Source organism: Thalassophryne amazonica, chromosome 21 (assembly GCF_902500255.1).
Source record: "Thalassophryne amazonica chromosome 21, fThaAma1.1, whole genome shotgun sequence".
NCBI classification, from domain to species: Eukaryota; Metazoa; Chordata; class Actinopteri; order Batrachoidiformes; family Batrachoididae; genus Thalassophryne; species Thalassophryne amazonica.
This window is the reverse complement of record NC_047123.1, coordinates 38,756,826-38,817,773: the sequence shown is the minus strand read 5'-3', so window position 1 is coordinate 38,817,773 and position 60,948 is coordinate 38,756,826. Positions and strand designations below refer to the sequence as shown.

Here is a 60,948-nt window from a genome sequence, read left to right as displayed (position 1 = left end):
CAAGGCAATAACTGAGGAGTGAGAGGTTGTGGAGTTGGCAGCTGCTTGTCTGTTCTTGTGATTGAAGGAGGAGGAGGACTTCATATCTGTAGTGTTTATCCATCCAGCAGAGGCTCAAAGTGCTTTATAATGATGCCTCACATTTACAACCCCAATTCCAATGAAGTTGGGACGTTGTGTAAAATGTAAATAAAAACAGAATCCAATGATTTTCAAATCCTCTTCAACCTATATTCAATTGAATACACCACAAAGACAAGATATTTAATGTTAAAACTGATAAACTTTATTGTTTTTGTGCAAATATTTGCTCATTTTGAAATGGATGCCTGCAACAGGTTTCTAAAAAGCTGGGACAGTGGTATGTTTCCCACTGTGTTACATCACCTTTCCTTCTAACAACACTCAATAAGCATTTGGGAACTGAGGACACTAATTGTTGAAGCTTTGTAGGTGGAATTCTTTCCCATTCTTGCTTGATGTACGACTTCAGTTGTTCAACATTCCGGGGTCTCCGTTGTCGTATTTTGCGCTTCATAATGCTCCACACATTTGCAGATCAGCCAAACAAGACTCAGGATGGTTCTGCAGTTGTATCTTGGTGACATGTTGACATTAAACTTGGTAATGTCATAAAACAGATCACATGTTCATATTTGATTTATACATCTGTTTCTAAAGCACACAAAACAAACCCAAAACAATGAGTCCGTCCTGTGTGTTCTCACAGCTGCACTTTGATTATCTTTGTAAAGTTATGAAAACTGTCATCAAAAATGATAAGTCTGAATTATGAAAGCAACATGATTTGATGGTTTGATTAGGTCTGATTTCTGCAGCAAAACAATTGGTCGAGTTCCATCAGAGGTTGTGATTAGATTCAGAGTTTTTGATTTACTTTTTTAAATTCACACACAAAATAAATTGTACTCTGATAGACATCACGAGTCTGGACAGAACATCTTCCAGCCCGATGCAGAACGTTGCACAATCTCATGGACTCAATTCTCTGACAGATGTGCCGCCGTAACACTGGACGCCCCCCCCCACACACCGGGAGATGGCACAAAGCTTATGAGGTGACGGGTGGATGGCTGAGCCCACGCGGGGGGTCAGACTCAGGTCATCCTCTGACACTCTGGGTGGAGGAATGAATCTGAAGTGCTGGAGGAGGGTGGAGAAGAACATGAAGAGCTCCATTCTTGCCAGACTCTGGCCAATACAACTCCTCCGTCCTGCACGAGAGAAGGAAGTCAAAATATCATCTGCAAACAATCTGATCATCTGGAGAAAGTAACATCAGGATAGACCAACCTGCAGAAAAAGGCATGAAGGCGTCTCGCTTGACAAATTTGCCATCTTTGTCCAGGAAGTGGGCGGGGTTAAAGCTGTGTGGACACTCCCACTCGGTCTCATCATTCAAGACTGACATCAAGAAAGGGAACACTGTGGTACCCTGCAGCACACCAAAGTGTGGAGTGAGGGAATAAATTATCTCAAACCTCATTCTAAAACATGCAGTTTATTCAGTGAAGAAGCTGGACGTGGTGGTCCTGGTGTGCCGTGGTTACACGTGGCCTGTGCTTGTGAGGCTGGTTGGATTCCGGGCCTCCATCAGACACATTTTCTACCTGGCATCAAACTCTGGTGTGTGTTTGGACCCCAGGCTGGACAACAGCCCCAAGTCCTATAGTGCCTCACCACCCCAAAACCTCAATGGTCCACAGCAGCACCAGCAAGACCTTACTGAGGTGAAACTATAATTCAACAAAAATGGCAGGCTGTCATGCAGAGTAACTTTGTCTGAAAACATATCTTCATGCAGTAAATGGTAAATGGACTGCATTTATATCACAGTTTTCCATCTGCATCAGACTCTCAAAGTGCTTTACAATAATGACTCACATTCACCCCAATGTCAGGATGCTGCCATACAAAGTGCTCACTACACACCAGGAGCAACTAGGGGATTAAGGACTTTGCCCAAGGGCCCTTAGTGATTTTCCAGTCAGGCTGGGATTTGAACTGAGGATCTTCTGGTCTCAAGCCACTAGACCACCACCTCCCCTACTAGACTGTCACCTCCCATTGAACTGCAGTGCTACAGTTCAATGTTCCAGAAGAGCTACAGGGAGGTCCTACAGTCCAAAGAAGTCTTGCTGTCAGCCAGAAGATTTGAGTTATTTCCATCAGTCATTAAGAAAGATGAACAGGATGGTACTGTGTGGTAAATCTGTGTCATGTAGGCAGTTCTTAAGAACTGAGTGGCCATGCTGGAAGGAGACCAGTGAGGGAAGCCACCGATACTCCCAAACAACTTCTGTGGATGCAAGTGGAGAAACTGGAAGTGGTGCAACATGTGCGTCCCCATTTGCAGATTCATGTTGGAGTGGAGGATTGTCAAACATCACTTCTCGGTTCTGATTTTCCATGTGCCTTCTGGCAAACTGCAGCTGAAATTTGACATGTTCTTAAAAAAAATCCTCCTCTGTACCATATTATCATGAAGGTGTGTAACTGGTGATGCAACAGACTAACATTCCAGTTTCTAGAAGCCTGTAACACCTTCAGAGCTGTCTTGGTGGCTTCCCTCACTAGTCTCCTACATACATATGTATCTTGGACCTTAACATATCTGGGGTTCATGTTTCCATTTTCCACATCGTGCCAATTTTAGGATTGTGTTTGGATGAAGAACTTCCAGTTTGGATGGTATGAGTTGGTCTAAAGTCTGAGGCAGGTTTGAAAAATGTTCTGGATGCCTGAGGGTCTAAAAACAGGGTCATGTGTTGTCCTGGATTGTCTCCGGAGATCTCGAGTTCAGATGGAAAAATGTGTGCGTGTGATGATCTGACCTTCTTAATGAAGTGACCCTGGAAGGTCACGTCCCTGCTGGTTCTGTGAGGAACGGCCCAGGGGCTGACGTTGGCCAGTCTCTGGATCTCATGGATAACCGCGTAGGTGAACGGAAGCTGCTTCCTGTCCTGGAACTGTATCTGGTGATGTCCCACCACCCTGGCCAGCTCTTCCTGGACCTGGTCTGCAAAATCAGGTGAGGACAAAGAGACCAGGTGTATATCTTGATCTTATCTGTAGGGTTGCAGGCAGGAGCTGAGGTCAGAGTGTTTGGTTAGTTTTGTGTTTGTCTCGGGTCGTGGAGTCGACCTCTTGCTGTCGTACCCTGTATTTTTGGATGTTTGGCCATCAGTATCAGAGCCCATCTGAGGGTAGCAGACGTCGTGTCGGTGGCGCCACCAAATATATTAGAGACCGTCATCAGCAGGTTTTCTTGGTGGTAGTGACTGTTGGTCATCCCAGACTTCTGCAAGAACACAAAAGCCAAATGACAGAAAACTTTAGTGGAAAGCAGCTTCGTTGTTTGTTTGTCTGTCCTTCCAGAGTCGGCCACGATTGGCTCATACTATTAAAAAAACAGGCACAACTTTTACTACTGCAGCAGAGATTTGCTGCACCTTTTATTTCACAAAAAAGAATGTTTATGTGGGGGGGGGCACTGTGGCCATAATCACTTAAGCAAAACGTCACACAGCAAAATGTCACTGGCAAATTCCCACCTGACCGTCCACACTGTCAGTGTGGACGGTCAGTTTCCCACCTCTGTCTTTGCAACTGTGCAGGTGTTGGTCATATAATTAGAATATCATGAAAAAGTTGATTTATTTCAGTAATTCCATTCAAAAAGTGAAACTTATATATTATATTCATTCATTACACACAGACTGATATATTTCAAATGTTTATTTCTTTTAATTTTGATGATTATGCCCTTGGGCAAGGTCCTCAAAATCCCCTAGTTGCTCCCTGTGTGTAGTGAGCACCTTGTATGGCAGCAGCCTCACATCGGGGTGAATGTGAGGCATTATTGTAAAGCACTTTGAGCATCTGATGCAGATGGAAACGCTATATAAATGCAGCCCATTTACCATTCACAATCCCCCATAAGTACCAGACTTAAGAAAACTAAAGCAAAAAAAAAACCCAAAAACACAAAAATACAACAACAACGAAAACAACAACAAAAGACGTTTGATATGGCTCGGTCGATTTTGATACACTGTCAACTTTAAAAGTAGATCTTGGTTCAGAAAAGGTTGGGCACCCCTGCTCTAATGGAAGGGGATGGAATTAGTGCACTGAAGTGGTGGTTTGTTTGCCTTCTTGCTATGACACTTGAGAAGTTGGTTTGCTTATATTGCAATAATTCAGTCTTAACAAACACAAGATCTAATTTCACCATAAATTTGTACTCAAAATGGTCAGAGAAATTGTCAGGCTTTTTAAAATTACGATTTTACACACTGCTAAATGGCATGAACTGGACTTTGTCAGAGAGATGCACTACTACTACTACTACTACTAGTGATAATAGTAATACTAATAGTAATAGTAAATTATTTGAGACATTGTGAGGTAAATTGGCTAGTTACAGGGAAATAAAATAATTCTTTAACTAGTGCAAACATAAATTTCTATTATTTTTTGGGTGGAGTGTGTAAAATTAACACATGCTTCAATAGAAGAATATCTCATGCTTGTAACAAAACTGTTCCAAGTTCAGTTATTATTTATGTTTATATAACGGCTGAGTGGATCCTTGTCATTTGATTGGTGCTTTGTGTGTCACATGATGTCACATGGATTATTCGTCCCATTTGTGTTGCATTGCATTTAGAGTGCAGTTTGGTTCCATTTAGAGTGCAAATTTTGTTCCATATGTTTGGTACCATTGCACTCTGGGTGCACATGCATACACACATACACACAATCCACTCCGCTGTAAGCCGTCTGGATGCATGAAGAGCTGTTCAGATGAAAAGCTGACATGATCTTTGGCTGGACTGAGGAACTACACAAAGTCTTTTTTTTTTTATGGAAGTCCAAAGTCAGTGCACAGCATCACTTGACTACACGTCACAATTTGGACTATAGCAGCAGTGGAACACCAAAATGTAAGTCCCTTTTCTGTTGTTTATAAATTAATAAAATAAAATGACAAGGATCTATTTTAGCCGTTATATAAAACAAATAATGACTGTTTTTACATTCTTTCAATGGAAAATTATATTTGGTGAAAGCTGAAACAAACCATTCAACTCGGCTTTGCCTCATTAAATGGTATGTTCCAGCTTTCACCTCATAAAATATTCATAGCATTGAACTCATTTGTATACTATGATCCTTCCGTCCAGGGTGACCACAACAGGGATGTTTGCTCTAAACTTTGAGTTACTAAAGATCATAAGTTTGGTCCTTTCATCATTAAGAACAAGCTTTAGCTGAAGTTGGGGTGTCCTGAATAACATTAAAAGCATCTTGCAGGTGCTCAATGGCCGGGGCAAGAGTAGATGCACAATAGTAAATGACTGTATCATCTGCATAGACATGAACATTAGCATCAGACACATTTTGACCCAGGTTATTTATACATCGGGTAAATAAAAGGGGACCTAAAATAGAACCCTGTGGTACACCCTTAGAGACTGATACAAATTCATAACACAGACCATCATGAGAAATGCACTGAGGTCTGTCACTAAGACACTCAGAGTCCTGACTGAAAAAGTCTAATCTTTAAAACATTGTGATCAACCATATTGAATGCCATAGACAAATCTGTAAAAACAACACACGGTGCTGTTTCTTATCAAGTGCTACCAAGATGTCATTTACCACTTTCAGAGTAGAATAGACTAGAATAAACTTTACTGTCTGTCCCACAAAGGTCAGAGAAATTCTTCTTCAACAACTGGCTCATAAAACACAAAATACTCACACAAAACTTCACAAAAAAAAAAAAAATTGATTGCTTGTTTGACAACACAATTGATAGCACAAGTGTCTATCTGGTCTTATTAAGGGCTACTACAGCGGAGGGGATGAAAGATTTCTTATAAATATTTTTGCAGGCCAGGGGAACTCTGTACCGCCTGCCTGATGGCAGTAACTGGAAGGAGTGGTGGAGGGGGTGTGAGGGGTCCTCAGTGATCAGGGGTGTGAGGGGGTGCGAGGGGTCCTCAGTGATCAGGGGTCCTCAGTGATCAGGGTGGTGGAGGGGGTGTGAGGGGTCCTCAGTGATCAGGGGTCCTCAGTGATCAGGGTGGTGGAGGGGTGTGAGGGGGTCCTCAGTGATCAGGGGTCCTCAGTGATCAGGGGTGTGAGGGGTGTGAGGGGTCCTCAGTGATCAGGGTGGTGGAGGGGGTGTGAGGGGTCCTCAGTGATCAGGGGGTCCTCAGTGATCAGGGGTGTGAGGGGGTGTGAGGGGTCCTCAGTGATCAGGGTGTGAGGGGGTGTGAGGGGTCCTCGGTGATCAGGGGTGTGAGGGGGTGTGAGGGGTCCTCAGTGATCAGGGGTGTGAGGGGGTGTGAGGGGTCCTCGGTGATCAGGGGTGTGAGAGGGTGTGAGGGGTCCTCAGTGATCAGGGGTGTGAGGGGGTGTGAGGGGTCCTCAGTGATCAGGGTGTGAGGGGGTGTGAGGGGTCCTCAGTGATCAGGGGTGTGAGGGGGTGTGAGGGGTCCTCAGTGATCAGGGGTGTGAGGGGGTGTGAGGGGTCCTCAGTGATCAGGGGTGTGAGGGGTCCTCAGTGATCAGGGGTGTGAGGGGTCCTCAGTGATCAGGGTGTGAGGGGGTGTGAGGGGTCCTCAGTGATCAGGGGTGTGAGGGGGTGTGAGGGGTCCTCAGTGTTCAGGGGTGTGAGGGGTCCTCAGTGATCAGGGGTGTGAGGGGGTGTGAGGGGGTGTGAGGGGTCCTCAGTGATCAGGGGTGTGAGGGGGTGTGAGGGGTCCTCAGTGATCAGGGGTGTGAGGGGGTGTGAGGGTCCTCAGTGATCAGGGTGGTGGAGGGGGTGTGAGGGGTCCTCAGTGATCAGGGGTCCTCAGTGATCAGGGGTGTGAGGGTGGTGTGAGGGGTCCTCAGTGATCAGGGTGTGAGGGGGTGTGAGGGGTCCTCGGTGATCAGGGGTGTGAGGGGGTGTGAGGGGTCCTCAGTGATCAGGGGTGTGAGGGGGTGTGAGGGGTCCTCGGTGATCAGGGGTGTGAGAGGGTGTGAGGGGTCCTCAGTGATCAGGGGTGTGAGGGGGTGTGAGGGGTCCTCAGTGATCAGGGTGTGTGAGGGGTCCTCAGTGATCAGGGTGTGAGGGGGTGTGAGGGGTCCTCAGTGATCAGGGGTGTGAGGGGTCCTCAGTGATCAGGGGTGTGAGGGGTCCTCAGTGATCAGGGTGTGAGGGGGTGTGAGGGGTCCTCAGTGATCAGGGGGGGGAGGGGGTGTGAGGGGTCCTCAGTGTTCAGGGGTGTGAGGGGTCCTCAGTGATCAGGGTTGTGAGGGGGTGTGAGGGGGTGTGAGGGGTCCTCAGTGATCAGGGGTGTGAGGGGGTGTGAGGGGTCCTCAGTGATCAGGGGTGTGAGGGGGTGTGAGGGGTCCTCAGTGATCAGGGGTGTGAGGGGGTGTGAGGGGTCCTCAGTGATCAGGGTGGTGGAGGGGGTGTGAGGGGTCCTCAGTGATCAGGGGTCCTCAGTGATCAGGGGTGTGAGGGGGTGTGAGGGGTCCTCAGTGATCAGGGTGTGAGGGGGTGTGAGGGGTCCTCGGTGATCAGGGGTGTGAGGGGGTGTGAGGGGTCCTCAGTGATCAGGGGTGTGAGGGGGTGTGAGGGGTCCTCGGTGATCAGGGGTGTGAGAGGGTGTGAGGGGTCCTCAGTGATCAGGGGTGTGAGGGGGTGTGAGGGGTCCTCAGTGATCAGGGTGTGAGGGGGTGTGAGGGGTCCTCAGTGATCAGGGGTGTGAGGGGTCCTCAGTGATCAGGGGTGTGAGGGGTGTGAGGGGGTGTGAGGGGTCCTCAGTGATCAGGGGTGTGAGGGGGTGTGAGGGGTCCTCAGTGATCAGGGGTCCTCAGTGATCAGGGGTGTGAGGGGATGTGAGGGGTCCTCAGTGATCGGGGGTGTGAGGGGTCCTCAGTGATCAGGGGTGTGAGGGGGTGTGAGGGGTCCTCAGTGATCAGGGGTGTGAGGGGGTGTGAGGGGTCCTCAGTGATCAGGGGTCCTCAGTGATCAGGGGTGTGAGGGGATGTGAGGGGTCCTCAGTGATCGGGGGTGTGAGGGGTCCTCAGTGATCAGGGGTGTGAGGGGGTGTGAGGGGTCCTCAGTGATCAGGGGTGTGAGGGGGTGTGAGGGGTCCTCAGTGATCAGGGTGGCTTTCCTGATCCCCTAGCAACTGTACAGTTCAGACAGGGGGGTTTGGGGTGAGCCAGTTATTTTGCTTGCATGACTGATAGTGCGAAGAAGCTGATTTCTTTGATAGTGAGGAAATTGTACCAGGATGAGATATTGAAAATAAGAAGTGATTCAATGAGGGATTTAGAGACCAGAGTTAAAATGTCCTTGCTGATGTGGAGAGTCCTCAGTTTCCTCAGCAGGTGGAGATGCTGTTGTGTTTTTTTACAGTGTCACTGTGTGTTACAAAGGACAGGCCGGTGTCGATCTCTGTTCCGAGGTACTTGAATGACTGAACCTGCTCCACTGTGACGGTACTGTGCTTTTTCCTAAAGCCTGACTGATACGTAGAAAGAATGCCATTCTAGAACAGAAACTGATTTAATTGGTTACTAACCCATTATAACAATTAATGCGGGTGGTCTCAGTTAAGGCATTGACCATGGCCCCAACCAGGTACCAAAGACACCAGGAGAAGTGGCTGCAACACCCCCAATCACCTTTGTGTCCCCTCAAGTTGAGGTCCCCACACGGGGGCCATAATGGACGGGATTTACCATGTGTTAGAATGTTGAAGAATGCAGATGGAAATGTGCTGATGGAGGGAGTACTTTGAGGAGCTGGTGAATGTATAAAGTGAGGATGTTGGACGATGTGTTAGAGCGTTCAAAAAAAAAAAAATCCAGTGTACCGTGATGTCACTTTTTAAAGACGATGGGTTTACCAACCTCCAGGTTTTGCTTGTGAACCAGAAAGGCATCGACAAAACCTCTGCAGATCTTTGGATTCAGAGTTTCCTTGAGGCAGTTGATGAACTTTAAACTTTGTTTCTTGTTGGAAGCAGCCAGTTTAAAGAGTTCCTTCACGTCAGAAAACCATTTTCCAATCCAGGGTAAAACACTGTACACCTGAAAGGTCACATACACATTTACACACGTGTTTTTAAAACATGAACACTTAATATAAGTAAGTTGTCCATAGGTTCAAGGACACAACTGTAAGTTGATTTTTTTTTGTCTTATTTTAACCAAAAATTAACTTCTGAAATGAAGAAACAGTGGAGACCTTGCTGCAGGTTTGAGCAGCTTTTGTTGCCCTCTAGTGGGTGATGTGAGCATTTCTGCTACATTTCTTGCTTGAAATGCAAAATTTAGCAAAGCTATTTAAAAATGTCATAAATACATGATTTTTGGAACGCGGAGTTTTGACTTCCAGATATTAATGTATAAAAATTTAGATTCTGAGTTTTTACGTTTCTTGAGTTTTAAGATGTGAAAGTTTGCCAGAAGGACAAAGTTTCTCCTGACAAACACAATTTACAGGTGTGAACGACATTTTTATGAGATGATCCAAGAAATCCTCAGCTTTGATGACTGTAATTTCTGCAGCGGCTGTGTTTAAGTCACTGTACTGAACCATCAAAAGTACAAACACATATAGCATCACACACAGTATCACGCATACAGTATCACACATACAGTATCATACGTAGTATCACACACGTAGTATCACACATACAGTATCACACACAGTATCACACATACAGTATCACACGTAGTATCACACACGTAGTATCATACATACAGTATCATATGTAGTATCACACATGTAGTATCACACATACAGTATCACACACGTAGTATCATACATACAGTATCATACGTAGTATCACACATACAGTATCACACATACAGTATCATACGTAGTATCACACACGTAGTATCACACATACAGTATCACACATGTAGTATCACACATACAGTATCACACATGTAGTATCACACGTAGTATCACACACGTAGTATCATACATACAGTATCATATGTAGTATCACACATACAGTATCACACACGTAGTATCATACATACAGTATCACACGTAGTATCACACATAAAGTATCATACGTAGTATCACACATACAGTACCCTGGCTCCAGGAGAGCCCACGAGTTGAAGTACTCTGGTCGTTCCGTTCACCAGAGACGTAAACTCTGGATTGTCGTATTCAAACCTGCTGCCGTACACTATGGAGCAGATGATGTTGGAGACGGCGTAACTTAGTGGTTGGCTCGTGTCAAAAGCTTCTCCTGCATCCAAAGAAAATCAAAACAGTCACATTTTGTTTCCGTCTTCATGCATTTGCTTGAAATCAAACTTTTACCTTTAAGTTTCTTCAGCACTCCAATGAGGTGATGACATTCCTCAATGATGTTCTCCTCACACACCTTCCTCCCCATCCCAAAGTCTTTCAGGTTGGTCAGTGAAAACCGTCTCATCTCCTTCCAAGAGGCCCCATTAGACCACGTAACACCTGAGTCCAAGACACTGAAATAAACTTTCAACATTTAGTCAAATGTTAACTGTGAAAAGGTTGATTTCTTTCTTACCGTGTTCTTGACTAATTTCACCCAGTATTATGAAAGGATCTCTCTGTCCAAACTCCTCAGCATAGTTGACGAGAGCCTCTTTCACTGTCTTGTATCCTGCCAGAACCACCACTTTCCTGGGTCCAAAGTAGACCGTGAACACGGAGCCATACGTCTTCCAAAGCTGAGGACACAATTCAGCTGTCACCTTCTGGACAAAATGGACTCAAACTGACCAAAAACCTCAAAACATCTCACCTTCATGTAGGTGTTGTAGGGTCTCTTCAGATCCAGTTGCAGCAGGTTCCCGAGCACAGGAAGTGGTCTGGGTCCCGGTGGACCTGTCCCATCTGTCTGGGATTTGAAGGCATAGGAAATGGAAAAGATGATCAGTAGGACCACCAGAAGACCCAACAAGGACAGGGAACTGGACTGGAGAAGAAGATCTGACATGAGTGTGACTCGAAGGCAAAGCGTGCGCCGACGTTGTGTGTCCGTGTCAGAGGTGTGTAGAAGATGACGCCTGATGTGGTGGAATGCTTTGTTTTCAGCAGCAGCAGAGCCACTCAGACATAGCAAACTGCAAGGACAGATAAGTTATCTTTGCCTTGTCCTTGAAGGTCACAGTGCTGTGGACAGTTTGTTCTGTTCAGCCTCCTGAACAACTGAAACTCCTCCAGGACCCGGCGGCTCAGTTCTTTGCTGACTGTAAATCACAGCCCTGAAAATAAGGAGTTTTACCACATCACCTGCTCAAAGTGAACATTCTGCATTTCAGTCGGGTTTTTCTGTCCGAAGCGCACCGTCAGGGCACTTTACAGTGATGCTTCACATTCATGTAACCACCACTAGGGGCAGTGGGCAGCCACAGTCCGGCGCCCAGGGGCCCCTGACGCTGCCTTGCTCATGGGCAGAGAAAGGAGCAGACCCTAAATAAGCAGGTTTTTGACTGTGGGAGGAAACCCACACAGACACGGGGAGAACATGCAAACGCCACACAGGAAGGGTGGGAAGCGCAGCAGTGCTAACCGCTAACCCACTGTGGTGTTGGTGCGGCTCCTCTAAAGGCTCTGCTCCGTCTCCTCCTCCTCTCTGTGTGTTTGGTTTTTAGGTTACATGTATCTTGAAAGAAGCTCTTTGGTTACTTTTGTTTCCAAAGCTGAGATGTGGTGGTTACCAGGCGCCGCTGTTCCTCCTGCACCGTGACGGCCAACATGGGTTCTGTTTAGTGGACCTGTACTTGTTACCTTTGAACCCTGTGCATGCTTATGTTTGTAAGTGTTTAGAACTTTTGTACAAAAGGTCATGCAGTGTGACCTCGTGTGACCTCGTGTGCGTGCGTGGGACCTCATTCATAATGCACACAGACACGCCCCTCTGAAGGCCTCAGCAGCGTCCTGTCGTACAGACGTTCAGGATTCATCATGTTTTCACTTTGATGACTTTTATAAAGTATTTGCAGCGTAAATTACTATTTTTTAAAACTTTATATCATGTCCTTGTCATCATTTAACACTTCTTGTAATCCATCCATCCATTTTCAATTAAGGGTCACCCTGGGAGGTGGAGCCTATCCCAGCAGTCACGTGGGGGGGGGGGGGGGGCACCCTGGACAGGACACCAGTCTGTGTCAGGGACACACACAGACAGACAGACAAACACAGTCACACCTACGGACAATTTAAAGTTTCCAGTCCACCTAAAACCTGCATGTCTTTGATGTTGGGGGGGGGGTGTCATTTCACATATTTTTAAGACTGTATTTATCACTGAGTCAGCAAATCAATTGATTTGATGTTTTATGTCTGTGTAGGACAGGTGAAATGACGTCATTGTGTTGGTGGTGTTATGGACCGTGTTGCCAGGTTTTGTCAGTGAATCTGGACTTTAAAGAAATGCTGATAATATTATTTTTATTTATTTATTTATTTTTTTTGGGGGGGGGGTCCCCTAAAGAATATAGTGCTTATTTGATTGTGTCATTTACATGTGGATAGTATTAACTAGCTTTTCATCTGATCAGTCATTACTCAGGTTTGTGTCACTGACTACTTTAATGAGCCTCATAGTTGAGGGTTTATTTGTAAGCTAGTTAACAAGCGCGTTAACTACTCCAATATTCATCAAGCGCAAGAGCAAAAAACAAAAGTAAAAGTAAAATAAGAATAAATAAATATCAGCAGTTCCATGTTGATTTTGATTTGGTGAACCGCTGCTCTCTGCCACATACAAGGGATCGCTTTCAAACGGCTGGACATCACGTAAACGTGTTGTGGCTCGTTTCTGTGTGGATGGTCCATCACACAGGGACCTCGGGGTTTAGGAACCCTGCCACTGGAGCAGGCCCAGAACACGCCCAGTTTGCACTTGACTGTCAGTTAGATGTGGAAGAACCAGTTCAGTTTAATTCTCTTTATTTGGACACCAGGTGTCTCCTTGGTGTCTGTTATCCTGGATCCTGGATTGTTCTCAGTGTATTGGATGCTCCCAGACCTGATCCTGAACTGGCGCCCTTCACATATTACACAAGCAGACCAATAAAAAATAAACGGCACACTGTGAGGATTACTACTGTACCTCCCGTTCAGAATTCAGAAAAATTGAGATATTGGTGACATCACAAAGTGATAATGGAACAGGATCAAAAGAAAACAAAGCAGAAGAAAAAAAAAAAACAATACTTTGAACCAGATTCAGATCTCCAACATTTCCATAAACACTTTTTTTTTTTAACCTAAGGATCTTCTTGGAATCTGTGTTTTAAGGTAATTGAGTCCAAATGCAATTCACTGTACTTTTGCTTCTTTTAGGTTCGTCTTCTCAGGTGTGGCTGCTTGTTTTTCTCGCGAGATCTGGCAACTCCGAAAAGGGTAGAATCTCGTTCGCTGCCGTCATCATCTTCATCATCTTCTTCATCTTCATCTTTTGATTTTTCTTTTTCCGAGGGCGTTCTGAACCCGGTCCCGGGGTTCCGTCCAGAACACACGGATCATGTCCTCAAAGTGTCCGAAATGTGACCGGACGGTGTTTTTCGGTAAGTCTCCGTTTTTCTGACCCGCGCCGTTAATTCTCACATTTATTGATCTCCGGTATTTCTGTATTTTCTGTCACGTGTCTTTACGTGGATCCTGACTGAATCCGGGTTCTTATGTTCAGTCTGTCGTCAGTTTAATTAATGACGGTTTCTTCAATTTTGTTGGTTTTTTTTTGCCCGATCTCATCGAAATATTTAAAATAAAACGTTTTCAAATCGTTGTCCAGACCAGTTTATCTTTCGGCAGGTTAAATCTCTTTGCTGAACCGGTTCTAAATCACATTATGGCTCAAAACGGATTCAGAATCGCACCTCATTTAAACCGGATTAATCAATGAAATGAGGTTGATTTTCCTGCTAATTTACAGTCGACTGAAGTGAGAAATCAGTTTAAAGTCGAAGGGACTGAAAACTGCTTCTGGTTCTAGAATAAGTTCCAGATCAAATTTCAAAATAAAATCCCCCATTTTCTCTGACTTTATCCATCTGCTCCCCAAACATACTGACAACTGTGTGAACAAAATGTTGCAAATGTGCCAAATATTCTTCTGGACCTCAGTTCCAGAATGTATTTCAGATCACATGTAAAACTGAATCACCTGATTTCAAGTGGTTCAGTTTTCGAGTTAAAGGTCATTGATCTGCTCAGCAAATTTCACTGAAATTTACTTTTTGAGTTATCCTGCAAACAAACAAACAAACAAACAAACAAACGCAGGTGAGAACCTGAAACCTCCTGATTAGAGGTAAAAATACATTTCAAATGTTCTACTCTGGAACAGAACAATTAAAACCAGTTCTCAATGGTTTCAAACCTTTTTAAAATTGTTAGAACTTTTTCCACTATCAGAAACAGTGTGTTACCAACAAATCCAAAAATTAATAAATAATAAATGAATTCATACAATAATATAATAAATGAATAGAAAAATTGTCATAAAGCTTTGTTCCAAAGGCTGAATATAAAACCAACTGGTTTAGACTTTTTGGCTGCAAAATTTCACTTTATTTCATTGTAATTTTCTGAAATCTTCTCAGAATTTGCATTGAGACTTTGATACTTTGGACCATTTAGGTGATGATTCAAAAAGTTAGCTCGCTGTGTTACATTTTATAGAATTCTGCTGTCGTGAAGTTTGAACTGTTACAAAACAAATCAGCGTGATTTTACAGTAAGGTTTAAAATAAGCCTGGATTGTAAAAATACATTCAACTCGGTTGCAGCTACGTGAACTAACAACCTCCCCAGCCTCACTGATCCTCCACATTAGCTCAGGAGTTAGAATGGTGGGGCTCACAGAAGTCACAAAATATAAATTTGTGACGTCACACTGGAGTCAGTTTCCGACCACTTCCTGTCCAGGCTTTGGGACCACTTCCTGTCCAGGCTTTGGGACCACTTCCTGTCCAGGCTTTGGGACCACTTCCTGTCCAGGCTTTGGGACCACTTCCTGTCCAGGCTTTGGGACCACTTCCTGTCCAGGCTTTGGGCGTGGCTGAACTCTGGTCTTGTATTTGTGCTCCATTTGAAGTTTTGGACCTTGAGTTTGTGGGGAATTCTCTCCTGGTTTTTGTTTGTTCCACACCTTCAAAGACCTCTGTTGTTTGCTGAGGCGACTTCCTGTCACACAGTCCAGGCTGGTCGCTGAGTCCAAACACTCAGGACGTCGTATCAGGAGCTCAGAGTATCTGCCAGGATATTTTAGGAACAGAGACTGAACCGCTGCCTCCCACACACGCACACACACTCGCACGCACAGTGTGTGAGTTATCTTGAGAAGTGGTCGTGGCTTAAAGCCGCTAATTGTGCTGATAACTGGGCCTATAAAACACACTCTCGCACTCTGAGCTGTTTATGTTTCAGTTTTTATGCCATCAAAGAAAAAACAAAAATAAAACATTCTTTAATCTCCAAGTGAAAAAGAATCTGTACATTATAATTTAAATCCAATAAAATAGAAAACATAAAATAATGGACTGGCCTTTTTGGACACGCCCCTTTGTCTTGGTGGCTTCCCACAGTCGTCTCCTTTTGAAGATCTCACCTGTTTAATCTGTTATGTTTCTCACGAGATTTTTCACTTTGATCACCATAACAAAGAAGCGTGAATTCTTTTATTTAGCTATGATGTCATAAAGCAGTGAAAACAGTCCTTTTTCCCACAGCGGAGAAGGTGACATCTTTAGGGAAGGACTGGCACAAGTTCTGCCTGAAATGTGAGCGCTGCAGTAAGACGCTGACCCCGGGAGGTCACGCTGAGGTAAGACCACCTAGAGGAGAAACCTTCAGATGGTTTATATTTGTTGCTGATATAAAACCAGCTGGTGATGAACCGTGTACACTTTGGTGTTGGTCAAATGTTTCATGTGGATTCATCACTGCTGGATAAATTTTGTGTGTGTGTGTGTGTTGCAGCATGACGGGAAGCCGTATTGTCACAGGCCATGCTACGCTGCCCTCTTTGGACCTAAAGGTGAACTTTCTTCTTTTTAAAAGAGAACAGTTGGGTCGTCTGGATTTGAAGCTCAGCCTCTTGCACGTGTTTTAGGGGTGAACATCGGTGGAGCCGGTTCCTACGTCTACAATGCTCCTGCTAATGAAGCCCCAGCTGCTGTTTCCATGGAAACGAATTCCAAGCCAGAGGAGGAGAGAAAAGCCCCCGTGAGGGGCCCCGTGAAGGGTGAGAAATGAGACAAGCAAAAAAAAAACCTAACAAAAAAACCCACTGAAAATAAATTCTGTGTCTACTCCGTGATTATCCTCAGGTCCTTTAATCCCACACATGAGCGGCTGCTGCTTTAAATAAATCAGTAAAAATGCATGACCCACATCTGGGCGCCAACCATGCGGTTTGTTTTCCAGCTGCCAGCTTCTCGTTCTGTGGAGGATCAGACATCTGCCCCGGGTGCAGCAAAACGGTCTATTTTGGTAAGAAGAGCCATGTATTCATAATTTGTACCTTTGTGAATGCTGAAATGCATCAGGCCTGATGTGGGCAGTTACTATGGTAACCGTGTGTGTGTGTGTGTGCACACAGCTGAGAAGGTGTCGTCTCTGGGGAAGAACTGGCACCGGCCCTGCCTGCGCTGCGAGCGATGCAGTAAGACGCTGGCCCCTGGCAGCCATGCAGAGGTGAGCCACAGGGGGCGCCGTGGAGCTCTTCAATCAAGCTGCATGTTGTAACTTTTTGGTCCAGTCACTTACTTTAGAGCCCATTAAAGTGTGACGTGTTGGTTCAGGTGACCTCCTGTAATGACATTAATGTGCCTGTGTGTGGCGCTGCTGCAGCTCGTCACAGGTTACTTCGAACATGGTAAAAGTAAAGTCCGTTTTTCAGTAATCCGATATTTTTACTTTTGCTTATTCTGAAAAATCTAATTTGAGTAATTCTCTCACAGGCGTGTTTTTGTCGTATTCTGTGCATGATGACCTGGAAGCTGGAAAATTGACCAGACTCTGCTCTGAATTACACTCCGATTCTCCGGTTCGGGTTCAGGTCGCAGCCTCGAATCTGGTTTAGTGACTCTGCATGAAATCACAGTTTTAGTTTTGTATGAAGCAGGTGACTGAGACAGTTTTTGTTTTGTCTTTGCAGCACGACGGACTGCCGTACTGTCACAAACCGTGCTACGCCGTGTTGTTTGGACCCAAAGGTAGGACGTCACGTTCATATGAGCTGCTGGGGTCAGCCCAACCTCGGCATTTACTTTTTTTCCTCCTCCATATGTCACAGATTTGATTTTTATTGTCCAAATGTGCTAATTTTATTTAAAATCACATTATGTGGTCATAAATCTGATCTGATCTCCAGCCCAACTAAGCTGACTCAGATCTAAACCACATGGTTAACATTCCACCAGTGCACTGCAGCTGCAGAATAACAAATATATAAATGGACACATCTGGATTATCACCATCACTTGAACAGTTAAGGTTCTGTCTGTTGCTGCTGGCATGAAATACATGGTTTCCTTTCTGCCAATTTATATAAAACATGATCCCACATTATTTTCTCTCAAGTATTATTCGGAGAGGTTTGATTTTAATAATTAAGTAGTTGTCATTTTTTTTCTCTTACTTGGAAAATTTTATGCTGGTTCTTGTGGTGAGCTTGTTAAAGCTTCTTAAAGTTTGTTCTTTGTCTGTAAGTAAATGTGATGTTACAATGAAGCAGAAATACGCAGTGAACAAAAGTCATTACAAAAGCTTGGGTTCAAAACTGCTCCTGGGCTCACTGTCGCCACCTAGTGTTGCCACTTGCTGCATTAATGGTATTTTTTTGTCATCCCTCTGCTGAAATGACAAAGCGCCTATTCTTCCACTCGGCTGCTGTGATAATTTCACGATTCAGGCTTCGTGTGGGTGTTTTGAATGTTCGTGAGGTGTTTGTGGTTAAATGTGGGCGTGTCGAGGGCGGGGTGTGACGATTTTGCTTGCAGGCGTGCGTATGAATGGTTTTATCAGTCTGATTTTTCATACATATTTGTTTCGTATGAATCCGTCACAGTGTTTTACAAACGAAGCCCCTCCCAGTCAGTAACAGGTTGGGGTGGATTTAGTGATTCGTCTTCATCGAGGTTTCAGCTTTAACGTCTGCCGTTGTGTCGTCTCTTAGGTGTCAACACCGGCGGCGTCGGGAGCTACATCTACGCTGATCCTGAGGCCGAGCCACAGCCCTGAGACGCGGATGGCTGCAGGACGCCGCATGTCTCTTCAGGTTTCTCCGGATACAGCAACAAAGACACTATGCTATGTTCGGGGGATGATACCGAGAGGTTTATGTTGAATGTGCATATTGTTTGTCTGTTTGTTTTCGACTCAGACCGACCTGTTGTGTCCTCCTGACATATTCTTCACTTGATCTTGATTAGATAAATGAATGCACTGTCTTGTGTTTGTGGGTGATTCTTAGACTACGGGCACTTATTATGTCCTTTGATCATATTGTATGAAAAACAGAAAAAAGGGGAAATGTCACACTTTTATAGTTATCTTTACAATGAAAGTGTTAAGAAATTTGTTCTAGTAGTCTATGATGACTTTTTCAGCATCATTATATGCAAATATTGCCGTTTTGTGCTTGTCCCACACCCAGACTTTTGATCTTCAATGATAAAAATGAATGGTAAAGAAAAGTTTTTTCTAATGTTTTAAAATATCTCTGAATAAAATATCAGTAAAATAATCAAAACATAATTGGGGTATTCAATGTCATACAACTGTTGTGATTTTTTTTAAACAAAATGTAGTTGTCCCACACTGTTGCCATAATTTCCACCACAACACTGTAATGTCCCTTTAAACAGTTTGTATGAAAGACTGTTTGGGTAGTTTCTATGGAGATAAACAGTGACATCAGAGCACATGTATATAGCGCCAAATCACAACAAACAGTTGCCCCAAGGCGCTTTATATTGTAAGGCAATGGTGTGGTGGAAATTACATTTACAATGCCAGTAGTGCCCGTAGTTAAAGAATCACCCTTGTATTTGGAAGTTCAAAGGTCACCGTGAACTCTGTGTTCTGCCTCTGATCATAAAGCAGGAAGCTACGGAAGCTCGGCATCACGCTGTTATTTTCTCCTGAGGTTAAAGGTCACGGCGTTCGCTCTCTTACTCAAACGCTGCTTTTCGGATAAATTAATGATTCTGAAGCTGCAGGTCAAACTGATGAATGTGAAGGTTTTTTCCAGCTGTCGGGTAACAGTGTGGTGTCGCTGTTCTGTCTTTACAAAGGCTTTACAAACTAGACTTTTAAATTACCACAAATTTAAAGCTACAGTCTGCAGGATTTCATTAGCATAAATAGAACATATGTAGCTTTCAAAACCATCTGCTCGTTAGTGTATAAATGACCTGCAGCAATTAATCTGTGTGTTTTCATCTTAGAATGAGAAATTCATATTTACATGGGAGTGCCCCCTCATGGAGGCTGCCATATTGCACCACCGCATTCAAACAGTTGCCCAAAATCCAAAATGGAAATACTTGCTCTGCCTTTTCTAGTTTACAGATTAGCCAGAAGACTGGCAGGTGGGTGGGGGTGGGGAGCAAGAAGAGGAGCCAGTGGTTGCTCCACTGTACGCTGTCTACTGGATGCTAATGAAGGCTAACAAGGATGTGAAAGTTTGTTTTTGTGAACTAGAGGCTCAAACACATTGCGTATCACAACGGAGGATGAATCACTGTCACCAAAGAGCAAAAACATGACCAGTGATGACATAATGTATTCTGCAGTGTCACCCCTAGATGGCACTAAATCCTGCACACTATAGCTTTAAAGACCTTTGGATAAATCAAATATCTGCAGAACATCATATTTCTACCAATTTATTTGCAGTTTGTGGTTTTGTTTTATTGTAACTTCTTGATCAAAAATCTGTAAACCCATAATTATTTTCATGTGCAGTTTTTAATTCACAAATTGTAGAATGGAAATGAACCCCCCCCCCCCCCCGCGGGGGTTCTGGTGCTTTCCACAATTGTTAAATATGTTTATTAGTTAATATTTGAATTTCTGACTTCTGTTCAGTGTGAAAATATAACTGTGTTTCCGGAACAAGTTGGAGGCTCTGGTGTGAAGAATGAAGATGTAGCTGTACAGTGCCTATAACGTACATGTTTTTAATATGTTCATAAAAATAAAGAAGTCATACAAATGAATGAATTCTGATTCACTGATACCAAACAATCTGGTTCTAAATCTGATTGACTTTATCCACAACACCATGTTTAATCCATATTGACTTCAAACTGTTAAACACTGATGATCTTGAGTTGACCTTTTCACTCTAGGTTTTCAGCCTTGGGGTCATGACTGCTGGAAAGGTGATGTGAGTTCAGATTTGTTTCATATGAGCCATGTGTGGCTGCTTTAACTGGTTCCTTGAAGTCACCTCAAAGATAGGAGCACTAGGCCCACATTTTGACCTTGGCCTGTGACCTTGACTTTCCATTAGTTTTGATCATAATCACGTCACTTTGTCCTTGGTTGAGCCTCTCACATTCTACCAAGTTTGGACCAAATTGGGTCAAAAGAGTTATATTGTCGCAATTAAGAAATTACAATTGCTGTGCAATTAAGAATTACGCAGTGCACTTTGGTAAATCCATCCAAAGGATGCATAAAAGACAAGTGAGGGGAGCCACCAAGATGACATGAGAAATCTGATGTTGCAGCTGGAGTTAGAGGCTTCAGCGGCTGTGATTGGAGAGGCTTTTCCAAGGTAGAGTGGAATACAAAAAGACTTTGCCAAAAACATTCCACATCAAATCTAGGATAGAACTAGCATGAGTGCTACGACAGACCAGTTGAACACTTCAGGGATTACTTTTTCTACACTTGCACCAGCAATTTGGAGGCATGTCAATCAATGCTCCACACCCAAACAGTGGGTGGCGGTAATGCACCGCGTCGATTTGCAAACCGCCAATAAACTCGACAGAAGAAGAAGCAGCTTTGTGTTGATGCGCCACATCCCAATTTTCATCAACAAAAACAAAAAGAATTCCTCCTTTTCACTCACAGTATCTTCTGAAACGAACAGTTATCACGTTACTCGTTCGTTTGTTTACATTTTCCAGACGGTAAATTGAGTTTATCGGCTTAAATTTGCGTGGCGGTGGAGTTTGTAAGTAGCTTAGCGGTCGTTAGCTTTTTGTTTGCGCCGTCGATGTTTCCTCCGAGTCGGACATGTTGGACGGATCAGCGGGGCACGGAGACAAAGTCAGCGTCCGGAACGCGGAGAACAACAACCCGGTGATCGGAACCGGCGATGGGCTGAAGAAAGGAGGCCGGAAAGTGAAAGGAGCCCGAAACAGGCCGACTGTGCTCCTGTGTGACGTCAATAACAACAGCGGCGGAGCTCCGCAGCTCGGGAGCGAGCTGCCCTCCGGGGCCGTGTTCAGCCTGCACCACCACAGACAAGGAGCCAAGAAAGAGGTGAGGAAATACTCAGCTGCAAACATATCGATAGCAGCTTTCCTGTGAGGGAGAAATGCTCCCAGGGAGTGAGGAAAACTGCAAGTAAGAGCCATAACTAAAACCAAGTTTAAATAACTAGAACCAAACCAACCGTAAATAAAACCAAGTTTAAATAAGTTGTAACCAGTTTCAAAACGTATTAACAGCTTTTGAAGTCCCATTGAATTATTTTGTCCTTCACTGAACACTATTATTTATTTAGTGTCCTCTTGTATAAAATACAAAATGATGAAAGATGTTTTTTATTGGAGTTGAATAAATCAAAAGTCGTTCCTATTGGAGAGTACCTGATAGGACTGTGAAGTACAGATGGTTCTTTTGCATGGCAGCAGCTCAGCTCGACTCCTCACTTTTGGTACCAGGTGCTTCCTTTTTCCGTTTGTTGTACTGCAAACTTGTCAAAGGGCAGTGAGGTCATCTTTAATATGAAGATGAATGCTACACACACTAATCAGGGAATAATTCAGTCTTTGTGTTCTAAAACAGTGCAGACAGCATGACTTACTGGACAGTACTTAAAAAGTGACGGGTTTATCAAGGACCGTCCATGTTTTGCTATTACCTTAGCTCGATGGAACTGTAGTGGAGCTCTTCCCAAAAACAAGACACTACAGGATACAGGGTTTGGCCAATGGAAACCAAAAATGGCTGGTATAGTCAAGCTGGTACCATACCATGGAGAAGTGTGAAAAAATGAAAGCTTGGTGGCTAAAATGTCAGAAGAACCAATAATAATCTTTGTTTGTTTCTGTTACCCAGCTGCTGAAATCCAACAGATCCAGCAGACTGGATCGAGGGGTGGGGCAACCAGGATGTCCACCTGCCCGCATACTGGCCAGACACGAGCAATTCACTCAAAATGTGATGCATCGGAGCAGCTTGGGCAAGCCTGGTGCTGCTCATGCTGTAAGATCAAAAGATCACAGCAGCCACAGCAGACGTTCCTCCTCCCAACAGAAGATACCCCTCTACCCCTGCAACAGTGTGAAGCTAGCAAAGGTTCAGGCCAAAGCGGTGCCTGAATACCTCAAAGATGCTGAGAAGGTGTACGCTGGAGCCAAGTTCAGTGAGCCACCCTCACCCAGTGTTTTACCGAAACCCCCCAGCCACTGGGTCGGCGATACCTGCCATCCTTGGAGCAACCAAAGCCAAGAGCAAATGACTGTTCATTTAAAGTCACTTCTGAAGGTCCAAGTTGAGTCATGACCTCAGTGGAGCCAGTGTACCTGTCAGCTGAGGAACATCTGACACCAAGAATCTGAAAATTACCATTGAAGTAAACCGAGTTCACCCCTTTAACACACTGCAATAGAATGTAGTTTTTAATTAATTGTCATTAAATATTCTGTAGGCAGGACAAGGTGCTGCCTGCATCCATGTTTTGGTGAAACGGTCACTGCCTTCAGTACCACAAACGTAAAACCCTTTTTGGACATGTAAAGTGGAACATTGCAGGAATTATGTTGTCATGATTGTATTTAGACTTTGAAAGATGTCTGCAGCAAAGTTCCTTCATGACTCTGTTCAAATTACAATGTAGGATCATTTACATTATTGAGTAGTCGTTTACCGTTTAAAGTAAAATACCCCAAAAATATTTTTAAAACAGTCAATTTGTCCCATACACAGACTCAGCTAGTACACATAATGTCTCACATCGAGGTGAATGTGAGGCATTATTTGTAAAGCTTTTTGTCTGTTGCAGATGGAAAAGCACTGTTAAAAATGCAGTCCATTTACTCTTTTATTCCCCCAAAATTCACATACACACAGACACACACACATATATATATATGTGTGTGTGTATGTATGTATGTATGGAAAAAATTTTTTCGGCAAAAGCAGTATCTCAATGTAACTAGCTTAAGTCCAGGTGTTTGAACTTAAACTGCGTTTATGCTGATGTCATGTCCACATCTGCATCCACACTGACATGAATCATGAAGGAGTTTTGACAGAAATGTTACTTGAGCTTACTTAGTAAAATTTGTCGACTTGCTGGCAACCAATTGTCTGAAAGGGTCAGATGTTCGCTGGCTGTGTGTTGATAAATGACGGTTCAAATCTGACCTGAGATTGTTGAGCCAATCCTTGTTGCATTTAAAACATAACTGCATGGAGCTTCATCTCGGTCAGTGACTCAGTCCGAGTGTTGAAGATGAAAGGCACTTTTTTCTGTGATCTCTTCTAAAAAGGCAGCCTTGTGTTAATTTTTAAGAGCTCCTGTAAATGTACATAATATACTGTAAGCATATATTTGTGTCCAGTTATTTTCCATCTTCATTTTAACTGAGATTCTAGTTTTGTTACTGAACTATTTTCAGAAAGTCCCCTGTGAACTGAGGCACTTTGCTACAGCTCCTGCAGTGTCCGCTGAAAGACTTTTTACTGTTTTGCACTCAGAGAAAGGGCAGGGAACAGATGCCTCAATGTTCCAAAGCTTGACCTGCCACTTTGATCAACTCACCAGCTTCCAGATTTGAGCTGGTCTCCTTTCAGAATGGCTCAGGTCCTGAACAAAGCTAACAGCCATGAACAGAAACTACAAGCAGACAGCTGGTGACAAAGTTCTTCTGTCAGTTGGTAGAAAATGGAGAGACCAATTGGAGACTGTGAAGCTTCCCGAGGCCTCGGTGAACTAACTTGAAAAGTCTCAGGTGTGTTCATGTTATTTCAGAAATGAAACTGCTATACAAGTTATTTTTATGATAGCTAGATTGGAGAGCCAGAATCATGATAGGCTAGGCTAGTTTGCTGGTCAGCTAGCATGGTTGCTACCCAGAAGACAAATTCCAAGAAAGGATTTATTTATTTTATTTTTTTTTTTGCATTATCCATTATTGTCTTGTAACTGACAAATGAAAACTATGTGTGCTTGAGTAGAGTCGCATCTTAAACACTGATTATGTGGCGTGATGAGCTAATATTTTAGCGGCATTCACTTTGGACACTTCTCATGTGGCGTTGGCCACTGCAAGCTGAGAGTGGGTTTTCCCAAATCCTTAGACCCTTGACTGTGCCCCAGCCACACCCATGTTTAATGGTGTCAGCCCCACTGTGGTGAGCAGTCGTTCTTAGTGTTTTGAAGCGATGTTGACTTGACGTCCACTCGGCTAAGTGGTGCTGGACCTGTTGGTGGTGCCACACTGCATGAGACCACGAGACACTCCAGATGATTGCAGCCTCCTGTGAAGACAGCTGTTCACGTCCACATGACTGCATTGATTTGTTTTTGGTTCTGTTGGGTCGGATGGCGAGCGTGCACTGCACAATACTCACGAGAAGCTAATGTTTCATAATTGCATAATTTCTGAATGACGGCTCCATTTTCAGTTTGGTCATGTCTCTGAAGTCAGTGCTTGTGCTCAAAAAAAAAAAAAAAAAAAATTCCAACTGGTTCAGTGAAAGTTTTCAGGGCTTGCCATGTCGTGTCCGTAACAAATGGTCACAGTGGATCCATGTTTTGCACAGTAACATGAACACACCTTCACAACCAGCTGCCACCAAAACTGGCGTCCTACATCAGTGTTGGCGCCTCCGCTGGTTCAAAAACTCAAGTGAAAATATCGTGAGAGTAACTGTGTGTGAGCAGCTTGAACAGTCTGTGAAGATCCACTGAGAAAATTATTTAAAAAAATGATCAACATCAGTGTGTAACTTCTGTGAGCCCATCAGTATCTGAAGGGTTTTTGTTTAATTAATAACTAACCAATGACATGTTTCGGCACAATTTAAAAATTGTTATAATTAAAACCTTTTAAAGAATTTTTTGAAGAAAAAACAATTTATGGTTGTGTCTTTAAAATAAATCCACCGAATTTGAGATTTTTGCTTAATTTTATTTTGTGAAAAGAAATACTTGGAACACAAAAGTGCTGTATTCGAATAAGAATGAAAATAATTTGTGGATGGAGGAGCATCAGCGGTGATGATTTGTGTTTACGGTGGCTTCATTTGTCATATTTGGCTTGTTTTTCCAGGGACTTGTTTTCACATCCACCTTTTTTGTTCCATGTGATGTTTGTTTGTGTCCCCAGAATACTTTCAAAGCACAGTGATGTTTTCTCAGAGTTTGTACTGAATTTGAGCAGATGATCTTCTGGTGACGTGTCTGTTCTCTTTACACAAATAGCTTGTCTTAATGGAAATATGTTTTGTCATTAAAAATGGAAAGTTTTATTATGGGAGGAAACGGAAAAAACATTTTATTTGCAGTGTTTTAAAGTGGTTTAATTCCGGTTGAAAAGAATTGATCAACAAGATGCCTCCATCCAACAATTCGGGGAAAAATGTTTGTTTTATGAAGCGTTTCATACGTAAATTTAAAAGAATATTAAAATATTGATTACCCCATCTACATGATGATTCTGTGTTTATTACACACCAAAACACGTTTCTATTAGTTGGTCTCATAATCCTCATTATTTTACAGTGACAGAGAACATTAACAATCTTCAAGCCCTCTTGTTATTGGTGTTTATATATATATATACGTATATCTTTTTATTCACCAATCAAACATTTCCATCAACAGGGAATGTGACTCCATTCTGGTTTCTGCACCAAATCTTGAAGCTATAGGAGCTTTCTGTCAAAATAAATCAGTTTTAACCTCAAAAATTGGATCATGGTTGGAGCAACCCCCCCCCCCCCCCCCCCCCCGAAAGAAACCAAACCCAAAACAAAACAAAAATTTCCAAAGTGAGCCGAGACCCTCCTTTGATATCCTCGATTGTAATCGTTCTAAAATGTAATGGTTTTGGTTATGAATAGTATTTGGAATAACTTTTTGTCTGCTTAGTTTTATCCTCCCGGTCAGTAGGTGGCGGGATTACACCAGTTAACTGTTTTGCTCAACTGCCATTAATAAAAGGCAGTGATGCGGCGTCTGCTGCGTTGCATCACTCATTGGTCAACATAGGTCACGTGAGCATAAGGCTACGTACTCGTAGATTCCAAACTACGTTAACTACAACCGCTAACCTTAACCCGTAACAAGGCTGCGCTACGTACGAATAGCCAAAGGAAATGTCGAGCTTTATTCTGAAAAGCGTTCTTTGGGCGGAAGTTGTTTAAAGCTTCAGAATTTGTTTTTGTGGATTTGAGATTAAACAATTATTTTCTTCAGATTTTTACTGAATGGTTTTAAAATAATATCGTGTAAAGCCATATTTTTCCACACACAGTGTGAGAACTGCTCGGTAAGTAACAGAACTAGCTGCTAGCTAACCGGTTAGCTTGTTGTCACAGATGCTTTCTTCACAAAAACAGTTTTTTTTTTTAAACAGTTGAGATGTGAACATTAGAAATGGTAATAAATACCGGCTTTTGTAATTAACCCTTATATCCGCACTATGCAGAGTTTATGGTTACTTTAGCATTTAGCTTAGCTATGCACCGTTCTGTTTTCATCGATTAGTAGAAAATAATGGTCTGAGGAAATTTATTTTTAATCAGCTGTGTCCATTTTGAGGGGTTTTGCCGTCCAATTTAGTCAAGTGTTTATTATACAATTTATTAAAAACAAGTTGTTTTAAATAATTATTTTTCAAATCTTTTTTGTTAACTTTGACAACAGGAGCGCGTTTATATCAAATTGAAGTCAAAACTAATTCAGGTGATCAAAAAATTTGCATCTGAATGGTTGATTAACAGCAAAATGTTCTTATGGTAATCGATTTATCTTTTAAATCATTTGTCAAGGAAAACTGCTAGATGTCAGCCGGTCTGTCGTGATTTGATACATATTGCTGTATGCACTGTTTGTATTGGGCCAAATCACAACACAAGTTGCCCCCAAAGCACTTGACAATGGTAGGGTGTAACCTTAGTGACCAATACAAATGAAGAAAAGAGATTCCTCCATCAGGTATCTGGTCTTACAGTCCTGGACAGGGTGAGAAGCTCGACTAGCCGGGAGGGACTCTGAGTAGAGTCGCTGCTTCTTCGCCTTGAAAGGAGCCACCTGAGTTTGTTCGGGTATCTGGTGATGATGCGCCCTGGTCGTCTCCGTTCAGGAGGTTTTCCAGGCAGGTCCATCTGGGTGGAGACCCCGGGAAAGACCCAGGACACACTGGAGGGATTATTTTGGGAACACCTCAGAATCTCCCAGGAAGATTAAGAGGACTTGTATTATTTTTGTATTGAATTCTCAAAATATGTTCTTAGAAATATCTTCTTTCTTTAACCCATGCCAAAAAGACAAATTTTATAGATTCATCCTGTTTTGTTCCAAAGATGCATGACACATCCAAAGCTAATACGCATTTACTGCGTGAATAAATTTTCTGTTTGTGTTCCGTGTCAGATGTGACTCTGGCGGCCATGAGTAACAGTCACCTTACGTCCTCTGGCCTCTGTGTCTGAGATCGATCACGTGCCATCTGCTGTCAGAGCAGTTGGGGGTGCTGGTGCTTGGGGAGGAGTACAGCGATGTCACCTTCCTTGTGGAGGGAAAGCGCTTCCCGGCACACCGAGTTATCCTGGCTGCTCGTTGTCACTACTTCAGGTCAGTGTTGTAGTAATAATCTGTCGTCCTGCCTCCAGCATCCTGTTGGTCCGGCAAGTCCCACATGTTGAACAGAAGATGAAAGTGGGACTTAAAGGGCTTAACACAGCTGAACTTGCTGATGTGATAGCTCTGAGGAAACGCAGGTCTTCAGTTGTGCTTGTTGGGTTGCTCCCTCAGGGCCCTGCTGTACGGTGGGATGAAAGAATCCCAGCCGCAGGCGGAGGTGTGTTTGGAGGAGACTCGGGCCGAGGCTTTCTCCATGCTGCTGCACTACCTGTACACAGGCCGGGTCAGTCTTAGCTCAGCCCGGGAAGAGGTGCTGCTGGACTTCCTGGGCCTGGCTCATCGCTACGGCCTCCAGCCACTGGAGGACTCCACCTCGGATTTCCTCCGTACGATATTGCACACAAACAACGTTTGCCTGGTTTTCGACGTGGCCAGTCTGTACTCTTTAAGCACGCTCAGTGTGGCGTGCTGCGCCTACATGGACCGGCACGCTCCGGACGTGTTGAACTCTGATGGATTCCTCACACTGTCCAAGGTGAGCTGTAGCACAGTGTTTCCACCTTAAATCATGCCACACATTGTGAGTGGGGGGTGTGTCAGTTTTTTTTTTGCTTTTTTTCTCCTCTCATATCTGGCTGTGTGCACAGGCTGCTCTGCTGACCATGATCAGACGGGACTCATTTGCTGCCAGCGAGAAGGAAATCTTCCTGGCATTGAGTCGCTGGTGCCGGCAGCATGGGGAGGAGTTAGACTCCCAGGAAGTGATGTCAGCAGTGCGGCTTCCACTCATGACCCTGACCGAGATGCTGAATGTGGTGCGACCGTCCGGGCTGGTGAGCCCAGATGATCTGCTGGACGCCATCAAGATACGCTCAGAGAGCCGCAACATGGACCTGAATTACCGCGGAATGCTGAGTGAGTTGAGCTCTTTCTCTGCTTTTTCTGTCAAATCCTAAAGCCTGAAATAGAAGCTGTTAGATTTTGGGTTGGATCCACATCATAGACTCGTTAGATGTTCGTGAAACGGGGCGTTTTGTGCTTTCGCAGAGGCATGCGCTCTGGCTGCAGCTGTAGTTTTCAAGTGATGCCACATTGTTCACTTTTTTTTTTTTTTTTTTGGATTGCAGTCCCAGAGGAGAACATTGCCACCATGAAGTACGGTGCTCAGGTGGTGAAAGGCGAGCTGAAGTCGGCACTCCTGGATGGTGACACCCAGAACTACGACCTGGACCACGGCTTCTCCAGACATCCCATTGAGGAGGACGGACGGGCCGGAATCCAGGTGAAACTGGGTCAGCCGTCCATTATAAACCACGTCCGCCTCCTGCTGTGGGACAGAGACAGCCGGTGAGAAAATCCACAAATAATTTCTCATTGCATTTGTGTTTATTGTGTGTTCTGTATTTATCATATATACTGTATTTATGGCCTATTCTGGCCTTTAGAATGGGACAGATTTAGTCTGTCTCATTCTTTATATTTAATATTATAATTTAATTTATCATTTCACTTCCCTGAAATCGAGTCCCAACATGTTGTCGAACTGATTTATGTGATGATATTTGTGTGTTTTTGACTTTGTTCTCTTTACTTGATGCTGCTTAGAACTCTAAAGTCACATTATGGGAAAAGTCTTATTTTTGACACATTTAAGCTGTGAGTATGTTTGTACCAGCGATTTGAAGATGGAAAGTTGTGAGATACAGGCTCCAGCTCTGTTGCCATAGAAGTGGGATGCAGCTGTGGATGAAGACTGGTCTGCAGGGGAAGTTCTCAGGGATGTCACTATTTGTATCGAATAAAGCTTTCTGCATGGGGGCATTCACGTTTGAGCAGTTTTTTCTGGTTTTTATCTGTCCTTTTTGATCCAGCGTGCCTTTTTTATAGGTTTCAGGTGTGTGTGTCGTTTTTGTAGTATTCCTGTTAAAATACTAAGAGGAGTTCCTCCTGAAATGTTAATTTCTGGTCTTTCGTGTTTATAAGATGTCACTGTAGATTTAAGTTTCCGAATGAAGCACATCCTGACAGGAACTTTTTTTTGTCCTTTCTGGTGGTTCCAGATCATACTCGTACTACATTGAAGTGTCCATGGATGAGCTGGACTGGGTACGAGTTGTGGACTACTCAAAGTTCCTCTGCCGTTCTTGGCAGAATCTCTTCTTCACACCGCTGGTTTGCAGGTAAACCATCTCAAACCAGACTGGGTTCAGTGTGTCCGGATGGGGTGTGGAAATCAGAAGGAATTTGATGCTTACTACTTTTTTCTCCCCCCCTTCCTCAGGTATGTTCGTATTGTGGGAACACACAACACAGTCAATAAAGTTTTCCACCTGGTGGCTTTTGAGTGCATGTTCACCAATCGGCCGTTTACCCTGGACAACCAGCTTGTGGGTAAGTTAACGTTTGTGTGTCTGCTCCTTTTTTTAATTCTGATTCTTCACCATCAATGGAGAAAATCTCCTCAAACCACAACATTTGAGCATTCTTAAAAACAAAGCCTGGTTGGGGAACTGAGAGAAAATAACAGAGTAGAGAAAAGTAACTTCAGCACTGCTGGGATTATTGAAGTATCTGGTGTAAATTGTCTAATATGATAAAAGGAGTCGTGCTTAAACGTCCGCATGCACCTCGTCAGTGTCGTTGGGTTTTCCAGCTTTTGTGAAGTTCATGCTGCTGTTTTAAATCTGGAAACCTGTTGCTGTTTGCTGGTGTCTGTCTGTATCTCTGGCTATTGGTGGTGACTAGTTTTACTTCTACAGTGCTACACTTCAGCATCATTTTCACCAAAGTGGGGGCAGTACAGTACCAGAAAACATAGCACAGAAGAAGCCAAAGACCCTTTAACCTATGAGTGTAGCACAGCATCTTTTGGTGTATGTTAAAATGTACTGTCTGTCTGGGTTTCCTGTGAGCTGAAATTCATCTGTCTTTCATGTTGTTGGGTATAAAAACATCAAACTCCACTTGGTGGCTCATCAGAAAGCCGCTTCGCTTGATGATCATCACACTCTTTTCTGACTCCTGCTGTGTGAGAGACAGATTTGTCTCGTGATGCCTTTAGTCTTTCTGGAGGAAACTCTCGTGAGGTCAGGTGACTCTGTGTTTCATGTCTGCAGTGCCTAGCGAGAATGTGGCCACCATTGCTTCATGTGCCAGTGTGGTCGAGGGCGTCAGCCGGAGTCGAAATGCCTTGCTCAACGGTGACACACGTAACTATGACTGGGACTCGGGTACACTGCCACCAGCTGGGTTCTGGAGCCATTGTCATCCAGCTGGCTCAGCCGTACTCCATCGGATCTTTAAGGTACAGCCGATGGTGTTATCAGTAGCTTTCACCAAAATGCAGGGCTGTGAAAACTCCGCAGATCCGTGAAATTCCGAAGATTTCATAATGATGGGGGCGGATTGTGTTTAACTGTGTAACTGTGATCGTCACTGAGTTTTTAAAATGTCTATCACAGTGTTCTTTTTTACGACATCGTGTAAGTTTTATAAGTCCGCGGACACTGATCTGTGTCTTACAGATATAAATCAGTGTTCTCGGATCCGCGGACTTTCGAGGAGAAAAAAGCCTGGCTGTTGCAACAGTTGTCGTAAAGCGGGACTGGTTGCTGTGGCACCACTATGTGTCTCCTGTGCAAAGCTTAAGCTAAACGTAGCATGTGGACATCGCAAACTTTTAGAGCTCTAAAGAAGACTTTAAAAGAAGACTTTTGCAGCACGTCTGTGTCATGGACCGATGTCGGACAGAGAGAAGATGATGAGAAAGATTATTTGAAAAAGTCTGATAAGGACAGGAATCCGTGGAATTGTCACTGGCTTCATCAACACATTTGAAAGATGAAACGGGAAAATCAAAAACTGTGGCTTCAGGAAACACGGTAAGAATTTTTCTCTCTCTGGAAAATAAACATTGTGCTGTTTAAACAGGATTTTACAAAACATTGTCTGCCTCTTTTCATTAATCTAGACTTTCTTTCATTGGGAAATAACTGTGGATTTACATGAATTTACACAAGAATATAAATGAGTTTTTATTCATGTAGACTTTTTTCATGGGAAAAAGACACTGGCTTTGAGTGGAATTTACACAAGAATGTGTTGCTTTTTTACTATAATGTATGTTATTGATATTTTACCCTGATTTTCAAAATGTTCTCCAAGCTTTAGCTGTGGATTTTGAAATACTTTAATAGTCTTCTCAGTTTTCATGAATTTCATGTAGTTTAATTGTTCTGAGTTGATGCATAATTTGGTTTAAAATTAAAAAGAAACTCATTCCAGGTCCTACTTCCACATCATATTCTGTTATTTCAACATTATCATTGACAGTTTAAATGAAAGGTTGAATACAGGGTCATTTAAATATGCACTAATTTTGAGATTTTTTTTTGTTCCAGGAGATGCTGAAAATGTATCATTAGATAAAAAATTAATTTGGTTTCTGGGATCCCACAGTACCCGAGACCTCGGCTTCTGGGGGCCTATGCCCCCCAGACCCCCTGCAAATTTTCCTCTGATTTCACAGTTTCATTTCACAGCCCTGAAAATGTGACCAGCAGAAAAAAATGTGATGCAAACAGGGATACTGACAAAGTTATCAAGAAAAAAAGCTTTTTAGTAGATAACCATCTCCAATAAAATGGCATCAGACAACACCGACACTTTAGAGTCGTGAGTAAAATGTTTGGCTGACAGCTGTCGTCCTTCTGACAGCAGTTTAACTGTTTCCTGTTCGGCTCTTCAGGCTGCTGCTGTGGGACTGTGACGAGCGCTCCTACAGTTACTACATCGAAGTCTCCACCAATCAGCAGCAGTGGACCCGAGTGGTCGACCGCACCAGAGTGGCATGTCGGTGAGGCTCTCGTTTACACACACTCACACTCAGCGTTTTCAGACGGAACCATTTTTAAACAAATTGTGGCAGACACATGGGTGATGTTTAATTGTTGAACATGGTGATCAGTTAAGGCATCTGCGCTGCCTGCGGGGCGTCTGCGCTGCCTGCAGGTTTCTGTTATGGCTGTTGTGCACGCTGCATTGGTCTGTGACTTCTTTGTCAGTCCAGCTCCATTTTTGTTTCTTCACATTTGTTCTGTTGTGTTTCACTGCTAAGATTTGCCAACGTTAGCTGCAGTTATTATAAACTGCTGTTAAAACAGATTTCTCTGTGCTGTTCTTATAAACATGTTTGACATTTTATTTGTCAGAATAAGAATAAATCTTTTTTTTTTTTAAAGCTCTGGAGATGTTGACGTGCACATTGAGCTTTTCACTGACTGAGCACACCCTGCATTGACCCATGGGAAAGTGCAGGGTGCGTGTTTATGTGGCGTGTCTCTGGTGTGTGTTGTGTCCCTGTACAGAAGACGTGGTGCTTCACTTGATAACAGAGGAGACATGGACATAATGGCATCAGCCCAGAATTAAAGTAAAAATGAAATCCTGCGCCGACATTGATTTTGTTTCGTTGTTCAGGTCATGGCAGACTCTGAAGTTTGATAAGCAGCCCGCCTCTTTCATCCGCATTGTGGGGACACACAACACAGCAAACGAGGTGAAAACACAGTTTGTTGATTCCTGAAATGCAGAACATTTTGCTGTCAAGTTAGAAAAAAAACTACTTCCTGTTTTCCTGTATTACTTCCTGCTTTTTATATTATTTTTCAAGATGTCTTGCTTTGAAGCAGAAGTTGTGTTTTCATGTCACACTGATGGTGAACTCATGTGGTTTTTGTTTGACCGTTACATCCACATGGATGATGAAATGTTTGATTATTGCTGAGAGATATTCTGACATGATGACCTGATGCCCTCAGATCTCAGAACGGGACCAGAATAGGTCCTCATAAGTACTTGGATGGGAGATCTCTTGGGAACACCAGGAGGTGTGAGCAGGTTTCTCCAGGATCAGTTGTGTTTTGAAGAGCATACGATGTAAAAGTAGTGCTAAAACCTAATGCAGGTCTGTACTGGATCTGCTGTGGTGGCCCTGAGCATCCGTGGGCTACCACACACCAAGGATCACTGACATGTTTTCAAACAAAGATTTTTGTTGCTGCTGAACATGGTGAAAAGACGTGAGACCCTCTGATGTCGGCACAAGTTTTCCAGAACATCATTTTAAGGTTTGGTTTGGCTGTGATCTCTTTCCAGGTGTTCCACTGCGTTCACTTTGAATGTCCCGCTCAACTGGATGTCGAGGTCAATGAAGGCAGCCCAGGCAACGATGCCCCTGATTTTGCATCCCAGCAGCCGCGACCCCACCGACCTTCACGTGCACACAGTTTGCTGCCGTCTCAACCCTCTTCCTCCTCATCCTCTTCCTCACCATCCCATCACTGAGGGGCCTTTTTGGAGGTGTCACAAGGATGGGGGTGCTCCCATATGGCGTTTTTGCACAGCCTTGATCATCCAGATTGCACTGTTACGACGCTGCTAAAGGCGACGGCCTCACTGTCATTACCCATAGTTCCTCTTTGCTTTTGTGAGTAGAGACTCGACCCTCTGTAGCAGCAGCGCTGAAAGCTCCAGTCTTCCCGGGTTTGAGCCTGAATGCAAAAGGTTCAAGGGTGGATCAGAAAGTATTGCCTCCTGTTTTCTCAAAACCCAAATTTATCTCAGCTATGTTTGGAACGTCTTTCACATCTTCGTCGTGTTAACTTGGTCATTATTGCATTTGCTGCGACACGTTTTATCGCCTCAAAGTACTGCTGAGATAACAGATCGTAAGTCCTTCACCTGACTGGGTGGAGAGAAACAGACTGCTGCCCCCTGGTGGCACCTATGTTTGGCAGGAAAAGATTTTTCACATTCTGCTTCGTAAGCAGGTCAAGGCAGCTGGAAGCAGGAAGTTGAAGGTGTTATATTTGTTTAGGCAGATTTTTATAAGATTTAAAAAATGTATTTTTCTCGTGTTGTTTCATGACGGCTGTTTTTATTTCCATGGATGATAATAAATATATAGAAGCTGAAATCTATTTTGTGAAGATGGTCATCAGGAGAGAATTGATTCAAGCTTGAGCTGTGTCCAGATTACTTCCTTTGATTTTGTTTTATTAATGAATAACTGACTTTTGAGTGGAATTCTAGACTCTTGTTGGCCAGTTAAATAATATCCTCACTGAAGATGAGGTTCCACCAGAGGGGAGTATTGTGTGGACCGGTTAAAAGTGAAGCTACTTTATTTATTTGACTTGATGTTGAATATTTTTGGTAGCCTGAGAACAGTAAAACGGAGAATTCCTTCTTCCACCTCCAAGTCTTGGTGACCTTGATTAGTGGCGTTATGGTCCCAATGATGCTGCTGATAATTGTTCGGCAGTGAAGGGCGGAAAGGTGGTCTCTAGCTTCAAGAAGAGTAGAGGAGTGTTTGCTGCTGGTTTGATTCCATCTCCTCTTACTTCAGAGCTCTCGAGCTGAGATACGCTCAAGGAGTTATTTTCCACCGGCTCTTGTCTTGCAGGTCATAGCAGTGAAATTTTGGAGAATGTCATGCATTAGCATGAGAGTGTGACAGCATGTTGAGTCTCACACCAAATGCGTGAGACCTGACAGGACTGCTTTAAAGCGTGATTCTCACCGAATGAGGGAGCTCTGTTACTTTGTTGCAGTGACATCAAACATTTTCATACAGTTAAGTCAGATTTCTGCCCGTTCTTACTGTTGTCCTCTCGCCAACTGCACCTTCTCATAATGACTTTTATTAGTTTAACTGTTAAATGTCTTTGCAGTTAGTTTTCTGTTGTCTGCGGTGCCTTTGGTGCTTAATGTTCAGTTTGGTGGTTTTTGTTTTTTGTGTCACTCTGTTTGTTGGCGTTTTGGTTGTGATGTGAGTCCGCTGCTTAGTACAGGTGAGGGTCCAGGACTGAATACAACTCATCAACCTGCAGCTTTCTGCTACCTGTCGGTGACGTCATGGAATCTGTGTAACTGTCTGCTTTGATGGTTGCTCTCCAGGACCCAAGGCGGTTCTTTGGCATTTATGTGTGCTCCCAGACTCTGTAACCATGGTAACATGTGCAGATGAGTGTAGGACAGCACAGTTCATTTATTTATGCAGCTTGCTGCAGTGGAAGAATTCCACCGTGTGCGTGGTTTCCTGGTTGGTTTGTTTTTCAGGTCAGAATGTTTTCTTGGGTCAAATATTTGGACAGTTAGACCGAATAAACACCTGAGTCCAGGCTCAAAGGGTCCGACTGCGGCTGGAACGCTCGACTGTGACGTCACGCTTGAGCAAAAGGGAAAAAGATTAATTGACCTCAGAAGGTTGTTCAAACGCCATGTTGCCCTGACAAATAGTGACCCTGCCACGACCTTTGTTTCAATTCAATTTATATCATTTATATATCGCCAAATCACAACAAAGCTGTCTCAAGGTGCTTCACACAAGTAAGGTCTAACCTTACCAACCCCCAGAGCAAGAATACAGGAGACGATGGTAAGGAAAAGCTCCCCCTGATAATGTTGAGGGAGAAACCTCAAGCAGACCAGACTCAGAGGGGTGACCCACCGCTTAGGCCATTCCAACAGTTACAAGGTTTTACAAAGCTGAAGAAACAAAAAACAGGAAATCAAAGCAACATCAAAAATAAAGTGCAGTTAAGATAACCACACAAGCATTTAAGTCGCAGGCAGGTGTCATCCAACACTCTGGAGTGCAGGACCTGCATTCCTCCGTCATGTCATCAGTGGGCCTGTTGCTGTGGCAAAGTTGCAGTCTGCTGCTTTAGCCTCAGGCATGGCATCTCCTGGTCAGTCCAGCACCCTGTGGTGTGCAGCTGTCAGTCTTGTGTGACATCATCAGTGCCTTGGACAGAGAGAAAAAGAGCAGAATCGGTTGGAAAAACTACACCTAAAGTCTAGTTCACAGCAATAAATTGACAGGAAAGCAGAGAAAATGCTAAAGTGATCACTGGCTGCGAGCCCTAAGCTTCATTGACAGGCCCAGAATTTGGATAAAGTTGAGGCTGAGACTTGTTTCGCTGCTAATAATATGAATTTACAAGGCGGGGAGCACAGTTCCATACGATGCCATATGCTAAAATAAATGCGTCTTAAGTCTGGACTTGAAAGTCTCTACAGAATTTGACTTACTGATGCAAGGAGATCATTCCACAGAACAGGGGTACGATAAGAAAAAGCTCTGTGCCCCACAGACTTCTTATTCACCCTAGGGACACAAAGTAGTTCTGCATCTTGAGAATGCAAAGCCCGGGCCGGTACGTAGGGTTTAAATAGGTCAGCTAGGTAGGGAGGTGCCAGTCCGTGAACAGTTTTATAGGCTAGTAACACAACCTTAAAATCTGATCTCACTGGGACAGGAAGCCAGTGAAGAGATGCCAAAATGGGTGTAATGTGGTCAAGCTTCCTGTCAAGATTCTTGCAGAGGTATTTTGCAGCAGTAATTTCCCAACGTGGGAGGGTGAGGACATCAGGGTGTACATTCTTAAAAATGAGCCAAAATGTTTTTTTTAACTGTACTTCTTGTGACGCTTCACAATCATATCGTGAGGAGTTTAATCTTATTCCCGTGTGTTTGCAGTCAGTGTTTTTTTTTTTTTTTTTTGAAGTCCCCATTAGTGAGACTGAGACAGGAGCACAAAGGTGTGGACTCAAATTCCTTTTCTTTTTTGGATTACTGTAAATGTTTTTAAGACTTCACCCATGAATCTGTCAGTGAGTGTCGAAACTATGAATTGCTGCTTTGTTTAAAGGAGCAAACCGGCAACTTTCATTCACATTTTTTGTTACAGCTGTTTTCCAAAATGTACAACTCAGATGGTGAGGTTTAAAGCCTGAATTTGAAGCTTTTCTAATGTTCCTCCACACTAGCACTGGTTTCCCTTCATTCCTGTTTGACACAGTCACGATGGAGACAAAAACATCTCAACAAACAACTGTTTCCAGGTGTAAAAATGGTTATTTATCCATCAGTGTTGTTCATTTTCTTGTTTTAAAGTTGAGACAAAATTTCCACTTTGCAGCTGAATGTGAAACCTTGTTTTCGGTTTTTCACTCCCACATTTGAAAGCACCACCACGACACCTTTGCACTTGCTCACTTTGCATGACACGAAAATTGTGATTTTAGAAAAATAAAAAAACGTGCACGCACAGTTTGCTGTGATGAATTGCACCTGAAGGTTTGAAGAATCAGCAGGGTTTTGAATCATGTGCCAGAATGAAGTGAATCCAGTGTCAAACTTTTTCTAAGGACTTTTTTTAACGTGACCAGTTCAGTTGTCCATTTTGGAAAATGTTTTCCTGTAACGTGTGTACATTTATTTATTTCTAAGATTGGGCTCAGTTGTGAAGTGGCCGGCTTGATCCGTAGATTTCCATTTGCGGTTAAATGAAGCGACCAGTCGACACGTCGATGAAACACAAAGACTCGTTCCACATTTCGTGGAGGAGGCTTTACATTTTGATCCACACTCTAAGATTTGTTCTCTTTTTTTTTTTTTTTTTTTAGAAGGTACTGTTTAGCTGCTAACTGTTCAGAACCTGATGGATCACGGTGGAATCCTGTCCAGGGATGAGCTTCACCATGAAATGTGATTACACCTCTAAAGACCACACCCGCTAATATCTCAAATGTCTAAATTCAGAATATGCTATTTTTCCCCCAGTAAGGGTCTTAAAGTGGCTCGACTCCATTTTCGTACCACAACGCTAACAGAGTATTTTTACACGTTTAGAAATGAAGTCAACAGTTCTACAGAGGTTTGCCAAACTGCAGTCTGGATCATGCTTCGTGTTATGCTTCAGCTTAAAACACACACAAAAAAAGCTTTACGCAAATCTACGCAAAGGTTGACTGTTGAGTTTTAACAAATTGTCACAACCAAAATCGACTATTTTGTGCTGTGACTTGGAAAGCTGCGGTATATCTGAAAAGAAAACCCTAAAAAAACATTTAAGTTAGAATTATTAAACACTGCGTCTCAGTACAAATGACGACAGAATTAATCAACTTAAATGTGTAAAAAGTTAGTGTGAGAATCACAGACCAAGTCATGGAGTCGTGCTTCAGGGAGAACAAAGTCGAGAAGCTGCCATTGGCACTTTATGCAAACTAAAAGTTGGTGTTTGGGTCTTGTGACTGAGCTTCTTGTGGCAGAATGTTGGATTTGTTAACGCTGTTCATTCACTCGTTTACTTTGAGTTTTTGGAGTTTTGACTTGTTTAACCGTTGGCGCTGTGGTTTCGATGTTTTGCAGTTTTCTCTGTCCTCATGTTGCACTTTGAGTTATTTTAAAAACCAGTTTATTTTCAACTTTCTCTGTGGTATTCATTAAAATACCCAAAGATACCCGAGGACTCTGCAGCACCCATAAAATCAGCTCAGACGTTTTCTATCTTTTTAAAACCATGAATCACAGTGCATTTAAATTCACTTTTTTTTTGGGGGGGGGGGGGGGGGGGGGAGCACATTTATAAGAAAAATACTTTTGTAATATCAAAAGCAAAATGATAAAATGTTTGTGTCATTCAAGTCAGTAAAGATTTGGTGGACTTTTGTCATTGGTTCCAGTCCTGGGTCTGTGGGGAAGGCGGAGCTATAACAGCTGATTCGTCAGTTCTTCCATCAAAGTAACGGTGGTGTCTTGATCTTTGCTCATGTTGGGGAAACGGGCCGAGCACATCGAAGGACTTCGGTCACCTCGTCCTCGAGTAATTTGGAGTATTTTTTTGTGTTATGGTTGCAAGTTTGTCGTAACTCACCGCATCAACCAGATTTGGGATTCAAGGATCATGATGGCTCAAGGCCATGCTAGTCTTTGTTCAGACTGGTCAACAGGGGTGGAACCAGAACCATCAGCTCTTGGCTCCTGCTGGCCCACAGGTGTCCATCCTTAATCCAGTCTCACTTCTTCATGTATTAGTGTGTTGTATTTTTTCAAAGACCCATTAATCTGGTTCTCGTTAATTTGGGACAATGTGTCACCTACAGGTGCTTGGTGTGCTGACTTTATGTGGTTCACCATTGAACGGGCGATTTGGACAACCAAGTCTAAAAAACTTGACCAAATTCTGCCAGTCTCCATTTTAATAATTACGTTGATATCTGACACCATGAGAAGGAGCTGGTGCACCACACCAACCGCTGGGCCAACCAGCATAAATTTAGGTCTGTTGGCCCGCGGAGGACTTCAGACCTCAGATGGAGCAGCCTTCCCAGCTCCCTGCACAGCAGTGGAAGATGTTCATCTGTGAAAAAGAAAGGAAGTTCCAGATGTCTACCCTCATGGCTTTTTCCCATCCCCTTCATAAGGCTGATGGATGGTTTGGTTTTCTGTCTGGGTGGTTGCCATCCAGGACATCAGGTGGTTCTGCTTTGTGGTGACACGTGGCACTCTCGCACACTCCACGTTTTTATTATTCACATTGTTGTGAAGTATGATTCGACTTTAATAAAAAGTCTTTAAGTACTTATTAACAATTAAATCAGAAAACCAATCAAAAATTGATTCAGTTAATTAAAAACTAAAACATGAGCATAAATCTGGACAGAGTTCTTTAATTTATCCTGAATAAGACAAATTATTGAGGAAAGTTTTCCGCTTAGAATCAGCCGATCATTATTATCATTAGTCCTGTTCCGTACATTAGAACACAGAGTTGACTGCTGGAAGATTTATTTTAACTAAAATATTGCTAAATATGTTAATGCTAACATTAGCTTTAGCAGTTAGCTTGCTAAAAATCAGAACAGTTTGCTTTCCTGTTTATTTAAATTTGTCTTTTGGGACTCAGGCTGCATACAGGGGGCGTGGCTTAAACTGGAAATTTTGGCTGAGAACTTTATTTTTCTTAATTTTTTTTGTGCATGTTAATATTGAAATAAAACTAATCTTTGTGGCTGAGCTACTTTCAGGTTGAGCAGCGCCCCCTTTTTCACAGATGAAATCTAATTTATTTGCAATTTTTATTTCAATAAACCTTTTTTTTTAAGCTGGTTATGAAGTAAATGACAGCACTTTATTGTGGCAATAAAGGTTTTTTTTTTATTTTAATCAATTATTAATTAATTATTGACTGAAATTACCTGAAGGTCATTTCACACATGCTGTCAAAAAAAGGAAAAAATTGCTTTGAACATCCTAATTTTTTTGCTGTGGATTTGTGGAAATCTACACTCAAAGATTGAAACAACTTTTTTCTAAACATTAATTACCCTTCAAACTAATATAAACCACTGTGCTGTGATTTTTATTGGGTGCTTATGACTGAAAAAAGAGAGAAAAAGTTTGTTTTAACACAAAACCAGCATGGCTTCCTCAAGTTTGACCAGTTAACACACTGAAGCCATATGACTTGTCATGTTAAAAAAAAAAAAAAAGGTCTGCCATAATGTCATGTACAGCTGTGTATGGTTTCATGAGTGGAAAACATATTTTAGTGATGTGGCCATAACCCACCAGCTGCTGGCCTCATCTGGCCCCCGACCCACCAGTTTGAACTTGTGAGGGTTAAGAAAGGCCCCAGGCAGCAGTTTGGAGTGGAAGGCTTGGATCTGGTTGTGCCGTTTTATTACACTTGAACAAACACACCTGAAGGGTGTCTCCCCTCACAATTGGTTAAGAATGAAACTGAACTGAAACACGGATTCTCTGCAGGTCACATGTTGAACTTCTCCATCGTCCTCAGATTCTTTTTCCACATATGTTGAATGTTTTTCTCACTACTTTCAGTTTGATTTATTTAGTGTACGACTGCATTTCACTGCCTCATCTTTGACACATTTGTCTCTGAAAAATGTGATTATGAAAACAAGAGAATTGTTTATTGATGTTTGTCAAGGAGGCGGGGCCACGCCCATTTCTTGGTGTTTGATGGAAGCAATACAGTGACGTTTACCTTCTGTTTCTGGAGTGTTTCTCTGACAGGTGATGACTGATCACCAGCTGCTCAATCACACCTTTATTTTACAGTCGAGTTAGTCTTCTGGCCTGTGGTCAAGAAAATAAGTTTCATAAGCAAAATATCACTAATTTAGAGGGAAAAAAGTTTCTGTAGTTTGAATTGTGATAAAACTGAAGGTCTATGTTGGCTTTTGGTCTGATTTAAAAAAAAAAACAAAACAGGAAAATTTACATTTTTTTTATTTTGGAACTTTTTGTAGGCCTGTAGTCATAGTGTGTGTGTGTGTGTATATATATATTATTATTTTTTTTTTTTTCGGCTGGGATTAGCAGAGGAAGTACGGGAATAACAGAGTCTGTTGGGTCTGAATAATGTTCCACACAGCTGTGAAACTGAATTCTGATGTGTTGAGGTGAGGATCAGTGAACGTCCTACACACATGAACAATAACTCACGTAAAATAGAAAATATCAAGTTGATGGTGAAGTGTTTTTTAGTAACTACAGGGTCCTGGTAGCCACTCGCGGCCACTTGTCAAGGTCAGCAAAACTAAACTTATCTCACCATATATTTAAAAATATCCCAGTCTTACTAATACCATTTTTTTATTATGATCTTTCACTGTGATTGTTTTATCACCTAGTTTTGCTTTGAACAGAAAACAATGAAATATTGGGGCGCAGGGCTGACTTAGACAAATCGGGACATTTTCAGACAATTTTGCAAGATTAGATTATTAGTTATGTGGGAAGCTTTTTTTTTCTGAAATTTCATTTAATAATGTTGGGTCTCATCTGAAAGCATTTTAAAACAACAATTGAAAGGATTTGAGGAAGGACATTTTTAAACACTTTTTAAAGTTTTTTAAAACGCTAATAATGATTTAAAGTCGTGTTTGTCCACACTGCAAACAGGTAAACCGGATTAGTGTGAAACTGTCTTTCAGCAGGTTCAAACTTATTTTTTTTTGTGCTGACTGTTGGTTTTTGCTCTTTGATTAAACGAGCCTCTTTGCTCATCATGACGTTCGATGGTTTGATTGACGCATCGTTACGTGTGAACGGGGGTGGACCTGACCGGGGAAGGGGAGGCCTCTCACGATCGCGATTATTTCTGCTTTATTTTCCACCCTGCCCCGGACGGAAGGCGGATGTTGGTCCTGACCCGGTCGCTGGACGGTCGCTGATCTCTGTCCGGGCAGTGTTGTTGGGTCGGAGCCCCGGGGCGCCCCCCTCCCCTCTCGGTGTCGGTCGACGCGTCCAGACGTCCAGCTGGTCGCTTTCAGCTCCGTTCAATTATTCCAGCGAAAACTCGGCCGTTTGTTCGCATTAACGGGAGGCTTTGGGCTGGAAGCGGCGGACGGACTCGCTGCCGGTGGACTCTGAGCCGCACAGGACGTCGGTGTCGGTCTCGCGGCGGGTTTTGGCTGGTTTTTGTCGCCGAGGCAGCAGGCCGCACACCGATCCCCGGCCTCGCGTTTTCGTCGGAAGCCATGGGAGACACCAGCGAGCGGAGCAAAGCGCCCAGCCTGCCGCCCCGCTGCCCCTGCGGCTTCTGGGGGTAAGAGTCTCACAAAGTTCTCCACATGTCTCACATTTGACCAGAAAGTCGAATCCGGATTAAATCCGAGCAGCTGCTCGAACTGTCCATTGTTGTACAGGCCGAGGGTGGGGGGTTGGGAAGTTAGCTAATAAATAAACCAGAAACAGCTCCCGATTCTCCGCCGATTCTCGAGTCTGCGGCGGCGGTTCGGTGGTTTCGGTGAATTTTAACGTGAACTCGTCGAGTTTTGAGGCGATTGTTGAGTTAAACGGACGACGAGCCAGACAGAGAAAATGATTTATTACCGGAAGGTTCCTTTTAAACCTCCACCGTCAGCAGCGATTAACCGGTTATCGCCTCGTTCCTGCTTCAAACTGACTTTAGAAGGATTTAAAAGGTTTTACTTTGTCATCTGAGGGTTAATAATCACATTATTCCCTTTGATCGCTTTGGGTGGAGAGAGTCAGATGCGCCAGGTTTCGTTATCTCAGCTGATTTTTAGGGGAATTTATGTAATTTGTTATTAAATAATGGTGAATTTCTGTTGTACAATAGCTTCGAGCTCCATGATGACTGGAGTGTAGATCTCTGCTGTGGTTCTACAGCCAGCAAACAAAGGACAGCTTTGTGACATCATAAGGCCATTTGACATACAAGACACAACTGTGATTATGTACAACATAGACTGTGGACTAGGAGTAATAGCAAGTTGGTTTACCAACCAATATACAGTTTATCCGGGAAATATTTACAGCACTTTACTTTTTTCACATTTTATTATGTTGCAGTATTATTCCAAAATGAAGTAAATTCATTTTTTTCCCCTCAAAATTCTATTCACAACACCCCATAATGACAACACGAAAAGCTTCGTTTGTTTTTTTTAATTTTTGCAAATTCATTAAAAAAACATATGTACGTAAGTATTCACAGCCTTTGCTCAATACTTTGTTGATGCACCTTTGGCAGCAATTCCAGCCTCAAGTCTTCTTGAATATGATGCCACAAGCTTAGTGCACCTATCTTTGGGCAGTTTGGTTCATTCCTCTTTGCAGCACCTCTCAAGCTCCATCAGGTTGGATGTGGAGCATCGATGCACAGTCATTTTCAGATCTCTCCAGAGATGTTCAGTCAGATTCAGGTCTGGGCTCTGGCTGGGCCACTCATGGACATTGAGTTGTCCTGAAGACACTCCTTTGATATCTTGGCTGTGTGCTTAGGGTCATTGTCCTGCTGAAAGATGAACCATCACCCCAGTCTGATGTCAAGAGCGCTCTGGAGCAGGTTTTCATCCAGGATGTCTCTGTACATTGCTGCATTCATCTTTCCCTCAATCCTGACTAGTCTCCCAGTTCCTGCTGCTGAAAAACATCCCCACAGCATGATGCTGCCACCACCATGCTTCACTGTAGAGATGGTGCCTGGTTTCCTTCAAACGTGACACCAAACAGTTCAATCTTTGTCTCATCACACCAGAGAATTTTGTTTCTCCTGGTCTGAGAGTCCTTCAGGTGCCTTTTGACAAACTCCAGGTGGGCTGTCATGTGCCTTTTACTAAGGAGTGGCTTCTGTCTGGACACTCTACCATACAGATCTGATTGGTGGATTGCTGCAGAGATGGTTGTCCTTCTGGAAGGTTCTCCTCTCTCCACAGAGGAATGCTGGAGCTCTGACAGAGTGGCCATCAGGTTCTTGGTCACCTCCCTGACTAAGGTCCTTCTTCCACGATTGCTCAACTGTCAGCTGTGGGACCTTATATGTAGACAGGTGTGTGTCTTTCCAAATCATGTCCAGTCAACTGAACTCAAACCAAGTGGACTATAGTTAAGCTGTAGAAACATCTCAAGGATGATCAGTTTAGATTCTTTGATTTAGGCTTTATTTAAAAATTACTCATCATTTTATCATCTGTAAATACTTTATTTATTATATCCTGTTGTTTTTATTGTTAAGTGTTACCTTTTGTTGTATTTTATCTGTGATTTATGTAGTGGTACTTCTTGTTTACAAACATTGATGTCACACGCATGTGCATTGACGTGGTTGGCAAGAACACATGTAAATGAAAGACGAAAAACAGAAGGTATGGCGTCTTGGAGTTCAGGAAGCAACTTCAGCAGTCTCTGAATACGTTTGAAAACTAATAGTACCACAAAAGCAGGTAGTTCTCTTAAGATAACCTAAACAAACCCACGTGACCAGATTCATGATGTCCACGGGACGTATCACTATTGGCCCACATGGAAATAAATGCATTGGAGCTTTTTTTTTTGTGTTACTCTGTATTTTAATGTATTTTTGTTTTTACATTATTATACAAATCAAATTGGTGGAAACAAGATGCACTGGAGTTCAATTTTGAACTTCATGGCAAGGCTGTGAGTACTTATGTCACTTGATTCTTAGTTTTATTATTTTAAATGAATTTGCAGAAATCTCAAACTTTTTCTCATTGTCATTATGGGCTTGTGTGTGTGTGTGTGTGTGTAATTTTGAAGAAACAAAAAGAGTTTCATCCATTTTGGAATAAGGTTGCAACAATGGATTGGAATTGTTGGCTGCAGCTGTAATTTATACTTTTAATTCCAATTATCATCTGGAATTGAGACATTAAGTTGTTGGATTTTGTGTTTTAAGGTGATATTGATTCTAATATTTCAAGAAAAAAAATTCTTTGCACTTGCAGTAAACTGGACCCAGAATCCCAGCTGTCACTGTCAGCTGACGGCAGCTCTGTGCGTTCATGTGCCACACATGTTGCTGAAACTTAAGGCCTCTGATAGCGTGACGTTGGAGGTGGTTCATGCCAAACAAATTAACTTTAAGGACTGTGACAGCAGCGAGTGGACCAGTGACACGGTCCTACAAAATCAGACGGCCGTGGCGAAGATGCCGCTGCAGCAGGCGAGGGTTTTTGTGCTCCTCAAAATGAGAAAGGGACGCGCGTTGATCACCCTGCCAACCTGGTGACATCTGTGCAACAGATCAACAACAGTTTGACTTGACACTTGTAACTGGTCCACGACTTGAAACAGTGTGGCATCAAAGTTCTCACAGAAATCAAACAAATCAGATCAGTGCCACGCCACATGTTCTGTGTGACTTTAACAGTTTTGAACCAGGTCTTACATGTTTCAGAACCGGTTTAAACCACTCGTAAACTGGATTCCAAAGAGCCATGTTTGGAAAAATGGGTTCTCACTGGATTGTGTTTTTTGTTTTGTTTGTTGGATGGAATAATTAATTTGAAGTTGTCATTTTGGATTATGACTTTGTTCATGTGTTAATTGTTAAAACGTTTGTTGATGATGAAGCGAAGCTACAGCACAACAGAAGCGGAGAAAAGTTTGAAATATTTGAAAGTCATACTTTATTTGTCTGTAGAAATTATGAACTCTTTCACAAATTGTATAAAAATGGAAGTAAAATGACGTTATGTTGGATTTAGGTTTTTGACATTTATTTGGCACTTTGATGGTGTCGACTCTTGGTTCAGTTTCTAATTTTGACTCTCTTTGTGTCTGCAGGTCCAGTAAAACTATGAACCTGTGTTCCAAATGTTTTGCCAGTAAGTACAAAGACACGTCATTAAACTCCGGTGAGCATGATTTATCTGAAGTGATGGTCATCAGTCCCCCGTCCACGGGCCCGGCAGGGTGTCCCACGGTCCTTTTTCCAAACTGTTCAGTCTGAGTGTGTGAAGTGGTGCTGAGCGACGCCATGGGACCACCATAGAACCAGATTGCAGACCGCTGGTCGAACCAGCGACCTGCTGCAGCTGGTTGATACCTGTGTGGTTTGTGGTCCTCAGTATTGAGTCTGCTGTGTGTTGGGTCGGGCTTTGGGAAGTGAACCACATGGCTGTTGCAGGGAAGTGACCCTCAGGTGGTTTGGTCACAAACCTGCCTCTCTGATTTAAGTCATGTCAACACTTTAATGGATGCTTGGCTTCCATCATGTCAAAGGTCAGCCACGTCGGACTGTTGGTTGGGCTGCTGTTCAGATTTCATGAAAATTCAGTAAGGTATATCTCATGTTAAATTTGAACTGGAGGCAAAAATAACTGCGATTTATGAATTTATTTATTTATTTATTTATTTTTTTTTTTTTTTTTGAGTGACTCCACAGGTGGCAGTGAAATGTTGCAGCACAGGTTCAGTTTTTGTTGACATGAGCAAAGCTTAAATCTTGAGACTTTTGTGAGCCCAGCAATTTGAAATGTTGGTGTTTGTTTCATATCAGCTCCATTGAGCTGTTCCTGTTTGAGTTCCACGAGGAGGAAATTGCTGCTGTTCAGGGTCCATCCAACATGTTTTCTAATGTAAAATAACATTTTATACTGATTTACTCATCAAAAAATGAGATTTTATTGGATTTGTTGCGTCTTTCTTGGTGTATCAGGTGACCCTCTGTCATTGCAGGGTCACGACCCTGAGATTTTTATCTTATTATTTATTTTTTGCTGCTGCTGTTGTGTATCAAATTGTTGAAAATATGCATTTGTTCTTGAGGTAAAGCTCTGTTTGGACATGAGGGGTTTTTACCTCTCAGTAAAGTGATGTTTGAAAGGAAAGCCTGACCCTTAAAGAGAAGACGTGCTCAATGCCTTTTATTAAAATAGGCACTGTTCTCCTTCAGAAAGTCTTTGTTCTCTATTAATCCAACAAGTGTCTGAGGAAAAATGTCAGACTGTGCATTAAGTTTTCTCAGCGACTGCAGTGATTTGGCCGGATGCATCCACGTCTGTGACCATGGCAACCAGGGAGCGAAGAGCCTGGCTCTGAGTGGAGCAGGACCGGCACCAGAAAAAAAAATATTAAGGGGGTAATGAGTTTATCACAGGGGGCGGAGTTGCCCCTGCCCCCCCCCCCCCCCAAAAAAAGTGCACACCGGAGGTGCCTCTGAGCGTGCGTAATGAATTGGGTGCGCTCCTAGAAAGCTTGTGTATTTAGGCTACACTGTTGTAAGAGTAAAGAGTGATGACAGTATTTTTTTTTTATTATTATTTGAACGTATAGACCCTCGGTCAAGTGATCTCCTGCATACCACAAAACCAAACCAACAACTGATCTGAGAAACCACACGAGACAGTAGATTACCCTACATACAGCCCTCCATCACAAGTGCAAACACAGCGCAATTGGGCATGGCAGCCACACAACGGATCAAATCACTTTTATTTATATAGCGCCAAATCACAATAAACAGTTGCCCCAAGGCGCTTTATATTGTAAGGCAAAGCCATACAATAATTACGGAAAAACCCCAACGGTCAAAACGACCCCCTGTGAGCAAGCACTTGGCTACAGTGGGAAGGAAAAACTCCCTTTTAACAGGAAGAACCCTCCAGCAGAACCAGGCTCAGGGAGGGGCAGTCTTCTGCTGGGACTGGTTGGGGCTGAGGGAGAGAACCAGGAAAAAGACATGCTGTGGAGGGGAGCAGAGATCAATCACTAATGATTAAATGCAGAGTGGTGCATACAGAGCAAAAAGAGAAAGAAACACTCAGTGCATCATGGGAACCCCCCAGCAGTCTAAGTCTATAGCAGCATAACTAAGGGATGGTTCAGGGTCACCTGATCCAGCCCTAACTATAAGCTTTAGCAAAAAGGAAAGTTTTAAGCCTAATCTTAAAAGTACAGAGGGTGTCTGTCTCCCTGATCCGAATTGGGAGCTGGTTCCACAGGAGAGGAGCCTGAAAGCTGAAGGCTCGGCCTCCCATTCTACTCTTACAAACCCTAGGAACTACAAGTAAGCCTGCAGTCTGAGAGCGAAGCACTCTATTGGGGTGATATGGTACTATGAGGTCCCTAAGATAAGATGGGACCTGATTATTCAAAACCTTATAAGTAAGAAGAAGAATTTAAATTCTATTCTAGAATTAACAGGAAGCCAATGAAGAGAGGCCAATATGGGTGAGATATGCTCTCTCCTTCTAGTCCCCGTCAGTACTCTAGCTGCAGCATTTTGAATTAACTGAAGGCTTTTCAGGGAACTTTTAGGACAACCTGATAATAATGAATTACAGTAGTCCAGGCTAGAGGAAATAAATGCATGAATTAGTTTTTCAGCATCACTCTGAGACAAGACCTTTCTAATTTTAGAGATATTGCGCAAATGCAAAAAAGCAGTCCTACATATTTGCTTAATATGCACATTGAAGGACATATCCTGATCAAAAATGACTCCAAGATTTCTCACAGTATTACTAGAGGTCAGGGTAATGCCATCCAGAGTAAGGATCTGGTTAGACACCATGTTTCTAAGATTTGTGGGGCCAAGTACAATAACTTCAGTTTTATCTGAGTTTAAAAGCAGGAAATTAGAGGTCATCCATGTCTTTATGTCTGTAAGACAATCCTGCAGTTTAGCTAATTGGTGTGTGTCCTCTGGCTTCACGGATAGATAAAGCTGGGTATCATCTGCGTAACAATGAAAATTTAAGCAATGCTGTCTAATAATACTGCCTAAGGGAAGCATGTATAAAGTGAATAAAATTGGTCCTAGCACAAAACCTTGTGGAACTCCATAATTAACCTTAGTCTGTGAAGAAGACTCCCCATTTACATGAACAAATTGTAATCTATTAGATAAATATGATTCAAACCACCGCAGCGCAGTGCCTTTTAATACATATGGCATGCTCTAATCTCTGTAATAAAATTTTCAAAGGTAAACCTTTCATGTAGATGTACAGTGGTCCCCCGTTTATCATGGGAGTTACGTTCTAAAAATAGCCCGCAATAGGCGAAATCCGCAAAGTACTCAGCATTATTTTTTTACAATTATTAAAGACGTTTTAAGGCTGTAAAACCCCTCACTACACACTTTATACACTTTTCTCAAACAGTCATTAACATTTTCTCACTTTTCTCTCGTGTGTAAACACTCAAAGTTCAGACCTTAGTAGAAAAATAAGACCAACCTGTTTTCAGGCCCAGACATTTGTTTGAGGAATAAAAATAGAACGTTTTCCTATAAATAATTATGATGGCTTTTAGAACTAACAAATTTAATTTTAACGATCAACCTACGAGGTTGGACACATAAGAAATTATTAATAGTGACTGACTAGTATTTCACAGTTCCTCTGATCGTGCCTCTGCGTCGTGGCGCCGCTCTGCTGAAGGCCTCGGTGCAGGTGTCTTTTTCTGAGTGTAGAACACAGTTATGGGTAGTTGTTGGCGCTCTTTTTTCTTCTGGGCGAGAAGATTCTTATAAACAGACACGCAGAACACAATGTGCGTACTCTCCCTTCGCGGTGCCGCAACAGGTATCCCGTCATCTCGACAGAACACCGGCCTGCTTGATGAGGACGCAGAGCACAATGCGCTGTTTATAAAAAAATAAAATAAAAAAAAAGCATGCAAAATTGGACTAAAAAATCCGCGAAACTGCGAGGCCGCAAAAGGTGAACCACATTATAGCGAGGGACCACTGTATTTACAACAATACATAACTTTTATCTTACCATAAAAGTCCATATCTTAACATAAAATTCTGTGTGGAAACTGGATGCCAGAAGAGTTGAAGCCTTCGGTTGGATGCCGCGTTGAATCTTCTGAGAAGGACATCTTGCCACTCTCCATTGAATTTCCTGGTTAGGTCATTCTCAGATTCCAGCCCTATTAAGTTCGCCTTTCGTTCATGCAGCATGCTGCGTCTGTGATCACTGCGCTTTTTCCACTCGTGTGCAAAATCTTAACACCCTCCCCAAGTGAGTCGTGCTACATGATCTGCCTTTTGCTTGGTGGACTTGACGAATCCCAGGAACTCCAGCTCTGACACTGCTTCAATAAATCAAGCATGCTTTAGTTTGTCCACCTTGCCATAATCGCTGGACTCAGGATCCTTGCCCTCTGCCGCACTGACAAGCGCAACCCTCAATCTATCAAATCTCTTGAACACAGACACGCCGGGTCCAGAGTGTAGCATCACGTTCAGCGAGACGGCTTAAAACAAGGAAGGAAAATACAGCCAGTGAATTATTGAACAACATAAACTCTTTGGAGTCTGGTTCATACAGCTGTCTGCCACCTGCTGGGCATGTCTGGGATTGTCACATGATGCAAATTATTCATTCATTCACCTGTTCACTCGCTGCATTCTTCAGGATACATGCTGAGACTTTGTCTGCACACTGTAAGACAAGCAAAATGTTACAATCTCAAACTCAGATTATTATTTTTTTTTCCACCTGGACCAAAAGTCTGAGCTCATGTTTGGTGACACGTCTGCTGTTTGTCCGCTCTGTCCTTCAGTTCTCGATAGATTTTGATTCTGACAGTTTTGTTTGCTGCGTCCAGTCATGGTTCACAATTCTTCCTTACAGAATTTAGAAATCTGGAATTTCAGGCAAAATAAGGACTTTTTGGGGCAAAAACAGTGAAATTCACCCAAAACAAACCTTGGTTTAATTTCCTAAGTTAGTCCAGGAGGCTCAATGTGTGTTTCAGTCTGATTGATGGCAATTAATGACTGTCTTTATTGTCCTCATCATGCAGTGGAGCTGTGTTTCTGTTCTGCACGTTTGTCATGTTTCTCCATTTTTTTTTTTTTTTTTTCTGTCTCGACCACAGATGTTCAGAACAAACAGCCGGGGGACGACTGCACCTCCAAGCCCATCCAAAGCAGTGGGAGTAGTCAATCGTCCGTTTTCACTAATGAGATGAACAGTAGCACGAGCCAGTCGCTATCACCTTCTCCGCCGCCATCTAGTTCCGAGCAGCCGTTAACCGAAGAATCCTCATCCACATTTGCCAGCACCAGGGAAGGTAAGTTGTCACCTTAGGACAGTGCTTGATTTGGTCACTATCTCATTATCGCCTCCTACTGACAGACAGAGGAAAGTCTGAGCATTTTTTTTTTTCCCGTTGTGACTCTGCAGGTGTGTCGTCATGCACAGAAACGGGTCAGGGCACGCTTTGCACACCCACAAAACGTCCACGAGAATCAGGTAACGCTCGCTGCATCGGTCACTCTGGGTAACCCACGGCTGGGCTGTGACCTTTGACCCCATCATGTGCTTTCAGCCTCCAGTCCAGACAGAGAGGCCACACCAAAGAAACGGCCACGAACAGACGAGAAGGAAGTGAGCGACGAGGATGCCGGTGGGACGCCCAAGCAGAAGAACCGCCGGCGCTGCTATCGCTGCCAAACTAAGCTGGAGCTGGTGCAGCAGGAACTGGGTTCCTGTCGCTGTGGTCAGTACCGGCAGCCGAGGACTTCTTCATTTTTTGTCCTCCCCCTCACAGAACGCTAACAGATTTTTCGGTTTTCCTGCAGGCTATGTCTTCTGCATGCTTCACCGTCTACCCGAGCAGCACGACTGCGTGTTCGACCACCTGGGCCGCGGGCGTGAGGAGGCTGTCCTCAAGATGGTGAAGCTGGACCGCAAGGTGGGCCGCTCGTGCCAGCGCATCGGCGAGGAGTGCTCCTGATCGGCCACCGCGTGACCAGCCAGTTACAGAGGAGCTTTGGAGGGAGAGCCTGGAGGAGGGACTAACGGGTCCGGGGGAGGGGGGGGGTGGTGTTCTCAACATCCTGCATCTGACCCCACGTTTCTGGATCTGAGCTCTGAGCGCCGCCCCGTCTGTGGATGTGATTTCTGGGACGTCTGTTTGGACTCGGCGTTGCAGGGGGCACTGGGGGCCGTTCTGCGGAGCCACACCCCCATATCGCACTTTCACCCACGCAGCCTTAACCCCGCCTTGCTTTCAGAGGGAGGACTCTGCAGAGATAGATCCAGTCACGTGGTTCTCGTGCACGTTGCCATGGTTTCCTCCTCTAACAGGTTTTTTTTTTTTTTTTTTTTTTTTTTTTTTTTTTTTTTTTTCTTCTCCCGCTGCAGAAAGTTACAAAAGACAAACTGACATTTTGTCTGAACTCAGTCTTGTGGATTCAGGATGTTTTTGCCCCCCCCCCCCGGGGGTTGTTTCTTTCTTTCTTTTCAATACCTCCCCCCACCTTTTTTTTTTTTTTTTTTTTTTTTTTTTTTTTGGGTGTCTGCGTTGGAGTTCGTGCACGGCGTCACTCGATGAGTTCTGCTAGTGCACGTTAGTGTGAGCGTGTCACTTGTTTCACGTCAAGCGCTCATGGTTTTTTTTGTTTTCCTGCTCTCCTGGTTGTCATGGTGATTAGCTCCATTTGTTTCCTGCTTCGGGACGACAACATTCTGTTCCCACGAACTGTTGGAGAATACCGAAGTCTTTGATAAATCCTGATTCTCTGACGGAGGAGATAAACTCTGTTCATTCTCCAGTGAAGCCGACACTCTGATCTGTGTTTCAGTTCTTGGAGTTCTGCAGGAAACTGATGTGCGGCTGAAATGTCCGATTTAGTCCTTTTTGTTGTTGGGTTACATTTAAGAAGAAACTGAGCTGACAGTCAGTGTCTCTGTACGTTTGCTGATTTTGTCACCTGAGTGCAAAACTTGGAACTTCCACAGTTTGTTTTTGTTTTTAAATTTGTTTCTGATTGTATACTGATTGGCCCCGCCCCCACACAGAATGGGTTTATCGTAAATTGTGCCAGAATATTATTATAATTATTACGTTTTTGTAATCTACTACCATTATTATTTTCCATATTAACTTGTCTGTGGGTCGGGCAGCTTTTAGGAACCACCTGATGTGACGACATGTCCGGTCGAGTCTCAGTCCTCTGCACACAAACATACGATAACCATCTGAAGGCAAGTCACGTGGGGGTCACATGGGGTCAATGAGGTAACTCCAAACTACTTCCATATGATTGAAGCATTTTTAAACTTTGACCCCTGTGTAACCCTTCATTGACCCCTTCCTGACTCCAGCTGCCCTTCTGGGACCATAACACATTCATGTCGGTCTGAACTGGGAGTGCTGTAGGTTCCACTGGCTCCAGGTTCACAGACAAACTGATTATTGTTTTATAAAATGTGAGGGGAAAAGTTCTGAACATCTCTCCGGTTCTGAGAGGTCTTAAAAAAAATACTTCTGAGCAAACACGAGTCCAAAATTCAGACGTGTTCATCTCAAATTCAGCCAGTAGAAACCAGTTTACCACTCGTGTGTACTCATTTAAAAGGTAAAATCTGTTTGACACTGATTTAAAGGCACTTTAATCCAGTGTAATCCTGGGGTGATACAGGTTAAAACCAGATTATCCCAAATTTAGCCAGAATAAGATGTTTTACTGTTGGTTTAGAGCAGTTTAAAAGAAAAAAAAAATTAAAATAGTATAAAGTTTGGTGTAAACTAGTTTAAAACATGTTCACATTGTTCTAAAAAGCACTTTAAAGGAACCAAATCTTCACATTTAATAAATTGGTAAAACAATTTGCGATCTTTCCCCCGTAAATTTTCGAATTTATGATTGAATTGTTTGGGCGGAGTTTGTGCACGCAATGACATCACTCTGTCTGAGATGACGTGGGGGGCCGGCGCTAAAACCGGCTGTTGGTCAGGATGGCGCCAGAATCTGCCTGATGAAGCAATTAAAGTACAGCGAAAATCGCAGTTTGAAAAAAGTGACGGTTGTATCGTACCGTTTTAGTCTGCGACGGAACAGTCAAATTATTTTCTGCGTTGCTTTCACCAACCACCACTCACGTCAGTTGTTTCTTTGTCATATTTTGTCCACTAGATGGCAGCGGTTCTTACTTTGATGACACCCACCTTTGACTTGGATGTTTTGAGTTGCACTTTTCTGTCTTTGGACAGATTCCTCAGCCATCCTGACCAGTAGGGGGTGCCACAGTGTCCCAGCAGCTGCGGTGCTTCGGCTCAACACAGAACAGATGATTCGCACTGCGCTTGTTATTTTGTATCATTTGTCAAACGTGTAAACTTTGTTGGTCTTTTTGTTGATACGTCGATTGGTTTCTGGCGACACGTTTTCACTTTTGCTCTTCAGTTTTTTTGTTCTTTTCTTCGTGTCCTTTATCGTCTGAACGCGGTGCTGTTTGTTTTTAGTTATCCTTCACAGTTCATCGTACTCCTCAAAGGAGCGTTCCACCAAAACTGACTTTTACTTCACTGTTAGGGGCGTCGATGCTAAAGCGAAGGGTGTGTGTGTGTTTTTGTTTTTTTTTTTTTATCACGTGATGCGGCAGTTTGTCGCAAACAGCAGATTAAATGAGAACATTTCTGGCCTGAACCAAACAGGATCATTGAGTTGTTTTGTCGTGTACCGAGAAGTTGAAGATGGCGCACCGTTGTAACGGGACGACTTAACTATGCTAATCCTCACACACAGGTTTTTACCTCCCTCACCTGACTCCGCCTTCCAGTGAAGGATGATGGGAGATTGGAGAAATGTTGTGGCTGGTTCTTATTTTGATATTTTGAACTTTATTTGAGTGCTAATGAGAAATGGAACCTTTCTGTACCTTTTTAAAGAATTTATTTAACCTTATATCAGTTTGACTTACACCTTAGCATAGAGTGGCATAATTAGTTAACTGTGTCCGAAAAGAGCATAATTCTCTCCTGTTTTCTCCTTTTTATTTTATCATGTTCCATTTTTCTGCTGAGGAAAATAAACTGGAATAGAGGATGTTTTCGTGTTTCTTCTTCCTGTTTGATTTCTTTGATTTATGAGCAATTTTTCTAAAAGGTTTCATGTGGAAGACGAATGATAGAAGAAGCATGAATTAACGTCCCGCTGTAAATGAATCTGTCAAAGTGGAGAGCGAGAATTTAAAACATCTGAACTGGACTGACTCAACATGTCTAAAAAGGTAAAAGTCAGGTTTTTGTTGAAGGTGTTTGTGATCAATTCGCATTTATCAGTATCGTACATCATAACGCTGATTCCCCTCAGCAAATTGATGCTCTTGAGGAAACCATGGAAACTATATGCCCAAATGTTTTCAAATCTGATCAAATTCAACCCTGAATTAAAGACCATGAAAAGTCCACAACATAGAAGAAATAGATTTATTCAAGAGTCAAATGATAAATAAGAGTTCAACTCCACAAAATGCTTCCTACAGAATTAGTGAACAGTGATGTAATTATGAGATTGGTTTAAAAAAAAGTACTTGAACTGTATAAAACAGGAAAAGGATATAAAAAGATATCCAAGGGACAGAATGCCAACCAGCACTGTTCAAACTAATTGCCAAGGGGAATGAGGGATTCTGTTGGAACCAAACCGCAGTCAGGTAGACCAACAAAAATTTCAGCAACAACTGCCAGGAAAAGTTTTTGGGATGCAAAGAAAAACCCACAAATAACTTCAGCTGAAATACAGGACTCTGAGGGGAAAAAAGTGGTGTGGCTGTTTCAAGATGCACAATAAGGAGGCACTTGAAGAAAAAATGGGCAGCATACTCAAGTTGCCAGAAGAAAGCCTTTACTACGCAAATGCCATAAAGTTTCCTGCTTATAATACACCAAACAGCACAAAGAACAAAGTCATTTGGAGTGATGAGACCAAAATTGAACTTTTTGGCCACAACCATAAATGTTACATTTGGAGATGAGTCAACAAGGCCTATGATGAAAGGTACATCCTTCCTACTGTGAAGCACGGAGGTGAATCACTGATGTTTTGGGGATGTGTGCGCTACAAAGGCACAGGAAACTTAGTCAAACTTGATGGCGGTATGAATGCAGCATTTTATCAGAAAATACTGGAGGAAAATTTCCACTCATCAGCTTGGAAGCTGTACATGGAACATCCTTGGATGTTCCAGCATGACAACATTCCAAAACACAAGGCCAAGTCGTCCTGTCATTGACTATAGAAGAATATAGTGAAGGTTCTGGAGTGGCCATCTGAATCTGTTGATCTCAGTGTTATTCAGCCACTCTGGGAGATCTTAAATGTGCAATTCATGCAAGTCAGCCCAGGAATTTACAGAAACTGGAGGGGTTTTGCCAAGAAGAATGGGCAGCTTTACCATCAGAGAAAATAAAGATCCTCATCCACAAAACACACCAAACTGTCATTGATGTTAAAAGGGGCAATGCACAGTATTAAGAACAGGGGCATGTAAACTTTTGATCAGGGTCATTTGGGTAGTTCTGTTGTCATTATGATTTAAAAACAGTAAAAACAGTTGTTTGACAATAAATATTTTCACACAAACACCAACCATGAGTGAAAACACAGTTTTTGTGTTATCATTCATATTCTCTGAAAAATGGTCAATAAATCAAAAAAATCTGCCAGGGTATGTAAACTTATGAGCACAACTGTATAGATCTAAAAAAAAAAAATAGCTCTAATCATATTGAGAAATATACCACATTATTTGTCTGAACATAAAGATTCCAAACACGTATAATTTGGATCTATGACTTAATTCTATGGAGTTATGGAGTAAAAACAGCAAAAAATGGTGTCAAGTCAGTTTCAGTTTATACAGGTGTCAAAAGTTGAAGTGGTGTGAATTATTGGTTGAGTTAATATGGTTTTAAAAAGGAATAGTTTGCACCATGTGTCATGCTTAGTTATCACATTATGTATGTAAGGACGTTAGTCTTATTTGACCTTTGCTTTGGTCAAACATTCAACACAGTCAAAACTATTCCATTTATTAATCCTTTTAGTTCTTGCAGTTTTTGGTTCCATCAATGTCATAAGTGTTGATTTCTAATGATTCACTCCAATTGTTTAACACGTTAGAAAATAAAGGCATGAAAACTTTAAAAATGATACTCAGACATCATACATTTTAACTTTATCAGGGAAATGTCAGACTTAACCATAACTTTACAATTAAGTCGTTTTTATTTTTTTATTATTATTATTTTAGATTTTTTTTATACAGATAAACTAACAGTTCCACGACATAAACACTAGATGGCACCATTCTACAGTGTTTTTCTTAGTTTTGTTGGACGATTTAATATCATTTATATTTTATGTTTAATCTTTTTGCTGTGACAGCAGAAATTTTTTTCACGTTTTTTCGTGTAGCTTCTTCTCGATTTTTGCCTAATTGTTTTTAATGTCTTTGTTTCTCTTGTTTTTTCCCTGCATTATATTTTAACAACTACTTCTATTTTATTGTTTTATTTATTTTATCGTTTTCTAGTGTGTCTTTTCTGTTTCTTTGTTTTTAGAACATTATTTTTGTTCCTTTTTATTGTGTCTTTTCTGGTTATATATTTTTTTTCGTGACTACCTCTATTTTCTGTTCCATTTTTGATCTATGGCCTTATTTTTTCTGTTTTATTGGACATTTCTCTCATTCTGTTCTACGAGTTTTTATCATGTCTTTACTTTCCTGTTTTCTTTAGTTTTTCCAGGTGACAACTTCTATTTTATTGTTTTGATTTTAATTTTATTTCTGTTCGTCGAGTCGTCTGTTGTGCTGTGCAGCGTGGGTGCCAGCAGGTGGCGCTGTGACTCAAACCTTCAGCATGGACGGCTCGGCACACGCGCGCACACGCTGCAGGCGTGTGACGGAGGTCGGTTGTTTCCGTACCGGGCTGTGCCGTGAGCCGGTCCGGACACACGCACACACGCGTGTGTAGGATGTGGTCGTGGCGCTGCGGGCGCCGGCGGCTCCTCCTGGCCGCAGAATGAAGCGTCTCTGTCGGCGGCTGGCGGTGGCCGTGGCGCTGCTGGTGTGGCTCGGAGCGCTCGTTTACCTGCTGGTGCTGAGCCGGAGGAGGCTGCCGGAGTCCGGCACCGGCACCGGGGCGGGCGGAGGAGCCGCACCGGGGGAGACGCCGTTCAGTCAGGTAAAGTTCAACGGCTCCGTTCTCTCTCTTTAACGTCGCAAGTCGACAAAAACACTTTTTCCTTTCAGACCAGAACCACGTGAACTCTTTATTTTAGTTCGTGTCTCTCACAAATCCGAAAAAATGCCACAGAGTTCACTTAAATAAAAACTGAAAAATGATCACAGAATGTAGACAAGTTTTTAAGGTGGAGTTTGAGTGTAAATCAGGGGCGTAGATAGGATCCGGGGGGGGGGGGGGGGGGAACATTATAAGTAGGTAATTATAAAAATAAAAAAAAAGACAGTTGGAGATGCAAACAAAAACAAATGTTACTGAACAAGTGGACGAAAGTGTTACAAACATCCGTTAGCACTCAGCCTAACGCCACCCTTAAAATGAAAGATTTTTATCCAACACCATGATAAAGTCAGTCATTTTCTATAAATTTACTTTAAATTCAGGATCCTTCCTGAATGTTCCTGATGTTTCTGTTCATGTTACAGACGTGTATTTCATCTAAATGAGGCCAAAACAGGTGAACATTTACACACGTGTAAAGTTAAAATTTGTCGTGTGCTGTAAATTAAGCTGCTGTCCGTTAAACGCTGCGTGGCGTCGTTGTGTGTTTCTCAGTCAGTAGTTTGTAACAAAACCTTTCTCAACAATAGTTGTTCACTGACGGGAAAAATTATCTCAAGTCTTTAAATTAAAGCAGAATTAACACAAAATTTAAAAATGCAACAAAAAAAAAATAGCTGAATTTGATCTTCATTCAAAGTGTTACTGTTTCAGTCGACTGTAAATTTGTCTTTCAATGTGTAAAAAAACCCTAATTACGGACTTAAAGTGTTTTTTCTTTTTGAAATAATAATACTTTCAGATGTGTATTTTTGTGTTTAAGTTGCACACGGTGTTTTTATGAGTAACTCGTGAGTAACTGTATGTAACGCCATTGCGGTTCTGAGATCAGTGCCTTCTGGGTTTGGATGTGGATTCTGTAGTAGCTGTTAAAGACTGTGACATGATCCACATCAAAATCTTCTGAACAGAACCACGTTTGAGCTTCTGCTGCACGGTTCAGGAGTCGGGTTCGATTCCCAGAGCAGTGGGCCGTGTGTGTACGGTGCGTGTTGGTGGTTCTGATCAGGTTTAGTCCCTTCAGTCAGAACTCCAGTGATTTATTTTTGTTTGTTTGTTTGTTTTTCAGAATTAGTTGACTTAGTTTTTGAGTTAGTTGAGTGTGTTTTTGTTGTTGCTCCCAGCATGCACTGCAGGTTGGCTGCTGTGCAGAGGGTCGTCTTCCTGCCGGTTCAGGGACTAATTGGTGTTGATCGTCTGTATTACAGAGTTTTATAGAAGAACCAGCGACGCTGTGAGACAGATTGCATTTTGCAGAACAGAAGCGTGTGTGTGTGTGTGTGTGTGTGTGTGTGTGTGTGTGTGTGTGTGTGTGTGTGTGTGTGTGTGTGTGTGATTTTGCTGGTGCTGGAAAGTAGCACTCGTGTTTTTGCATGTCGTCCACGGAGAGTTTTGATGCATAAATAAAATCAAACATTTGTCTCTTTTATCACCTTGAATGTGGTTCCATCAGAGATGTTCCTGGCTTTAGTCTGGTCTCGTTTAAGGTGATTTTTACCTGGTGTTTTGTTTGTGAGACATTTCAGGAGCAGTTAAATTTTACTTTCCATTGCACCTTCCTCCCAGCTCCTCTGGACTTGCCTCTGAGGCTCCACCCACGCTCGAGTCCCAGCAGAG

General features: G+C 42.8%; 6 protein-coding genes across 6 annotated transcripts in view; 5 read left to right on the top strand and 1 right to left on the bottom strand.

Moving 5' to 3' along the window:
- Positions 1–805: 805 nt before the first annotated feature.
- Positions 806–11,072, bottom strand: LOC117503196 (cytochrome P450 2K4-like). The gene is made up of 9 exons (XM_034162396.1): positions 10,845–11,072; positions 10,608–10,770; positions 10,382–10,531; positions 10,147–10,307; positions 8,950–9,129; positions 3,181–3,322; positions 2,856–3,040; positions 1,315–1,456; positions 806–1,235 (listed from the first exon to the last, which is right to left on the bottom strand). The coding sequence occupies exons 1-9, from the start codon at positions 11,037–11,039 to the stop codon at positions 994–996; spliced, it is 1,560 nt and encodes a 519-aa protein (XP_034018287.1). The 5' UTR covers positions 11,040–11,072; the 3' UTR covers positions 806–993.
- A 2,377-nt stretch (positions 11,073–13,449) lies between these two features.
- Positions 13,450–18,514, top strand: LOC117503195 (cysteine-rich protein 2-like). Its single transcript, XM_034162395.1, has 8 exons — positions 13,450–13,620; positions 15,787–15,881; positions 16,037–16,094; positions 16,170–16,301; positions 16,484–16,549; positions 16,659–16,753; positions 17,217–17,274; positions 18,237–18,514. The coding sequence occupies exons 1-8, from the start codon at positions 13,578–13,580 to the stop codon at positions 18,299–18,301; spliced, it is 612 nt and encodes a 203-aa protein (XP_034018286.1). The 5' UTR covers positions 13,450–13,577; the 3' UTR covers positions 18,302–18,514.
- Positions 18,515–21,061: 2,547 nt separating this feature from the next.
- LOC117503162 lies at positions 21,062–25,960 on the top strand. The gene is made up of 2 exons (XM_034162348.1): positions 21,062–21,562; positions 22,364–25,960. The coding sequence occupies exons 1-2, from the start codon at positions 21,314–21,316 to the stop codon at positions 22,808–22,810; spliced, it is 696 nt and encodes a 231-aa protein (XP_034018239.1). The 5' UTR covers positions 21,062–21,313; the 3' UTR covers positions 22,811–25,960.
- A 1,968-nt stretch (positions 25,961–27,928) lies between these two features.
- On the top strand, positions 27,929–36,496 carry btbd9 (BTB (POZ) domain containing 9). Its single transcript, XM_034161605.1, is given in 13 exon segments — positions 27,929–27,942; positions 27,944–27,983; positions 27,985–28,112; positions 28,293–28,656; positions 28,769–29,036; positions 29,249–29,468; positions 30,182–30,301; positions 30,403–30,512; positions 31,238–31,352; positions 31,354–31,425; positions 32,869–32,976; positions 33,600–33,678; positions 34,278–36,496. Coding segments are annotated over 13 exon segments (1,827 nt in total). The 3' UTR covers positions 34,467–36,496.
- Positions 36,497–43,036: 6,540 nt separating this feature from the next.
- LOC117502570 (AN1-type zinc finger protein 3-like) lies at positions 43,037–54,734 on the top strand. Its single transcript, XM_034161607.1, has 6 exons — positions 43,037–43,549; positions 47,059–47,099; positions 52,111–52,305; positions 52,419–52,487; positions 52,564–52,734; positions 52,817–54,734. Exons 1-6 carry the CDS (start codon positions 43,482–43,484, stop codon positions 52,969–52,971), a joined length of 699 nt encoding a protein of 232 aa, XP_034017498.1. The 5' UTR covers positions 43,037–43,481; the 3' UTR covers positions 52,972–54,734.
- Positions 54,735–59,007: 4,273 nt separating this feature from the next.
- Positions 59,008–60,948, top strand: part of galnt14 (UDP-N-acetyl-alpha-D-galactosamine:polypeptide N-acetylgalactosaminyltransferase 14 (GalNAc-T14)) — a 135,436-nt gene continuing 133,495 nt past the window's right edge. Inside the window, exon 1 of the mRNA XM_034161606.1 lies at positions 59,008–59,211. Within this exon, the coding sequence (XP_034017497.1) occupies positions 59,050–59,211 (162 nt within the window). The 5' untranslated portion in view covers positions 59,008–59,049. The remainder of the gene's footprint in view (positions 59,212–60,948) is intronic.

What these genes read in the sequence shown, in the direction of transcription:
- LOC117503162 (XM_034162348.1), top strand. Translation starts at nt 21,314, where the DNA reads ATGTTGGACGGATCAGCGGGGCACGGAGACAAAGTCAGCGTCCGGAAC. An exon ending in GACAAGGAGCCAAGAAAGAG is followed by an intron (nt 21,563 to 22,363) that starts GTGAGGAAATAC and finishes TCTGTTACCCAG; the next exon opens with CTGCTGAAATCCAACAGATC.
- LOC117503196 (XM_034162396.1), bottom strand. Translation starts at nt 11,039, where the DNA reads ATGTCAGATCTTCTTCTCCAGTCCAGTTCCCTGTCCTTGTTGGGTCTT. An exon ending in CAAACATCCAAAAATACAGG is followed by an intron (nt 3,041 to 3,180) that starts GTACGACAGCAA and finishes CTGATTTTGCAG; the next exon opens with ACCAGGTCCAGGAAGAGCTG. An exon ending in CTTCATGCCTTTTTCTGCAG is followed by an intron (nt 1,236 to 1,314) that starts GTTGGTCTATCC and finishes TCTCTCGTGCAG; the next exon opens with GACGGAGGAGTTGTATTGGC.
- LOC117502570 (XM_034161607.1), top strand. Translation starts at nt 43,482, where the DNA reads ATGGGAGACACCAGCGAGCGGAGCAAAGCGCCCAGCCTGCCGCCCCGC. An exon ending in GTGTTCCAAATGTTTTGCCA is followed by an intron (nt 47,100 to 52,110) that starts GTAAGTACAAAG and finishes TCTCGACCACAG; the next exon opens with ATGTTCAGAACAAACAGCCG. An exon ending in AAAACGTCCACGAGAATCAG is followed by an intron (nt 52,488 to 52,563) that starts GTAACGCTCGCT and finishes ATGTGCTTTCAG; the next exon opens with CCTCCAGTCCAGACAGAGAG.
- LOC117503195 (XM_034162395.1), top strand. Translation starts at nt 13,578, where the DNA reads ATGTCCTCAAAGTGTCCGAAATGTGACCGGACGGTGTTTTTCG. An exon ending in CGTGAGGGGCCCCGTGAAGG is followed by an intron (nt 16,302 to 16,483) that starts GTGAGAAATGAG and finishes TTTGTTTTCCAG; the next exon opens with CTGCCAGCTTCTCGTTCTGT. An exon ending in CAGCAAAACGGTCTATTTTG is followed by an intron (nt 16,550 to 16,658) that starts GTAAGAAGAGCC and finishes GTGTGCACACAG; the next exon opens with CTGAGAAGGTGTCGTCTCTG.